Source organism: Chanodichthys erythropterus, chromosome 20 (genome assembly GCF_024489055.1).
Source record: "Chanodichthys erythropterus isolate Z2021 chromosome 20, ASM2448905v1, whole genome shotgun sequence".
Lineage (NCBI taxonomy): Eukaryota > Metazoa > Chordata > Actinopteri > Cypriniformes > Xenocyprididae > Chanodichthys > Chanodichthys erythropterus.
Genome location: NC_090240.1, coordinates 17,086,635 through 17,158,723, shown reverse-complemented (window position 1 = coordinate 17,158,723; position 72,089 = coordinate 17,086,635). Strand labels below are relative to the sequence as shown.

The following is a 72,089-nucleotide window of genomic DNA, read 5'->3' as shown; positions in this document are numbered from 1 at the left end:
GTTGAACATTGTGGTGCATGTTAACTAGTCACCTACCTAATCTTTTTCTCCTCACTCTTAGCCTGACACTGAACAGGATAGTTAGCCTCCCCTCTGATGACCTGGAAAGAAAAAGGAGAAATTACACAAAGGCAACCAACAATAAGAATTTCAGTTTGAATGCAGATTATGATCATTGATCGTAATTTAATTTTAGCCATATGTCAAAAATTATAGTGGTATATATTGTTTTTTTTTTTTTTTTTTTTTTTTTTTTTGTAGCACTTTGAGATTGCTCTCTCAATGTAAAGTGCATTTTAAACTTTTACAATTATTATTCATTCATATCAGGACAAGTGGGAACCCCAGTGTTAAAACCCTCCCGTTGTCGAACACGACTTACTCCAGTTAGCTCAGTCATGTTGTAATTAGGATATCCGCTGGAAAAATATTTTTTCATGGACCGTTATTAAAGTTAAACAGCTAACGGTTAGCCCTGCTAATCTATGATAACCTTGACTAATTACAGAAATGTGCACACATAAATAGTAATGTTTGTCCCATCATTGGTTTTATAAACTTTACAAACACCAGATTTGTTTAAACGGTGATAGTGACATGCAAAATTATTGCGAAACTCTCCTCATTACTAACATTACTACTATTAGCAAAAGCTGTGAGAGAACTTTCAACAATTCCGGGCACTTGCTAACAAAATGTTAACTATTGTAACGTTAACTAGGATATCCGCTGAAAAAAAAAAAAAAAAAAAAAAAATTAATGGACCGTTTGAATCACTAAGTTATTAAAGTTAAAAAGCTAACGGTTAGCCCTGCTAATCTATGATAACCTTGACTAATTACAGAAATGTGCACGCATAGATTGTAATGTTTGTCCCATCATTGGTTTTATAAACGGTGATAGTAACATGAAAAATTATAGCGAAACTCTCGTCATTACTATTAGCAAATGCTGTGAGAGAACTTTCAACAATTCTGGGCACTTGCTAACAAAATGTGAACTGTGTCATGCGATAAACGTTTATTTGAAAGTAAATATTATAATTATATTAAAATAACATGGGTGTAAGTGATGCAAACTCACCTTCTCATTCAGCCCGGAATAGAAGAGGGACACGACGGCGCCTTCAGTTCAAAACCAAACAGTTCGGTTATGTCATGTGACTTCCCAGGGCATATTTCAATACAATATTTCACTGTAATAATACTGTTTAATGCTGTGAAATCCTTAATTTTTTTCACTGTGTTGCTGTGATACTACAGACCTTGTTGTGATATAACAGCAGGTTTTAGATTGCAAGATTTTACTGTAAAATAAGAGTTAAATGCTGTAAAATCCAAGGAAACTGTAGTTTTTACAGGTATTCATTGGGATATTACAGGGAAACTTAATTACAACAAGTTACTGTAAAATAATACTGTTAATTATTGTGAAATGCTGGTAATTTCTAACAGTGTTCTTTATATGACGAGCGACACCTGTCGAGTTTGATCTCTCCGTAAAGCTGTGAATCCGAGCTATTCACTCATGTACGTTACATTTCTGCCAAATGCATCGTTCAATGTTTAATAATACTATGAAGGAAATGCACTGATTCAACATACCATAAATTTATTCGGGAGACAGGACAAAGGAATGTGGAAACCCGCCAAATTGCAACGCTATCATTGGAGGACGTTATCAGTAAGGCGTTCTGGTCTGTTGTCTTTAAAACACCATGACACGCGTCTTTTGGTGGCACAAGTTTTCTGCACGAGTTCCTGCCGTCAAGACGGACTCTCTTCTTTATTTTCCGGTCATATTACAACAGTTAAACCTTCGTTTGAAACTTCGCCGAAACAACCTCCGGAAGAAGAAGCAACTATCAAACCGAGCGCTCCGAAACTCCAAGCACCCTGACTAACCTATGCAAGTATAACGTTTTTACGATCTTAAATACTGAGTTTCCTTGCTGGCTCTTAAAGGTGAACTGTTGCAATTTGACCTGCTTTGATCATCTCTTTCGTTTCTGCCTTTCCCTCTACTTTGTATGTATTTGTATTTACTTGTGTCCATTTAGCCGTATAACCTGTGTATTACCCGTTTCGTATATTAAACTCATTTTATCCATGCTTTTTGTTCACTTGCTCATTTTAGCAACAACCGAGTCACTTTAACGTTCTGATTCTAATATCCTTGCTCTATATTTGAAGGCTATGATAGAAAGTTAGTCTCTCGGCCCGAGAATAACATTTCTGTCATGATAATCTGTGGATAATTGTCCGTTTCGGTGGACGAACTGATAGTTTTCCACATAATTATTCAACCAGAACTAATCATATATGTGATTGATTATAATTCGTTGTAGTTAATTCACCATATATGTTTAATTCCCCGTTGGGTCGATATATGAACGTCATAAAGCTTTCTGAATTATGATATTCATATTTCATCCATAAATTGATTAATAACTGTACATCGCTACAAATAGGATATGCAGGGAACAGTATTATCATGCTCTATTGCATATAGTGTGCATTTTGTGTGTGTATATGGCAGGCTAGCATAATGTTACTCACTGCGGCAATGGTTTGATGTCTGTGTGGGTGTTAGAAATGTAACCCTAGGGGAACGATCTACACATGATCAAAATACATCAGAGAGATAAAGTGATCGCAGGAGAAAGCAAATAATAATAGCCGTGAATAGATTTTGAGAGTCTTACATAAAATAAAATGTGTTCTAACACAACCCTCTATACACACAAACACACATTCAAATGGACGTGATATAATTACTCACTAAATTGAGGCAGGTGGCCAGATCCAAGCTCTAATTGAAGCATTAGTGAAGGTTGCTTGTTACTGCCATAATGATTCTGTGAGATCAAGAGAGCGTGAACAGGTCATAAAAAGGGTTCGTAAATAAACTTGTGTGTAATTGAGTCCTACAGACCATGTTTGAAAGTTAACTATCTATCTATCTGTCTATCTATCTGTCTATCTATCTATCTATCTATCTATCTATCTATCTATCTATCTATCTATCTATCTATCTATCTATCTATCTATCTATCTATCTATCTATCTATCTATCTATCTATCTATCTATCTATCTATCTATCTATCTATCTATCTATCTATCTATCTATCTATCTATCCGTCTGTCTGTCTGCCTGTCAATTTTCAGGAGTGAATACCCTAAATTTTCATTCCATGTGTGTATGGAACATGAGTTGCTCCCGAAACTGTGACAACTTTGTAATAACCATAGCAATATGTCCAGATTCATAGTATTCATACAACAGTAGGCAAAACATGCCCAGATGACTTATAACTTCCAGCGAGATTCTGATGTGCACATCTGATGGACACTTTACTATTCCATGAGATCATAGAGAGGAGCTGTGAATGTCAATGAAGCAACATAACCTTATTCTGGTAGGTCACATGACATTGGCTGCATCCAAAAGCTTATAGGCAGCTGACTTGTTGCCTCGCTGCCTTATCAGGCAATGACTTTGCAGGCAGCATTAGTGCATGAAAATAACATACGAAAGCATAACGGTTTAATCATCTACAACAAAATAAAGAAAGCTTTGGTGATAACTAAGCAAATATTTAATGACTACACTACTAATTTCTTGCTTGAAATTATATCAAAAGTGGAATTGTCCTGCAGCCAGTTTTATTGGGTAAGGTTAGGATGTGTTTTTCTTTTTTTTTAATAATGCGATTAAGGTGTTTACATGCCTGTTTATTGCGATTAAAATTGGCGTTTGCAACATAGCTCAATATGAGTATAGTTATTACGATTATGAGCTTAATCACATTAGTTTGATCGAAGTATTGCATTTACATGAGGCAAAATTTTAAATCGCAATATTGCCAAAATTCCATTATAATCGCATTGTAGTGAACAGCACATTCCAGGGCCCAGTTTACGGCCAGGCCCCTCTCTGTCTGTAACAGCGGACAAAGGTTTGCTACATTTTGATTGAATCTTGGCACACAAACAAACTGTCCCACGCCATCAGATAAAGATGTAAGGACAACATCTAGACCTCTCTTAGAGGACAAGAAGAAGACCTCTTGTACCAAGCCTGGGAAGGACAGGACTTCTCATTGGTCCACAGGCAGTTTCTGCCCTTCACCCATCTAGAGACTACTTTTCTAAGGTTGGCCAAAGACCTGCCATAAAAATTCCTTGGGACCTTAGCAGAAATGGGTGAAACTAAGAGAGATCACAAAGATCCATCCAAATCCATTCAAAACTATGTTTGAAAACCTTAGAACTGATGCAAACTACACATCCATTTCATACTTATTCAAAGAAATAAGTATTCTCAGTGACAGCTATTTGTAGTGCAACATCTGATACAAATTCAGCTGTTAATGTACAATTGAATGACAGTTCAATCTTTTTCCATCATGTTTAGTCTCTATTTGTTTAGAATATTGCCAAAGGTATTCTGGTGGTGGTTTGGAAAGTGAGAAATGCATTGGTAAACTTTAAAGACACTGTAAAGACTTCCAACTTTGTGCTTTATGCAAATGAGTTCCACAGGAGAGAGAAGGATGGGCCACACTGTGTGTGTCCCCTCTGATGCCAGCAGCCAATCACAGCACTCGAATGGAGAAGCGCCAAAATGCAATCTCCTCCTCATCAGAAAGGGATAAAGGTACCCTTTCAACAGACACTCCTTGTTCTGAGTCTACCCTTCAAACAGGGAAAGACATAACAGATATTGTTCTGGGACTGTCCTGCATGAGGATAGACACAACAGATACACCATTCTGAGTCTGCCCTTCAAAGGGGGAAGACATTAACGGATATACTGTTCTGAGTCTGCCCATCAAAGGGGAAAGACAGAGCAGATACAACACAGTTCTGAGCCTCTGGTCCATCCAGAAAGACAACAACAGATCCTGTGATCTGAGCCTACAGCTTCTGAGGCAGCAACAGAGACGACCACATTCTAAGCCTCCAGCTTGTGAGGAAAGAGACATTAACAAACACTACGTCCAGAGTTTCCGTCCAGCAAGACAGTGACGATATCTGCAACAAGGTTAAGCTCAGGAGAGCAAAAATCCAAAAATCACAATGTAAGCGGTGACGTGAGTACCAATCCCTATTTTACTTCACGTCCTTGGATGGACAAAGTAAAAATCACTACAGCATTATGAGGGTTCATGTAAATGCACTGAATGGGACATAGGCAGACTGTATGAAAACATATTAATGAGAAAGCACAAATTAGTCACGAATTCAACAAAATGTAAAATAGAATTGCCAAAAGATTGTGTTGGCCAGGCCCCATGAAGTAATTTCATTGATGTTCTCATGTCTGAATTGGAGCAAACCGCCATGATCAACATCTAGTAGAAGAGTGGATGCTGTTATGGAGAACCCATAGTTTTAAAATGAAATGCATTCACATATTTTATAGGTGTGAAATGTTTCCATAAATATTTGGCCATATAGTGTAACTTCTAAACCGATTAATCCCACTGTGATTCATCTTCTTCGTTCATCAAAAAGAGCGTCTGCATCAAGATCTACATGTGCTTGAGAAGAACAGCTGAGACCTACTTCTAATTTAATCTCTTATATCACAGACATATATATTTTCAAAACATTTCCCCTAGCCCACATTAAACTGAAAAGGGAAATAAGATGGGGCTGAGAAATCATGTTGCCATGGCAACAGAAATGAAAATATCAAATATTGATGAAACGCAATGCAGGACTTACTAGAGTTGGGCATATGTCTCATTTTGAGAGCGTGATTGTTTGATTTCGTAGTTAGCACTTGAACAAGTACGTGTGGGCCGCAACCCACCTACAGCCGTCTACCATGTAGTTTAACCTGAAAATGCCAAAATAAAAGAAAATGTTATTTTTGTTTGTTTTATTTTTTATATATACCTAGCTTGGTGCTGCAGAAAAAACAAACAAACAAACAAACAAACAAACAAACAAACAAAACAGTTGATAACAGCTGATGAAGCATCAACCAAAAATAAAGACAAAGTGTTTGAGCACAAAGCAACAGTATGAAGCTTAGGAGACCTTCCCCCAGTTTCACAGACAATGTTTAACTAGTCCTAGACTAAAATGCATGTTTCAGATGTTTTAACTGAAACAAGCTTGCACTGACTTAGCTTAAAATATGTCAGAGCCATTTTTTTGTCTCAAGATGGACACCAGTAATGTTTTTTTTCTAGGGTATGTTTATAAAAGCTACTTAAATGCTCTAATTGAAACAAGGTCTAATCCTGGCTTAGCCTAAGCTCTGTCTGTGAAACTGGCCCCTTATGTAAATAATATATGAATTACAGCATAATCATGTCCTGTATAACTGAAACCCTGTTGTCACTATGACACGGCAATCACTTAAAGTGCGAAACGGTGTAAAGTTCAAAGATATGTGATTGGTGAGGGGATTACAGTGATACTGACAAAAATAAATGTAGTCAAACTGTTCTAACTCTGGGTCACTGAGAACAAAAATTATGCTTAAAATTGTTGATTGGCTCTAATTTTCAAAATACAGTCAAGCTTAAAGGTTTACATTCCCTCTTGCAGAATCTGCTAAATATTGACTATTATAACAAAATAAGAGGGGCCATACAAAATGCATGTTTTTATTTATTTACTTTTTAATGTATTGTCCAGAATAATATATTTTACACACAAAATATTTGCATATATTTCACAAAAAATAGCTGAATTTATAAAAATGACCCCGTTCAAAAATTTAAATACACTTGATTCTTAATACTGTGTGACCTTACCTGGATGTACCTGTATGATTTTTTTTTTTTTTTTTAAGTACCACCCTTTGAAAGCTACAGAAGGTACTTACATGTCTCCCAGAAGACAAATTAAGTACAATTTTCATTGGTTTTCAAATTCCAAATGTTTTCACCCCGGCTCTTAATGCACTTTGCTTCCTTCTGGAGCATCAGTGAATGTTTGAACCCTTTTTAATAGTTGTGTTTGAGTCCCTCAATTGTCCTCAGTGTGAAAAGATGTATCTCACAATCATACAGTCACTGCTGTAAAGGGTTCAAATATGTAAAAGATGCTGGAAAAACAAGGGATTCATTAACAACCATCACGAAACAAACAAACAGTCGTGAATCATCCAGGTAACACCACACAGTATTAAGAATCAAGGGTATGTAAACTTTTGAATGGGGTCATTTTTATAAATTCAGCTATTTTTTGTCTTGTGCACTAAATGTAAATGTCTTTTATGTTAAATATCTTATTCAGGACAGTACTACATAAAAAATAACATGCATTTTGTATCATCCCTCCTATTTTTTTAAAACAATTAACATTTTGCAGATTCTGCAAGGGGTATGTAAACTTGGGAAATGGCAGAGGATAAGTGAGTAATAAAGAGAATGGATGTCAATTAAAACCAGAAATTACTAAAATATATCTTTGACTGGATCCATGAATAAATATATGACTGGGTTTGGACAGTACTTGCTTTTTAGGCAAAACAATGATCAATGAATGATGTGATCTAAAGCTGGTATTGCATCATACATGATATGAATTGCATCATGTTATTCCTAGAAGCTGTGGATGATGCAATCATAACAAAGCTTACATCACTGTGTTGAATAAATTACATCAGCTCTAGAACTCATACAGCAAGGGTACAAAACTCACAGCCCTGCAGAGTTTAGTTCCAACTCTGCATCAACACACATACCTGCAGTTTTCAAATAAGCCTGAAGGACTTGATGAGTGTCACAGCAGGTTGAAATGAGGGAGAAAGGATCTAATCGCAGCAGTGATATTTAAATCCCTTTCATCACCTCCACCACAGGCAAGGAACCAGGGCAAAGATGATCGTATGGGCAGCCATGGTGGAGACGAAGCTGGGAGGAACCAGGGTGAAATCCCTAGCTGGAATATACCACCAGGACAAAGCCCATGGTGGAGCCAAGGGAGGTAGGAGCCATGATGAAGACCTGACCAGCGGAACCAGGGGGACAACCGACTGAGACAGAGCCAATGGTGCTGGAGTCCCAGCAGAGCTGAAGAGCTGATGGGACCGGGAGACTTCAACGTCCCTGGAGGGCAAGGGCGGAGCCACAGTGACAAACAATCAAGGTGGAGCCAGGATGCCGGAGGACTGAGGTGAAGGTGGAGGGATGAAACATAGCTGAAGGGCCAGAAGACCGTGGCACAGGCTGACCAAGGTGGAGCCGGAGGGACGTGGAAGCCTGGTGGAGTTGTAGAGATAACGATCCCGGGTGGAGTAGATCAGGCAGAGACAAAGGGCTGGAGTGAGACAGTAGTGCTGCAGTGCTAAAGGACTGAGCAGTGCAGGCAGGGGTTTACAAAAAGTTTTCTTGGACGATACAGGACAGACATAAATTTCAGGAATGACTCTCTTGGTCGACACGGAACAGGCAGACGGAAACACAAACTCAAACAATGCGGTGCTTGGTGAAGAAATAGGCTTGGTGCAGGAAACGAAAACGGCAGGAAACACTCACTTTCACAATTTATCAGCCGCTGTTGAGGGGGTTGGGCTCCACGTCATCCCCTCATGCTCTATCAGCAAATCCACAGAAACAAGTGATGTTGCTGGCCCACTCATCTGGTCAGACGGAACTGGCTCAAGCTCCAGGGGGATCTGTGGCTTTGGCTTCAGCTCAGGCTTTTCTATTTTGGCGGGCTCTGGCTCATGGTCTGTAGTGTGCTCAGGCATCGTATTTTTAAGGTCAGTCCCTTGAAAATGGACAAAAAACAAAACAAAACACAGGGCTTAAATATGCTGACCAAACTAACTAAAGAAATGAAAGGCAGGTGTGCAAATTAATCAAACAATGAAAAATATAGCAACAAACTGAAAACTAGAACACAGAACTAAAACACATGACAAAAACCCACCCAAAACAGAAACAAACCAAATGATCCCTTACAATAAGTTGGATCAGGTGTGTATAATTAGGGTTGAATCTAAACCCTGCAAGGCTGTGGCCGTCCAGGAACTGCGTTTTGCACCCCTGTCATACAGTGTCGTTCTCTCTTATTTGTCAGTGTTTGATTTTACAAAGGGACACATTTCTGTTTATCCAAAATGAGCAGAGATGCCTTGTACTTGTGTGAGCAGTGCAGATAACTTCAAATGGAGCAAATGGAGCCAATCATTTGTTTTAATTGTCATATCTGAATTCAACACATCAAAATACATAGTAAATAGCACATTTTATCTCTGAAGCAGACGACTTATAAAAAATTGTAGACCATGAAATTCCTGCAAATTTCAAGACATGTTCACATCTAAGGTTTTGTTTTCTTTAACAATCACAAAGCGATCTGTGAAATGAAGTATGATGAAAGATACACTTGCTGTGCTGTGCATCTGAGGTGCCACTCAATATGAATGCATCTCATTTACACATTTTTTTAGTTGAGATATACAGTTGCAAGACAAAGTATGTGAATCCTTTATATATTTTTTTACAGCAATAGATGAACACAGTCTGCTCAAACCAACAACACACAAACAATTAATACATTTAAATTTATTTATTAAACCCACCGTTTAAACTTTCATGGTGTAGAGTGGAAAAAGAATGTGAATAACTAGCTTTGGGGCTGCTTTGTTGCCTGAGGGCATTGACAGCTTGTTATCATTGACAAAATTAATTAATTCTCAGTTTATCAGGACATATAGCTGGAGAATACAAGCCCATATGTCCTTTATTTGAAGCTCAAGTTAACCTGGGTGATCCAACAAGACAAAGGAGTTCAAGAGCAAATCAACAGCAGAATTGCTTCAAAGTGTGGCTCAGTCAGAGCTCTCGATCCGAATGCCACCGTGTTTACACCAGACACAAGCACTGCGACAAAAGCAAATATAATTCATTAGAATTAGTAATGCTGTCTACACTGTATGCGGCATCGTGCGAAGCGACATGACAAATTCCCAAAAGTAAACTGATGTTCTATTTCTGACATATTATAAGAGCTTGTGAAACTTCTGACAGGAAGAACAAATGGATTTGCAATGATCACCTTGTCTTGTCCATTGTAGACAATGTGGTGTGACAACACTATGAGATGGCTTGGCATGACCTCAAGAGAGCAACCAGACATCCCAAGAATATTGTTGACCTGAAAAGTTTTGTAAAGAGGAATTTGTGCAGGTCAGATCCACAATTGGAAATTGTTTGGTGGAGGAACTTGGTGGAATTTGGATCAAAAAACAAGCAATTCAGGCAGGCCTCATAGTCAAGCTCCGCTATCAGCTGATTTGCAGATTCCAATCCCACGCATATCAGCTGATCCAATTTCTATGGACTCCATTGGCAACTCTAAAATAAGGCGCATAACTTAAACGCAGTTTCCGTCTCTCTGCTTGGCTGCTTCCACTGCATGCTGCTTGCAACCCACCTCCTCCCCAGCTCCACCTTAAACTTGTCTAACTTAATCAGTGTCATTCTGTTGTCATTGATGCATGCTCTGTTCTCAATAGGGGGATTTTCTGCTGCTCTCCCAGTTAAAAAATGGGAGGTTGTCCACAGAAGCTGCTGCTGTTCCCGGTCTTGGCTTTCATGGAGCTCATGAAAAGGATGGGTAATTTAGAACAGAGCCATACCGCCAAATTGTAACTTTAGCAAAATATGCCAATAAAAATTTGACTAAAGTTTGTCTCTTGTAATTTTTGACTTCAGTGGTCCTGACTGAACTGTTATTAAATGCACCATGCACTGTGAAAGTTTACACAGTGTGTTCAAAAAAGACATAAAATGTCCTGACTTTGAAATTTATGAAGAAACACAAGTGTTCACATATTTTGTTCCTGCAACTTTCAATCAACATTATCACAGGATATTATTTTGAGATATATATAAAACCTCCTGTGAGAATGTTTAATCATAAAGACAGTGTTTAACACCCATAGCAAGACATAGAAGTGTCTTTTGATAACTGCTCTTTAATAAGTATGCAGAAGAGAAAAAGTTTTCCCATACAGGCGGTGTAAACGTCCATAGCACTAGCTGGTATTTGATTTCAGTCCATCTGAAAATGGTCCCACCAGTCAATAAATATGCAAGTAGATAATCAGCCAGTCAATGCAGCAAGTAAACAAACAATCACAATAACAAGTAAAAGTTCACAGGAATAAGCATTAAGTGTACAATTTCTCTATATTTCACTGACATTTTCAATATATATTTCTTTAATTTGGCTTATTTATTGTCTCTTTTTTCACATTCAGTGGTCTGTGATGTAAACCCATGACAGTGCTGGCTCTTGTTGTCTGTCTCATCGAGAAGAATCCGTATGTAGTAACAAAGCAAGATACAGAGCGGCGCAGAAAACATTCAAAAAATAATCGAGGTAATGCTGACGAACATCTTCAACAATGCACAGCCTCGAATGTGATTAACTTCATTTTATGCACATATATAATAGAACACTACAGCAACTGTTTTGCAGTACGTTTTCATTTCTTTACAAGTATTTTTTAAGCTCGAATCTGTGCTACCAAACGTACATGAATATAAAATATTTTTGCTTATTGTACAGTCAAACGGAGAAAAATATCAGCTTTTTTTTTTTAAAATAACAATCAGACTTTACGAGTCTCTGTATTTTCAGATTCGTGTCATAACATAACTATATAGTTATGTAATATATAGTACAGTCCATTTAATATACTGTTTATACACTATATATACTCTATAGTGTATATAGTACAGTCCAACACTTGGCAATACCACAAAAATGACTGATACACTTAATCCATAGGTTCAGAAGTATGTTTAAGGCCATGAAATCCTACAGTCTTAAATTTCAAGAGAAACATTGATTGTTGTAAAGAGAGACATAAAAAGCATCTGTACAAGGCTGCAACACTGACCGACAAAGTGTAATAATTATTGAATAAGAACAGAACTGTAGACAATAAGATCCAAATCCAATTAAGACACTGTAAAGTGAGCCCCTTTGTCCCTAAAAGGACGTGTCGTTTAACTTGACTCCGCCCTCACTCCTAGCCCAACCCTTTCCCCCGCCCACCTGGCGGAGGTGACTGTGGTGCTAGAGTGTTGTAATCTGAGTCAGCTCAGAGTTTGAGTTTCCTGTCCCTGGATTGGGTTGCGGCTCAGGGCTGACCAGGGGCAGCTCCACGCCTAGTCATGCGGGGTTACTATTGCCATCCGCAGTCTTGCAGTTGTAGGCCACCTCACGCGCGATGTTGCGCATGCGGCTCGACTGCTGCGCATCAAGGCCAAATGGTGAGGGGTGGCAGAACTCGCGGAAGCAGCGCTTGAAGTTTTCGTCGAGGAATGCGTAGAGGACGGGGTTAAGGCTGCTGTTGACATAACCCAGGGCAATGCAGAAGTGCATAAACACCACCGTCTGGACGCTGCCCAAGTTGAAACCCAGTGACTGCGCCAGGGCCATGATCTGGATGGGCGTCCAACATACAACGAAAGCTGCGACTACCACCAACACCATACGCGTGATGCGCCGAAGGTTGCGATCTTTCTCCTTGGATCCCGATAGGATGCGGACGCTGCGGAGGCGCTTCACCATGAGGCTGTAGCACACGCTGATGATCGCCACAGGAATCAGGAAGGAGAGAAGGAAAACACACGTCCCGAACACCGGGTCCCAGTAACTGCGTGGATCCGGGAGAACCAAGATGCACTCGATGCCTGAGGGGAAAGAAAAATTGTAGTCACATTTCATTTGAATTTGATTTGAGGTAGCAAACAGGATGCAGAATTGTTATTTGAGATTAAATGCAAGCAAGTAGAATTAAACTGGAATAAAAAAAAAGTCAAACAATTGTAATTTTTAACCAAAAAAAAAAAAAAAAAAGAATAAAGAAAAAAAGACAAAAATACAAAAAGTCGTGAAACTAACTAGATAGATAGATTTTCTGTGGCAAAGGAAAATATCCTTTCTGAAGAGTGTTCACTGGCCGAACAGATTAACTGATCGTAATATTGATTCAGCTACATGAAGTTAATTCAATTAACTGATCCAAATGTTTGTAATTAATTGTAACAAATTATGATTAATTATCCATATTTCCCTTTTTAAGCTAATTTACTACAGATAGACATTTTGACGAAATACCTAGCGCTAATTCACTGTTCTGATGGCCATTGACAATTAAAAAAAAAAAAAAAAAAAAAAAAACATATCACACAGTATTCAATTCAAGTAAATATCCTCCAAAGTGCCCCTCAACAATATTGAGATTTTCACAGTTTCAGCATGCCCTTTTCAGAAAATGTTTTTCAGAGTTAATCATTTACTCCCTGCCACTCCTCTTGACATTTTTGACAGCCCACATCTGAAAGCATTAAATCACCATTCCTGAGATGTGTGAATCTGGACTTCCTGCCTGCTACATCAGCACTTCCATGAAACATCTGTCAACTGCAAGTGCCAAGAGATTGTCTTTTCACCCATCTTAGCTAAAAGAAAGCTGGCATTAGTGTTCTAGATGTCTATCTATCTATCTATCTATCTATCTATCTATCTATCTATCTATCTATCTATCTATCTATCTATCTATCTATCTATCTATCTATCTATCTATCTATCTATCTATCTATCTATCTATCTATCTATCTATCTATCTATCTATCTATCTATCTATCTATCTATCTATCTATCTATCTATGTCATACCAGTCTAAAGCAACACCCTGACTTGCACATACTGTAAGAGGCAATCTCCAATTCAGTTGAGAGCACAGCACCTTCCATATATAAACCTTTTTTTTTTTTTTTTTCTCCAATACAATCAATCATTTTGCAAGATCATTTCTAAGGCACTTCAAAATTGCTTTGTATTCATATATAAAAAAAAAAAAAAATAGTCACTCAAATCACATCAGTAAAACAGCAGGATTTTGACAAGCACAGCTCTCCATGCATCTTCAAAGACTCATGGAAGCAGACTGGAAAAATATGCTTGCAACCAGTTGGTATTAGTTATATGTGCAAATAATAGAATTATATGTAAAACATGCAACAGTTTGCAGTGTTTCTGAATTTATATGGTACCACCAATGTAGAATATGCAATTATATTTCATCATTTGCAATGATGTGACCAAGGAACTCATTGTTCCAAGTCCGCTTGTTTCTTTGAAGGCTATTTTGAGACAGAACAGCTTTGCTAAGAAGTTAAACACAGACTTAACATCTACACTGCTGGACATTTGTTTACAGACATTCATCCACATCCCTTCACCTCTGAATCTCAGTCATCCTCCCTCCCTCTGCTTCTGTCTGTCTTTCCCTGCAGTGTCAAAGGCAGCAGAATGCAACTTGCATGAAGTGATGAATAAATAAATATGTTGCAGCCTGGCAGTAGCGGAGAGGAGAGAGTGTTACGAAAGAAAGCTGTCTGAACATTCTGCTGAGAGAAACACTGATCATCTGAACTGAATTGTGAAGGGAAAAAAAGAAAAGAAAAGAAAGAAACTAAAACATCAATACATATTACAGTAACAAAACTTTGAGGGAAATGTGATGATATAAAAAAATTATGCATGACCCTATTCTACATTGCCTGTGTTCCCTTCCTAGTTTGTCTTCATGGTTTTTGATTGAGTTATGCACATGTTTCTGATTATGTTAATTATCTCTTTGTATTTAAATCCTCTGTTCATTCAGTTTCTTTGTCTGGTATCATCAATGTTACTGTGGTTGTTATGTTATTCCCCTGCGATCTCCTGAGTGTTTCTTTTGGACTTAAAGACTGTTTTTGTTTCTTCACGCTTCCTTCATACACTTTATTGCAGCCACACTTGACAATAAGATATTTATTTCAAAAACATCTTACAAATCTTACAGATTACCATTCAAAATTTTGAAGTCAGTAGTTTTAGTAGTTTTAATGTACATATTCTGGATATAAAACAAGTCTTATAATAAAAAAAATAATAATAATAACATCTAATTGGCACAAATGCATGCATAGGTCCATGTATAGCATCATGTTTAGACCTCATCTGGTTTAGTGGTGATTACTTCACTGAGAGGGAGCTAAAGATCAGAACAGGTTATTTTACACAACACAATACATCTAAATGGGCTGATCCATTATTCTTCAGGATCTGTTAGGTTCATGAATTATGGATAAAAGTGAAGAGGGTGTTGAGGAGTTGTTGCTGAGGGCACAGCAGAGATCCAGGACCTGGCCCAAGTGTCACACAATTACAAACACACCTTTACTGATGAACATATTTGTTAACAGGTCACAAATCAAAATGTAATTTATTTTATTTTATATACAACCTGTCACCTTTAAAGGTGAGCTCTGCCTGGTGTTAAATTAGTTTCCAGCTAATACAATTAACCTAGCAAGGTACTTTAAGGTTTTTTTTTTTTAACTAAAAAGAGACCTCAATTAGAAATGTTATGATTATCAGGAGCTCAAAGCCACAGGGAGGAAAAGCCCTTCTGGGTCACCTGTGGTTCTGCTTTCAGAACAGTGCACAGAGCAATTACAGTAACTTCAATGGAACCTAACAGCAAAATGATTAACACTGAAATGCTTTGATGTGCTTTTTAAAGCCCATTAATAGTGCATGTATTATTGACAAACAAAACAAACCCTACACACATATAAAGTCATATTACGATTCCCCTGTAGGTCTAAGATGTTATAATTTGTTATTCGGTGTACTAGTACATCCTGCTCCCAACTGAACGTTAAATAAATGTTTAATATTCACTTACTGGCCTGTAAGCTACATTGATCATTCCCACATTTTCTGCAGTTGAGGGGATCTTTTACATTAAAGTCAACAGGAAACCGTTTTTCCAACCTATTTTACTTCCATCATTTGACATATTTCTGAGATTCAAATTTGATATTCAATATTCAAAATTATATTTTGAGGAGGCTTTTTATTATTATTATTTGGAAACAATGTTATATTTAACTAAAAATAAAACAATATGTAAAATAAATAAATATTTCAAAATATTTTTTAAAAAAATAAATATTTAATTTTAGGTAGTTGAGAAGTCAACATTTCTTTTTTTTTCTATTTTTTTTTTTGTTAAACTTTAAGAACTAAAAAACTAAAACTAAAATAAACTATAGACATTAAAAAGGCAAAAACACAACAAAACAAAACTAAATTTAAAATAAAAAGATAAAATGTCAATATAAAAACTCTAAATTAAATATAATAGTTTCTCAATACTACTACAACAACACTGTATTCATTAATATCTGTTAGCGTTAATAAAATAATAATAATAATAATAAAAAAAATCTATTTGTTCATTGCTTGTTCATGTTAGTTCCTAACTGTAGATTTTGAAAATTAATTAGTAAATGTTGAAATTACCATTGACTAAGATTAATAAATGCAGTAGAAGTTCATTCATTCATTATTAGCTCATGTTATTACTTCAATGTCTGTTGGGAACCATCTAAATAAAGTGTTAGGAGATACTAAACAGACAGTTTAATATTCTAATGAGAGTCATCTGACATGTAGTTGAAAAGTGACTTATAGTTAGTGGAATTTCTAAGGTGAACTATCAAAATGAACTGTTAATATGGTTAAACTAATGAAACCTTATTGTTCATCAAATTAAGTAAGTAAACAAAAAAGTTAAATAGGGTCTCTCTCACACACACACACACACACACACACACACACACACACACACACACACACACACACACACACACACACACACACACACCCAGACACTCACCGTTGTCATCTTCCACATCTCCAAGTACCATAGCCGGGACCCCTATGGCTGAAGCCAAGACCCACACGCAGATATTGACCACTTTGGCCTTGTGGGGTGTCCGCATGTCCAGGGCTTTCACCGGGTGGCACACGGCCACGTATCGATCCATGCTCATCACGGTCAAGGTGAACACACTAGTAAACATATTATAGTAGTCAATGGAGACGACCGCTTTGCACAGGGCATTGCCAAAGGGCCAGAAACCAAGGAATACATCCGTGCCCTGGAAAGGAAGCGTAGCCAGAACCAGCGCATCAGCCAGTGCCAGGTTAAAGATATAGATGTTGGTAGCTGTCTTCATCTTGGTATATCTGGGAAAGTCACAGAGAAAGTGAAAAAAAAAAAAAAAAAGTGAATGAAAATATAAATCAGGATGAACAGCTTTTTATCCTGACTAAATGCAGTCTGTATTTGCTCCCCTGGGCCCTCCACAACAATGGCATTAAAATGACATTTCACATCAAATCCTCTATTTAAATTTTTGTCGGCAATGTCTTGTTTTATTTGAAAGCTACAACCTGTGATTCCCACTGTGGAAATGCATCAAGATTCACAAACAATTACATATATTGGAATCCGAATCAGAAAGAGCATTACTGCCAAGTCTGCTTGCTCACACAATGAATTTTTCTTGGTAAATATGAGCAAAGCACTGCCATGACAATACATTAAAAGCAGTAATTATTTGGTTGTCAGCTGTTTTATGATGTTCGAGAAAGGTTGATAATATTCGCTGTGCTGTACCAATGATCACATCATTCAAAACAGCTTCGCATCCTCTCAGGATCTAACAAACGTTTTGACATTGTTGAAATTAAAATTGACAAGCATTATGATTCATACCAACTTGAATGCATATCATGTAATATAATAATAATAATAAATAAATAAACAAAGCATTTATTCATTGAACATATGAGTAGTATTGCACATACTATGTAACTAAATATTTGATAAGTACATTTATTTTAATGCATGCCTTGTATTGCAAATACAATTGACTCGACATCATTGCAATCATAATAATTAAAAATGAACTTTTTCTAAAAATTAAGAATTACTTACTTATTTTAAGATGAAATTGCAGAAATAATGTTTTGCAATATGAAGTGATCCTCAAAATCAATGCCAGGTCTAATCTAACATGTTGTTTATCTGACATTTAACAATAATAACAGGTAAAGTCTTATTCAGACTGGATCAGCAGCTGGGAATTTGTGTCTGATGCCTCTGCTGTCTCTCTGTCTAGATTTGTGTTTATTTGTTTATTTAGAGTTCTCTTTCATGTCATTTTAAAGAGTTTGAATACATTTAACATAATGAGGTCCTGCTTCTGACATTGAAATGCTCCATCAATTTCAGTCCTTTCTAAACCAGTTCTGTTGCCATTACACTTCCAAAAACCTCTTTTTGACCAATACCACAAACCTTGTTCTCACCCAATTACAACTGTAAATGACAAAAATGACTCTACATATACGCATGAAGAATGAATGACATTGCATTAGCATAATTATATACACAAAAAAGTGAGAAAATAGAAGAAAAATACACAAAATAAGGCAGAGATTTTAATAAATGTAGTACCTGCAAAATGAACTGCTTCCTTAAAGTGGTCATGACATGAGAAATCAAGTTTGCCTTGATCTTTGTACCATTAAAACATCCTGCAAGTTTCAGAGCTTAAAACATCCTCCTCATAAACAATCAAGCTCCAAAAATGGCTCATTTCGATATTGTGGGATTTGTGACATTATACAGGTTAATAAATACTGCTGCTTTCACATGCTATCGGAAATTCCTGAAGTCGTGATTATGAGCTTGTCACATTCAAATGCTTTGTTGTCTGAAAGAACAGGAATCAAGGAGGATACCAGTTTTATTTTTATTTTTTTTCAGCTGACATTAGCCTACAACAGATACAAGCATCACATCATGTCTAAATCAAGAAGAACCAATTATAATCACTGATGCTGTCTACACAGGATACAGTATACAGAGGCACATTCACTTTGAGGAATCCATGCACTTGAGTATGCCTACATGAGGATAAATGGAAGAATAAATAGAAGAGTAAGGAAATGTTCACTTTGATGTGTCCTGTTTAAATATTTCTTTAGAGACTTCAGAAGGTTCTCAGTGTCAGGAACAAGTGGATGTCACGGCACGTTGTTGATGAAAAACAGTGAGGACTCAATTGCAGGAAATATAAGGGTTTATTTATAAATAAAAAAAAAAATAAACTGAACACAAACCAAAACACCCCAAAGGGGAAAAAAAAAAAACATAACTAAACATAACTTAACTCAGACTTGGCTTGAAACTGACATGAGGGAACATCAAACACACAAATGTAACACAGCATGCAAGACAACGATCCAGCAAAGGACAGAAAACACAAGGAGAATATATAGGGAACAAACAAGGTAGGTAATCAGGGAGGACAGGTCGGGCAAATTAAATAATAATCAGGTAACAAGATGGGTGGAGTCAAGACAATTGACAGGAGAGCACATGGCACAGGGAAACACATGACAAGCCATGTGCTCACACAAACATAACAAACACAAATATGACATGAAAACATTTGGCAAGAAACAAACACAAAGACAAGACAATACAGGAGTGTCAGAGCTCCGTCACAAAACCAAGAAATTACACTAGACAGAAGTGACAGAACCCTGACACTAACCCTCCTCAATCAGGGAGGGGCGGGTGGGTGAATCCAAAGGGGTTCGGGCAGACCAGAAGTCATGGCTGAGAGCCAGGGTGGGACCAGAGGGACAGACCAGGTAGGGTTTGGGGAATCTGGAATCCTGGCTGGGAACTGGGCATTGGTGGAGAGATGGACCAGAAGGGCTCCAGCCAGTCAAAAACCCCATCAGAATACCAGGGCGAGACAGGAGGGATATACCAGGCAGGCTCAGGCAGGCTCTGACAGGTCTAGAGTCTTGACTAAGGGCCAGGGCAGTGCCGGAGGGATGGACCAAATGGGCTATGGCCAGTCAGAAACCCTGTCAAAAGACCAGGGTGGGATGGGAGGGACATGCCATGCAGGCTCCAGAGGATCTAAAGTCTTGACTGAGGGCCAAGGCAATGCAAGCAGCATGGACAAAACCAGCATGAAGCAGGCAAGGCAGTCAGCAAGGGTGATTACGGCAGAACATGGCGTAGGGACAGAAAAAACAAAACAAGGCTCTGGGAAGGAGCCGGTAGACCAGGAATCTTGAGCAGCGGCAGCAGGGCCAACATCTTGAGCGGTGCAGGCAGGGCCAACTGCATAGGTGAAGCCAGCAGGGCAAACAGCTTGGGTGGTGCAGGCAAGGCCAACAGCTTGGGCGGTGCAGGCAGAGCAAAACCTTTGGGCGGAAACGGCAGGGCAAACAGCTTGGGTGGTGCAGGCAGGGCCAACAGCTTGGGTGGTGCAGTCAGGCCAACAGTTTGGACAGAGCTGGCTTGGGAACGGCCTCCATGATGGCAGCTGGTTGCTCAGGGACGACCTCCAAGTTAGCAGCGAGCTGCTCTGGGACGACCTCTGGGTCGGTGGCATGGAGCTTACTGCCTCAGGGGGGTGCTGCAGTGTCTTCAGCCACCATTGGGTGCACTGCAGACTCTTCGGCCACCACTGGAGTTGCTTCAGTGTCCTTGTTGAGCCCCAGACCCTCTGCAGCACCACTGAACTCCGTAACAAACTCCTTCAGGTCAGCTCCCTGCTGACGGAGAGAGCTTGAATAGGAGCATGCGATCAAAGAGGGGGCAGGAGAGAGTAGAGGCTGGAGAGTGCCAGAAACCCTCTTCCCACTGAGTCCTCATCATGGCTGGATCGTTCTGTCATGGTACGTTGTTGATGAAAAACAATGAGGACTCAACTGCAGGAAATATAAGGATTTATTTAGAAATAAAAAATAAACTGGACACAAACCAAAATACCCCAAAGGGGAAAAAACATAACTCAGACTTGGATTGAAGCTGACATGAGGGAACATCAAATACACAAATGTAACACAGCATGCAAGATAACAATCCAGCACAGGACATAAAACACAAGAAGAATAAGTAGGGAGCAAACAAGGTAGGTAATCAGGGAGGACAGGTCGGGCAAATGAAATAATAATCAGGTAACAAGATGGGTAAAGTCAAGACAATTGACAGGAGAGCACATGGCACAGGGAAACACATGACAAGCCATGTGCTCTCACCAACATAACAAACACAAGCATGACATGAAAGCATTTGGCAAGAAACAAACACAAAGACAAGACAATATGGGAGTGTCAGAGCTCTGTCACAAAACCAAGAAATTACGCTAGACAGAAGTGACAGAACCCTGACAGTGGATGGAAAGTTCGCAAAGAAATGTGTTGGGTTACTTGACTGTAACCCTGTTCCCTTAAAAAGCGGGAACGAGATGCTGCGTTTCATCAACGCTAATGAGAATGTTCTTTGTTCGACCGGTTGTGAAGCATGTGTGGGAAATACGCCAAGAATGTGGCTTAAATAACATCTGACGATGACGTCATCGGAATCTGTGCTTGTGAGAGGCTATAAATAAACGTGAAACAGACACACATTCAAGTTATAACTTTGTCTGAAGATACATCTAGGTACGTCCACAGTGAGGCAATAAAGCATAGCATCTTGTTCCTGCTTTTTCGGGAAACAGGGTTACTGTCAAGTAACCCGAGATGTTTTTTGTGAACTTTCTATTATTCAGTGCCTCATTTTCAAAACAATCTGCAGTCAAATTCTCTGTATAAACATTTCAGAAGCACCCTCAGTGATTTGATTCCAGAACTTGGCCTGATGTGGATGCCCTGAAGTCGCAAAAGAGCCATAGCTGCATCTATGCATTTTGTGTTCGTGCAGGGTGACAAGTCTAGGCCGAATTGAAGAACCCGATATTGGTAAGCTCTGCCCCCAAAAGTGAACCTCAGGAACTTCATGTGTTGTGGCAGAATATCTATATGAAAGTATGTGTCCTTGAGTGTGATTGTCACAAACCAATTCTCAGATTGAATTTGAGATACAATCGTTTTGATTGTTAACATTTTGAACTTATATATTCTGAGGTTCAAACCACAAAGATCCATTATTCAACGCAACCCCCCATCTTTTTTGGGAATCAAAAAATACCAGCTGTAATAGCCTGACTCTTTGTCTGAGAGGCGAACATGTTCTATGACCCCTTTGTCCAGAAGAGCTTGCAGTTCCGTTGCCAACAAATGCAGTAGCTCCAATTTCATGGTAGTGGAAACCACACCGTTGAAAAGCGGAGGACAATATGCAAATTGGATCTTGTAGCCCTTTTCTACAGACCTTACCACCCAAGGAGAGATGTTTGGCAGTAGGTTCCACAGTGCCAGATTGTCTGAAAGGTGCACAAGTTTTGACACTTCATTTTGATCGGGGGATGTTAGATGTTCGCTGTTCTGAAGTGGATCCATGGCAAAGGCAGTGGAGATTGAACAGCGGTACACTGAGTGTGCCTGGAAGGAACTTCTGAACATTGTTGAAACTTTTCACATCCCATCCCAAGTTGACACACTCCTTCTATCCTGGGCGCACAAGCCTCAGGACTTCTTCTTGGCGGAGATGATAGATCTTAGATCCGTCCACCTCTTAGGCTGCGTGTGGTGAGCTGGTCCCCAATTTTTATGAGGGGGCACACGACTTGCCACACTCTGCTTCTGGGCCTCTCTCCACTGAACACAGCAGGGGAGAAACTTATCAAAAGCTTCCACATGCCCCTTTGCCTCCCAGAACCTGTAGACCACTGTATTGATGGATTAGCTAAACAGTCCAGAAGGCAACATTGGGGCATTAAGAAGGAATACCTTGTCCCTGTCCTTGATGCCTGTGAGGTTGAGCCACAGGTGCGACCGTAGCTGACATAGAACGGCCGACATCACAAGCCATTTTCTTAATCACCCAGAGAGACAGATCTGTGGCCCAGCGAAGTTCTGGAAATGACTCCTCGTCAATACCCCAGCTCGTGCTCAGATCTTTTAGCAGATCAGCCTGGTATGCCTGCAGTATAGTGTGCAGGGCAGCACCAGCCTGACCCACTGCCTGAAAAACCTATCCCATCCGCGTGGATGTTATTCTACACGGCTTGGTGGGGAGCACTGGCTTTATGGAGTGATGATGCACTTCCAGGGGAAATATAAAACTTTATTTACATTATAAGTGAACCTTGGAATGGTCCAAATATGCATTTTTACTACATTTTTGGTGATTAGGTTTTATTCACAGTCAGTAGACTGAGGAAACTGGGCACTCTCAAATTTGACTTTAGTGAATTTGAATTTAGTGCACTTAAATAGCATGATAAAAACTAGTATTTAAACATTTAAAATATTTGCAGCCATTTACAAACTGACTATCAGTTGTGCAAATAAATAAAATAAAGTATAATAATAATAAAAGAAAATCTCTCTTCTGTAATACAGCACCATTATAAGATGACATGATGTTTTTTGACTCGTCTGCTGTCCTTTCTTGGGTCATTATGCAACAGCAAGAGCCAGACTGAGTGAGTGTGGTGAAGACGTGAAGACAGACAGTAGCACATCCTCCTCCAGTCCTGAGTCACACAGGTATAGAGCCATTATAATCATACAACACTACAAACATCACCATGGAGGGAACTTACCATCAAATATGTTACTGTTAGATTATTTGTTGAACTTCTCAGGAAGTGGAAAATGAGATTTGAATTGCATTCTCACTCAAGAGTTTTCGTATTTCCAGCTGTATGATAGTACAATACAAACATTGACAGACACTGTTGTGAAATGACACTAGTGATAATAATTTCACTGAACTTCATAACCTTAATTATGAATCTCTATGTGTGAGTCAGTGTGAGTAAAAGCCACACCAGCAATATTTGCATGGTGCTTATGAGCCCCTGTGGGTTTATGGTGACAAGTTGAACCAGCAAATGAAAACAACACCCTGTTTTCACTGTTAAATTGTATTTAATAAGTAGTGAACAGACTTCATCATTAGAATTAACAGTAATTCTCTTATAACCGACTCAAAATTACAAAGTATGTGTTGAATATTTTAATCACAACATTGCAATGATCATATTATAGTTCAGTATATAAATGAAATCTCAATATACAGTTCAATATTTCACTGTAAAAGTATGAGCACATACATTTTTTTGTAAATATGATTTCAAACATTGAGATTGTTTTCACACAATGAACACATAATATTTCATACTGTGGCAAGCAGAGGAGCTCCTCCATGGGAATTGAGACCGGCGTGTGCCGTGCAGGTGACGCTAATTAACAGTCGTTCCATTCCCATGGCTCTCGGCCCCGATCTGCTTGCCACACATACTTTTTCTGATCCCCCCCCAAAAAAGTTAAACCAGTTTGGACAACCTCATTTTCCAATATTGTCTTGATGGTTTTTTTGTTTGTTTGTTTTGTTTTTTGTTTTTAAATAGGTTTCAAAAATATTTATATAGCCTAGCATTAAATTCTCTTGTATTGATTTGTTAAGATGTATTTACTTAGTGCAACCTCCTGCTTCTTTTATTTTGGTAACACTTTGGTATGGGGAACACATATTCATATTAACTATGACTTTTGCCTCAATAAACTCTTAATTTACTGCTTATTAATAGTCAGTAAAGTAGTTGCTGTAGCATTCAAGTTTAGGTGTGGGGTAGGATTTAGGGATTTAGAATGTTCATACAAAATAAGGCAATATGTGTGAAGTACTAAAAAACAGCTATTAAGCAACTAGTTTAAAGTGAGAATTGTTCCCCATACTAAAGTGTTACCTTTATTTCAATGTGTCTGTACTGGATGTGCAGTGAGTTCTTGTCCAGAACAGAACCATACCAAAGTCCCTTTAAGATAAGTAATTTCACTTGACGGCCATCTTTGAAATGCCTCTCGGGCATGCAAGTGCAGCTCTTATCTCTTTGAATGGGGAAACATCAAATTCTCCAAAGCTGTTTGCCAAGCTTTCAATTAAATTTCATATTTGAAATCACCAATGAAATCTGACAAAAACTATCTCATAAATTTTGTTTCTAAATGCTGAAATCATGACAAAAAAAACCTGTATTTTTCAGGCTGGATCAAGCTAATGCGCATGCACACTCCTAAAGTGTGCGTCTTTTGTGTCTGACTGTTTTTTATAGGAACCGGAGCTTCTAACGGTCACTGCAGTGATGCAATGACTTTATCAAATGGTGATTGGCTCTAATTTAGAAGGCGGGACTTATTTCGCCCATTCAAAACAATACGAGTGACGCATATAGTCTATAGTCTTTGACCATACCGCCAATCCAAACTGTATGCTAACTGTCAATCATCTTTGACGATAATTCCTGACAGAAATCCAGCGTAGCGTTAGTTCTGGCAGATCACGTCAGTATTTGTAGTAGTATATCAATCAGTATTATCAGTAGCTTATCGCATTGCTTATGAGTTAATTACCCTCCTCCATCCCCAGCTCCTCCTCTTGTCCAGTTATTAGCAGTAGCAAGTCCATACTTGCTCTGCAGCAGCAATTATCAACAGCAGCAGCATATAACTTTCATAACGAATGGGAAATAAAGTTGTGATCACGTTGTGTCCCATGTGTTTGTCACTCCAGCAGAGCTGATCTAGTTTGCTTTTTCCACAGGGTTACCAAGACAAACTAAAACTAGAGAGAGACTAAACATTTCACAGCAGGCATGGTTGTAGCAAGAAAATCTAAAGTTGGATGAGTAAAAGAAAATCTCACTGGACAGGGAGAGTTTGCTTTGAAATGTGAAGACTGAAGGCTGAGAGATTCCGTCTCTGTTAGTCTGGGATGGAAAGAGGAAAGGACTCATGAGAATTGTGGTTGATCTTGCACTGACAGCATTTCAACTCCTTGAAAACCAGACTGGGATCAGACAGCACTGAAACTACACCCTGGGCCTGAGAGCAGCAGAGAGGAGTGCAGAAGGAAGAGATCAATGAAGTGGAGGGATGGAGAGAGAGAGTAATCAAGGTTGAGACATCAGGGAGGGAGAAGAGCATTCAGATCTACAGAGATGATGGGGCTGCGGTGGGCTTTTGGGGAAACCAGTGGGAATACATTCATGCACATCAGCTCCTCTCTCTCCCTCTATAATCATGTCTCATTTACACAATCTTGGCTGGAATGTCTACAGACAGTTTTGGGCTTGGGCCAAGTCTCAGTCCATTAACTGATGCTAAAACAAGAAGGATATGGGAAGCACGAGGGAGACAGAAAGAAAGAGAGAGAGTTCTGAAATGCTTTTCCAATCTAAATTAGTACTGAAGTATATGATTTTTTGTTGTTGTTTGTTTTTTGTTTGTTTGTTTGTTTGTTTATTTTAGTATACTTAAAACATACTTTTTAGACAGCTTCAAAATGCATTCTTGAACTGAAAATGCCATTCCAAAAGATAGGCAGCAGGATTAAACTGCCTTCTATTATACTTTTTTTGTGGATAATTCTAAGAGCAAAATCTCAGAATGCATAGCAATAAATTAAATCAAAATAAATCATCCAAGATGACAGATGAAGCAAGGGAAGTATCTATTATAAATACAAGTAAGTGAACAAACAAATAAATCAAACAGTTGAATATATTAAAAAGTAGTAAACTATATTTTCTTTTATTCAATATTAAGGTATTAAAGGTGCAATATGTGTGCAGTAAAATATCCAAAAACCACGAGGCCAGTGTTATATATTTTGTTCACTTGAGTACTGACAATATACAAAATGTTTGCAACTATTTGTAAATCATGAGAAAATTGCAATTTTACCCAAGGCTCTGGGACGGTCATACCCGCGTTACCCTCAGTTTTTAATAGTCAAGGGAACAACTGTTCTGTTATATTTAAAGACAGAAAAAACTAATTATTGTTATATAGCTCAACACGTTTAGTCTTATTATTTAAATCAAATTTTCTTGATTTTTTTGCGAGTACAATGCTTTACCATGCCTCAGAGAAAAACACTATTTTGTCAAGTAACTAACATAGCATAATCAGATGCAGCTTTATTTTTAGTAACAGTAATACAGCATGTTCTTGTCACAGTCACATGGACTTTCAGTTTGTTTGTTTGCATTGTCACGCGTTCCTTTGTTCTGTTTCCCGCCACATACAGTCACCATGGACACTCATTGGACCACGCCCCCTTGTTAACCTGTTTAGCTTGTTTGTGTTAGTGTATTTAAGTTCCTGTCTGTGTTCAGTTGTTTGTCTCGTTTGTATTTGGATATGTTTGGTGTATGCTCTACTCTGGATTCTGTGTTTCTCCATGTGGATTATCTAGTAAAGACTTATTATACGTTACTCTTCCTCATCGTGTGTTTGATATACCAGCATCCGTAACAGAAGACCCGACCAATACAGTTGCGGCGTTATTTTGTCGTCAGTGGGTTTTTTTTGGGTTTTTTTCCGTGTTTCACTTTTTTGTATTCCTATCACTATGTACTCACCTGCATTTCTGTTGCTCTGCCTTGAGCAGAAGGACCACTCCCTCGAGGCACATTTGAAGGATTTTTTGCTCCTAGCACCATCTACACATTACCCGGACAGCAGCCTTTGCAACTTCTTGTATGCCGGCCTCAACACCCCCACCAAAGCGCTGCTGTCCGGGGAGGGGCCTCGAGGGAGCTTCATGGAATACGTCGAGTGGGTGCTGGTGTCCTGTGATTCGCCGCTCACAGTTAACATCATCGACGACAACACCAGCCCCACAAGCTACCCAGTGCCCAGCCAACAACATCCCGACTGCGAGGATCAACAGCCCGAGCCCACTGCAGGCAACGAGAGCCACTCCGCCGCGACGTACACGCCAGCGCACACAAGAGCGACCGAGCTGAACATCGCCATGGAGCCTGAGCAACGTGTGCCTGACCAGGTGTGTGAGTCGGCTGCCTCAACCATCGCTGAGGGAGTCTTAGTGGAGTTCAACGGGATGGAAGCAAGCCCCACCCAACCCCCCCACCACTGAGGGTGAGTGTTCGGCCACCACACTGGAGAGATTTTTTTTTTTATGTTGAAGAGGTTGTCTTGTTTTCCCCTCTGTTATCTCCTGAATCTGTTTATGTTCCCGTCTCCCCGCTGGTCCCGTCCAGCCCTGAACTGTCCGTCTCCCCGCTGGTCCCGTCCAGCCCTGTATTCCCTCCCAACCTCCCAACCTCCCTCATCCACTACCTCTCCAGCACACCTTGGACTCGGTTTTTTGTTTTGGACCTTCCTCTGCTCCACAGTTTTTGCCCCAGTCCCCAGCTATTCCTGTCGTCCCTTTATTGATGCCTCCCATCAGTCCCTCTGCGCCTCCTCTCAGTGGTGAGGCTACAACTCGGGCCCTCTGGGAGTCATCTCAACACTGCTGTGAGAAGCCTTTGGCTCTGCCCTCTGCCTCTGCACGCTCCAGTCCTCCTCGATCCGGCGTCCCAACTCCTGCGCCTACGCTCCGTCCTCCCTCGATGCCGGCAGAGATCGTCGGACTTTCAGCCTCGCAGGACTCCCTCAGTACGTCGGCTCCACCTGGGTCGGGCATCGCTACACCTATGCCACGGACTTACGGGCCGGTCGTTACACTCCGGCCCTCCACCCCTTCGTCTTCGGCCAGCTCATCCCTCCCGCAGGCTCCACCTCCGCCCTCGGTCGCTCCTGCTCGCCTTCAGCCCTCCGGATCTCTACCATCATCTCGGGGGATCGTCACTACAGCTACGTCGCGGCCGCCTAGATCTTCGGGGTCCCTCCACTACATCGGCTCTCTGGCTTTGCGGTGGGCTTCATCATCAGTGTCGCCATCACCTCCGGTCGTCCCCATGGCGGCTCCAATGATCTTCGCTCCCTCCTCCCTCCGGCGCCGCCGCCATGGGACGCAGTCTTCGCTGTGGCCTGGGTCAGCTCCTGACATCTGCCTCTGCTCAAGGCTCCATGCTGGATCACTCCACCACCATCTCCACCATGGACTTTTGCTTTTCACCTCCTCCCGGTCGGCCGTCCACCTCCAGAACCCCCTCCAGTTCTCCCCTTTGATGTTACTTTACGGTGCGAGGACGCGCCTTTCCGGGAGGGGGCGTAATGTCACAATCACATGGACTTTCAGTTTGTTTGTTTGCATTGAAACGCGTCCCTTTGTTCTGTTTCCCGCCACATTCAGTCACCATGGACACTCATTGGACCACGCCCCCTTGTTAACCTGTTTAGCTTGTTTGTGTTAGTGTATTTATATACCAGCATCCGTAACAGTTCTCCATCATACAATACGTTTTAAAATTAATTGCATGCCATTTATCAACACAATCATCCAGCATTTAATCTGATATTGTAAAATGGATCTATCTTACTGCAGTGTGTAACAGTGTCTCACAGCAGCCGCCGAGTGAACGCACAGAGTAACGTTATAACATCATTTTCAACACTGTCAAATGTATCTAATATGATAAACAGAGCTGCGTTTCCTCATACTCATGACCGGAAAAGCGGAAGCGGCGCCAGCGACTGTGTCATAATAAAAGTCCCGCTGCTCGTGAGGCGTGTGTTGATCAATCGCTCCAGCTCCTCGTTCAGCTCCACAACACTCGCTCCTGCTCTGCTTCACACTACAGTAATGTTAATAATCACAACCATGAACATGATTTCTTCCCGAGTCCTATCCTTATTATTTTGCACCGTCCGTTGAGTTGGAGACCACATGTCCCAAGATTCAGCTCTCAAATTTGCCTTCATCAAGCAACACCTTTGTTTTGAATAGGCATCTAGCGACCTCTAGCAGACAGAAATCTTACATATTACACCTTTAATATTATATTTAACTTTTATATTAATATAAATATATATAAATATATATAAATATATATATATATATATATAAATATATTATATAAAAATACATTATACACTACATTATAAATACTTTTTATACAGCAAGAATTTATCAAATGATCAAAATTGACAGTGAAAATATTTACAGTCTTACAAAAGATACCTATTGCAAATAGATGCTGTTCTTTTGAATCATGTGACACTGAAAACTGGAGTTAATGGCTACTGGCCATTACAGAAATAAATTACACTTGAAAACATATTTATATAGAAAACATTTATTTAAAATGGTAATAATATTTCACTTTTTACTGTATTATCAATTAAATGCAGCCATGGTTTAAAATAAAATACAGACCCCAAACTTTTGAACAGTATTGTACATCAGAGTATTCTTCACCATTTGATCATCATCACAACTAAGATTCCTCACTATAAATATTGCTTATCTGACTGTGAGAGATATAACTGGTAATGCTGATATTGTTCTCATAGTGTGAGTTCAGTTCTAATTTTGGTTCATGGGTTCATGAACCTCTCTCCATAGATTATGTATCCATGCAGGAAAAAGGAATGAATAATCACTTGATCTCTGGTATAAATATTATATGACCTGCCATGTTAGATGATGTATTTATGTTAATTATGTTTTTTTTTTTTGTTTTTTTTTGTCTTGCAGCCACTGAATTTACAGGGAGAGGGTTGAGGTTGCTGGAATTTAATTTAATGTTCTGCAGAGTAATATCTCAAATCTTAATAAAGCAGCAGAGCTAGTGCCAGTGAGAGTATTTGAGCATCATTTGTGAAGCAGAAGAGTGTTTCTGTAAAGACTCTCAGTCTGACACCTGATCTGCCACCGGCTTTAGTGAAGACCTCCTGAGCTACAAGTGCTAAATGTGAAGAGATGAAATAGTGTTTGAGAAACTAAGCATCTCTGTATAATTGAGTGTGGAAAGTAATACAAATGTATTTCTCGTTTAAAAACTGGATTAAATTAAATTAAAATGGGGTTTAGTCCATATTTTAAAACATTGAGGTAATCAATGGGTTTTCAACACTGACCATTTCATGTGACACTGAAGACTGGAATAATGACTGTTGAAAATTCAGCTTTGCCAACACAAGAATAAATTACATTTTCTAAAAAATCTTTTCCATCTTTTTTTTATGTGCAGGCAAGTAATAGTAAGCAAAAATGGTTGTGGTATACAATAAACAAATGTCTACTGGACTTTTAAAAGCCCATACTGTATATATGAATGTTTATATTTGCCTACAAAGTGCATTTTGTTGATGTTGGAATACACTACAGTAGCATGGTCATACAGTGGATAATCTCAAAGCAAACACACACGGATTGAAAAGATGGTATGTGTTTGTGTTACCTCAACAAATATTTTCTCTAATAAATCTGTGCAAACTGCTCTTTCTGAACACCAAATAACTAATTTTGTAATAAAAGTAAGTAAAGTCCAAAAGCCATATGGTGACTGAATCGTGTGTCATTAATCATAGTGGCCGTCAATGTGTCTGTGATGTGTAAACATGACATAAATGTCACTGTGTGATCTGAATGATGAAGTTACTGGTGTGTATAACCTTCCATTTGGGAGCGATAACACATTTTACAGTTGTTCCTTCTTAGAGGCAAAAGACAGCTTGATTCATGAATGATGGATGACTTGTTTGAATTGTCAACATCCAAGTATACATATTTAATAAAAAAATATTTCTAGACAAAACTCTTTTACACAATATCTGATTGAAATATTAAACATTGTACCAAAGAGATTTTTTTTTTTAATTTAGTGTTTGCATTGCATCGAATGCCACTCATTCCACATGAAATCCAGCAAAGAGAAACAAATTTGATCATGCTGATGTACTTCAGTGTAATTATATTTGTTCACCATGTAGAATAACAATGAATATTTTATTCAACTGAAAATTATCAACCGATTGAAAAAAGAAAGTAATTGGTTCTTTCAGATGCTGTGCGGATGGTTTTATGAGGTAAATTTACAAGGACGGCTATAGAAAATGATTTAATATGCCTTTGCTAATATGTATTACTACATTCAAACAGAAATATAGTGGCTCAGTAGCGTGAGTCCGTCTTTGAAAGAGATGCGTCAGAGAAGAACACACTATGAAAACATACAATTAAATGTGAGGTCATGTTTTGAGGGACAGGAATTGTTTAACTTTATCCTTGGCATGTAATAAAAAGACAGCCTGATTGACCAAAGTTTAGTATTCACTGAGTAACAAATATTTCAGTGTTTTTACTGTATTTTCGATTAAATGCAGCCTTGGTGAACATACTGCTCTTTCAAAAACAGTTTCAAAAACAGGAACATTGGTTTCTTTGCATTTTATTCAAAATTATATTATTGTGTAATTATATAATTATATTATTATATATTTATTCAATATTTTGTATGCATGTTGTGAAGTTGTGCTGGGAGTGTAAAACTAATGTATGCATTCCACATTTCAATTGTATCATTTGTCATGATGCAATGAAACTGTCATGATCACCTGCTGGAGTGCCCTTGACAGCCACCAGAGGGCACTCAACCCCAGACATTCTCACTATCATGGACTTCATATCCCATCATCCTTTGCTCTGGACTAATCACTGTTCATTGCACACAGCTGTTTTCACTCATCTTGTTAGTTTCTGCCTATTTATACCTGGTTTGTTTCTGTCAGTTTAATCAAGGTTTTGTTTCTTGCTATGTTGCACGTCTTTTTGTTTTCATGGTTTATGGACTGGTTGTGTTTTTGACCCTTTGCCAGGCTGTAACAACAATTCTGGATTTTCCTATTAAACTGCACTTGGATCTTAACTAAAGTCTCAGAGCTTCCGTGACAGAAACATACCAAACCGTGCGGACCATTTTTGGCCAAGTGGTCACACCAATCTTTCACCAATCTTATTCCCAGTCTATAATTAAATAAATCACTATATAGCAGGTATTACTTATATTATTAAATGTTATTTTATGGGGTTTAGTGAAAATGGCCAGATGGAAGGAGCTGTCCTCTGCAACCAAAGAGGGTATTGTTGAAAGGGCTAAATCTGATCAGTCAGTTTTGGGTATTGCTCATGTGCTAGATGTGAATGGTCACAATGTCCACAGAACTATTTCAAATCACAGTGAGATCACTACCATGTGAATGTAAAGGAAGATTTGTGAGCATTTTGACAAGAGGATGAAAATCAACTGAATGTGGGACCATCTCAAAACAGCTTCAAAACATCTAAAAAATCTGAAGGATACTGATCCAAATAATTTGTAGTTCATTTAGAAGGATAGAGTAACACTTGTGTCATTACCATCCAAACCTTACAAAAAAAAAATAAAATAAATAAATAAACAAAATCATACAATGACTTTAGTCTTTACTAGAGAGTTATCATGTTTTTCCACATTAGAATACTGATATAAATTAGTAATTCCTTCTGAAGGATTTTGTCATACTTGATTCATTACTAGTGCGTTACCATGATTTTACTTTAGAATTATACTTTATGCATTATTCACATTAATTATGAACCTTAGTAGTTCTCTGGGAGATATATATAAAATAGTATTTACTGATTAGCTAATAACAATCTACCACATTCGACTATGCACCATTGCTTACTAATTCATTATTAAGAGTGTCTTGTTAGGTAATAGTAGTTACTGGAGTGTTAATATTGCCTTACTCATTTGTTCCTGTGTAGTTGTTCATTAATGACAGAGCAGTATTCTAAAGTGTTATATTTTATCTACTGCAAAAACACCTTGTATTAGCCAAAGAACATAAGGCTGGGAATTTGGAAGATTAGAGCCGTGTTCTGCGGTTCCACAAGTCAAAATTTAACAACCTAGCATTGGATGGTGTCAGGTATGTTCGTAGGAGACAACTGGAGTGATTTAATATCAAATGCATGTGTGGCACCATTAAGCATGGCAGGGGAAACATAATGAGATTGGGGGCGCATGTCTGCAGCAGGTGTTGGAAGCACGTACAAAGTTGCACTTTGAAAATGGACCAATACTTGGGAATCCTGCTGAACACAATGTAGCCAAGAATGGTGGATCTGTTTGGATATCAAATGTGTATTTTTCAACATGACAAACAATCCTAAACACACTGCACATGCAACAAAGTTGTGTGCAATGAAAGTGTTCATGCTCAGCATTTTGAAGACTTTAAGTGGCCTCCTCAGTCCCTGACCTTAAAGCCATTGAAAACCTTTGGGAAATTATAAACCCGAATTGTGATAAGGCTTCCAGTGAAGCTCAACTTTGGGAAGAACTTAAGGAGGGCTGGAAAGAAGTTAAGCATGTCTCATGATCAATCAAAAACAAGGGAGAACCAACAAAATAATGATGCTTTATTTAATGCGAGCTGTATATGCCTTTTTTGCATAATACAATAAAACTCATATTTAATATGCTGGTGTTTGCCTTTCTTGCCAAATAATTTTGTCAATTTAAAGGTGCAGTATATTGACAGCTAGTGGTTGAAATGGGTACTGCACCCCAAATTCAAACCCAACAGGAATAAGCGCAACTGACAAATGGAAGGACGCAATTGACAAGCTGATTTTTCTGCATTTAATATGCCTCTGGTCATAGAGCTTTTAAAATCTGCAATCTAGTTTGTTTCCTGGCTTATGTGCCTGCAATACACTTGTGTTTTCCTAAAACTGGCAATGTCGAAATACAATTGGGTAAAACTGGGAGATCAGACGGGATCACAAAAACCAAAACAAAGACAGACATTCCGACATGCACATTTCAAAGTATGACTGGCTGTAGCATTGTTTTTCATAGAAATAAGTATGTGAACTTAGCATGTTTCCTGAATCTCTGTAAACATATTATGGCATTTTTGTGCTTTAGTACAGTCAAAATAAATAAATAAATGAATAAATAGATGGAGCACCTTTAATGTCTTAACCAATGTTAGACTATTTTCCCCAATACAACATACTTCTCATATTTTGATTGTGTAATAGAACCTGAAATGTCATTAAAAGAAAATATTGCACAAAGTAAATATATTTTGTAAATGTCCTACCGTAAATAAGTTAAAAATGTATTTTTGTAAGTGGATATGCATTGCTAAGGACTTCATTTGGACAAATTTAAAGTTGATTTTCTCAATATTTTTATTTTTTGCACCCTCAGATTTCAGATTTTCAAATTGTTGTATCTTGAACAAATATTGTCCTGCCCTAACAAACCTTACATTAATGAAAAGATTATTTATTCAGCTTTTAGATGACGTATATATCTCTGTGTCAAAAAATTGACCCTTATGACTGGTTTTGTGGCCCATGGTCACATATATGTGTGTGTGTGTGTGTGTGTGTGTGTGGCAAATATTGCATAAATATATATATAATTTACTTGGGTAATGGTGCAGTAACTCTGAGCCTAAATCAGGCAATGTGAGGGACCACATTAATCATCTCCATACAGACTAAATGAACTGGGGAGAGAGTTGGAATTCACAAAAAGACTGGCAGCTCAGATAATGTTTCGCCAAAACTAAGCAAAACAAATTGCTTGACTGGTATCATTAGTGGAATGCAATCATAACTATGGACGACACTAATACTGAATTCATTCTCCTTAAATTTTGGTTAGCTCCAGTGTGAAGAAAAAAAAATGTATAGTCAATATAAACATCAACTTTAAAATCAAGCAAATGTGCCAAATGTGCTCTGGCACTGGGCTGAACAAATGTGCGAGCAGTAAACAGCTAGTGCTCACTTCACAATGTCTGCTTTCAACAAATCAGTTAGGGCAAATGTTGTCACATCAATGGCCTAATTATTAAACTTTAATAACAAGATAGATAGTGACTGACGTTTCTGTAACTAAGCTGATCCTAGTTTAGTAGAATTGTATATTTCTAATCAAAAGCCTGGTGGCTTCAGAAATTTGCTGTGCCATCTAGCACATTTTGTGTCATGCTGGGTGAAGCCAGCTTGTGTAAGGCTTCTGCTTTGATTGAGTATATAATCAAAAACAAAGTTTCTCTTGTCCCAGTCTCTGCCAGAGGTTCAGATAATACCCAGCAGGCCCTGAGAGGATTACTATGCATAGAAAAGGACAAGAGAATGGAGAGAACAAACAACTTAATTAAAACTGTGTGGGCAAAAATCAAACAAGCATAAAAATAAACTCTTCAGCTTTCAAATATCAATCAGTATTGTTGAGAATGCAGCACAAAACCTTTTTTTTTTTTTTAGTAGTAGTAGTAGTAGTAAAAGGACAAAAATTTAAAACTCCAAAAACCACAAATGTTTTGTGAAAGTAACGTTAAAGGTGCTGTATGTTTTTGTTTTGTTGTTGTTGTTGTTATTGCTGCTTTTTTTTTTGACTGTACTAAAGCATAAAAGTACCATAATATGTTTGCAGATATTTAGGAAATAAGTTCACAAACTTCTCAGAATAACAAATCTACAGCCAGTTATTCTACTTTGAAATGTGTATTTTGTGTCAGAATGTCTGCCTTTGCTTTGATCTCTGTGATCCCGCCCACTGGCAGTTTACCCAATAATAAGTTGGTGAAAAACAAGTATTTTAGAAAATGAACTGCATCAGCGATCACAGATTCTACCCAACCTAAAAAGATTTGCCATCCATCTAAAAACCTCTATGACCAGAGGCATATTAAAAAAAAATAATAAATTAAATAAATAAATAAAAATCTGGCAACCCGCATGAGCGTGGAGTCTGAGGAGGAGGGAGAAACAACTATCTCCAATATTTTGAATATGGGCTGCAGTACCCATTTAAACCACTAGCTGTCAATATTACATACTGCACCTTTAACCTAATTAATTTAAACTAAATTAATTGGTTGTAAATTTAAACAAAATATAGCAATCACAAAATACAATTTGATTATGCAGATGTTAAAGTTAAAATTCTTTAAAATTAATTGTATACCATTTTATCTTGGTATAATTAAATCACCTGCTATAATAATACATGATGACAATAAGAGCTAAATGAAAAAAAAATCATTCCACTTCAACCAGTCAACCAGTTTATGAGATTCTTTACATCCGAGGTAAAATAGAAATGATGAACACTTTCTTATTATTTATAATGATTTATAACTTCTTATGCATTATTAGAGGCATAAATACTACTGGATATTTCAGATAGACTATTATCTATTATACAATTATTCAAGCATTACAGATAAGAAGTTTTACACATAAACTATCATTCAAAGATTTAAGGTCTTAACATTCAAAGGGTAAGGTTGGTTTAAGGAAACCATGATACATTTATTCAGGATTATTTGATGAGAAGAAAGTAAAATATATATATATATATATAAATTAATTTTCAGAATTTATTTGACACAGAAATCTTTTGTAACATTTTAAATGGTCAATATAATGCATGCTTTCTGAATAAAATTATTAATTTCTTTACAAAACTTACACACAAAACAGGGTAGTAAACTGTATTAAGACATTTTCCAAATTGTTTTTAATAAGGCTGAAAAAATAGAAAACCTCCCATAAAATAAATGTGAAAACTAACAGTTTATACAAAATTTTGTGCAATTTTTTTGAAGGTAAAGCGCCTACTTTTAGTGATAATTTGCAATGATGAAGTGAGAGTCACTCCTGTAAATACATACATATTAACTGAGATTTCATAACAATTACCCAGAGACTGTACACAAGCCATCAACCTGTGGCATCTTTATTACAGGCACAACACATCCAGTGACTTCAAAAACAAACAGCCTGGAAAGGGAAGTGAATCGAATTAGCCCCTGCCTGTACATAATTAATGATTTACATATCTAAACAGAACAAGTGCATGATTGCACAATTTTACATGTCTCTAATTTGGCAAGAAGCTGCTGGGAATCACAACTTTCTCTCTGCCAAGCACATTAAAGTGTTTGTGTCTGACTGCTTCTGCATTTTTGCCAAATGCTCTGCATTAACTCACACACCTGTATGTGAGTGCTTACGCACACTGAGTCCTGTCTGTCAGCTTGCTGAAAGCTGAAACAAAGTACTACAACAGAGTATAAATACACTGTGTTTTGCATTCAAAGCGATGACCTCCATTGGAACAATTACCAATGGAGAAAAACTGTAGCCATTTTAAATTGGTATCTAAAGCACAATAGCTCGAGAAACGCAGTCAAGATCATCAGGACTACTGGACCTTCATCCAAACAATCCAGAATTAGAAAAACACATGAAGTACTCTAATACTTGGGGCTCTACATGCTTGTGATACAACGAGGTTCTGCAGGCACACTTGATTCAAATAATTCACATGCATTGTTATTGTAATAAAAACAGAATTTGTTTTCCAACAGGGCATCAGCTCAGTGCCAGAGCCATTTAGGTGCAGATGACAATAAAGTGGATGACAGGCTGTGAATTAAAGCACTAAAAGATTCCCTTCTGAATTGTTTTACTTTATGCAATTGGAATTTGAATTAGTTGATGCTAGTGTGGTTTGACAGTCCCCTAATGCGTTGTATCCTCTGTAAACAGTGGGTCTTATTAATTTATATGATTTGTTCTGATGTGTTCAAAAAAATGCTTTCACAAATTTTTTTTTGAGATTTACAATAGGTGCGCATATACACTTGTTTTCTTTTATTCTTACTTTTATTCTTGTTCAAATATTAATGTATCTGGATTATTATACTGTAAGTGAGTGTATTCCCTTTCTAACCAATTATCTATTTATATTCACATCTACAGTGTGTATGTGTGTGTGTGTATATATATGTATATAATATATATATATATATATATATATATATATATATATATATATATATATATATATATATATATATATATATATATATATATATATATATATACAATACAGTCCAAAAGTTTGGAACAACATTTATTTAATTAAAAATACAGTAAAAAACAGTAATATTGTGAAATATTATTACAATTTAAAATAGCTGTTTTCTATTTGAATATATTTTAAAATGTAATTTATTCCTGTGATCAAAGCTGAATTTTCAGCATCATTACTCCAGTCTTCAGTGTCACATGATCCTTCAGAAATCATTCTAATATGATGATTTGATGCTCAAGAAACATTTAATGTGTACAGTTGTACAAAATATTTGTGTACAATATTTTTTTTTTTTCAGGATTATTTGATGAATAGAAAGTTCAAAAGAACAGTGTTTATCTGAAATCTAATCTTTTGTAACATTATAAATGTATTTACTGCCACTTTTGCTTGATTTAATGCATCCTTGCTGAATAAAAGTATTCATTTCTTTTAAAAAAAAAAATAAAAATAAAAATTCTTACTGAAAATTATAAAAATAAAAATTCTTCCTTCCTCCTGAAGGACCAGCACCACATCCTCTTGTACCACTGTTTGAAGAATTTATCTTCCAGAATCTGGCAGTAAGTTTTGGAAGATCATTTAGTCCATCTCTGCAAGATGGACATTTCAGGATAAGAGATGGACTAAAAGTGAACTCCCACACCTTACTGCCAGATTCTGGAAGATAAATTCTTCAAACAGTGGTACAAGAGGATGTGGTGCTGGTCCTTCAGGAGTCACTCTCAAGCTGTCTGTCTATAAGGCCTATAAAAACCCAGTCTTCATGTATTTTATAACACTTCAGCTTGTGATTCTTATTAAGAGCAGGTCGCTTTTTAGAATTCTTCACCTAACCTAAGCCTCTGAGATCCTGACACCTCACACTTCTGAAGACTCCAGGTAGGTTTCAGTACTGGGAAATGGTGGCGCTGGAGACTAAAGGGTTCCTGATGGTTTCACACTTAATTCTTCACCTTAATTCTTAATTATTTTGCAGTTAACGTGTCTTTTCTTCTCCAGCTGTTTTTGTATGACCCCGCTGACCCAATGAGCATTTCACTGTCCAATGGTCATGCTTTAACTTTGCAATTTCTAGTATTACATTAGTATTGCGTCCTTCTCATGAGTATTTAATAATTTTTGACTTTTCAGTCTGAGTTAAATCTCTTTTTTGGCTCATTTTATCTGTAAAAGAAAACCTGCCTAATAATTCTGCACACCTGAATATAGGGCATTCTTCATTTCCAGCCTTCATGAACAATTATATATCACTTATAAATGATTAAAAACAATATTAATAGTAGTTATTAAGATTGATGTGGATTGGAATTGGTAATATGTGCTTGGAAAAAAAAAATTGATCAGAAAATCAAGTTGCCTAATAATTCTGCACTCCCTGTATATATATATATATATATGAAGAATTTGGTTGCAAAATGTGATAAACGCCATAAAAAAAATATATGTTTGTAACAAGGTTAGTAGATATGGGAAGAAGGAGGCGGGAACCGGCGAACATTCAACCAAACTTTAATATAAAATAAACAAACAAAACGGAAGTAATGCCGGCAGACCCTCGCGGACGTCTGCCGGCCACACAAACATAACAAAACATAAAATAAAGTCCAGGCCTGGTCCTCTCTCGTCTTTCATTGTAGTCGCTCCTCCTTTTATGCCTCCGGAGCTCCTCCATGAGAGACTCGAGGCCGGCACGCCTCGCAGGTGACGCTCATTATCACTCGCGTCACCGGCCTCGCGCCGTTCCCTCACGGCTCTCGCCCGCCCTGCTCGTCACAATGTTTTTATAATAAACTTTTTAAAATCAAAATGTAGATTTAAATTTTTGTTTTTATAGCTAAAAGATGCTGTGTTAAAGTTTGAAACAGAAAATAAGTTTTTCATCTTGCCACTTTCTTTGTAAAGAAAACACCTTTTTACTCAAATTCATTAATATGGAGTTATTGCATTTTGGAACCAAACTCTTCATATATATATTTGGGCTGCACAATTTATCGTGATTAAACCGCATGCGATTTGGCGAAGGCTACAATTATTTTATGCTCAGCTTGTCAGAGCTGTACGCTCTGTGATCAGTAGTAAATGCTTGTCCATCTGAAAGCCAGAGGGCGCTCTTGCGCAGAAACTCCAAATATGCCCTGCCGCAGAAGTAGATAACACATTTCATATAGCTGTAGCTGAATAAACAGAAGATTGAAACGCTTTGATTGATTAAACATGACTAATAAACACACGACTGCCTTATTGTTGTTACATATCCCTTGTTTCCCTGGACTCCATTTCCCAGAATCCTCCTGTTCTCCTCACCTGCACACACTTCCCTCGTCAGCTCCTCATCATCACTGATCACCTGCACCTGGACTCTATTGTCAGCACTCCCCATATATTGCACTCACTCCCTTCACTCCTCGTCCGTTCTCTGTTTTGTTAAGATGTATGTTTGGTGTTCCCTGCTTTCTGTTGAATAAACGTATCATTCGTATTGTGGAAATCCGTATCAGCCTCATCTCTACCAGCATCCGTAACAGAAGAACGGACCTTAAACGACCGGATTTTCCACAAAAAAAAAATGGAGACTTCCACCAGCTCCCTGGCTCCTGCTCCTCCAGCGCCTCTCACTCTTCTGACAACCGGCGATCGCCTCATCGGGCTCCTACAGGTGGGTCGTTCGCTGGAGAGGTATGTGGAGGAGTTCGTGGAGCTTGCTTTCTTGTCTGACTGGCCTGATGCTCAGTTGATCTCCTTGTTTTTGGATGGATTGGATGACGACACTATCCGTTTTGATGAACCTGTTTTTTGTTTCTCCTTAAGCGATACTATCAATTTAATTTTGTGGTTGAATGGCTCCAAATTCTTAGTAGAAGAGGTTCAGGATCAGTGTTGTCGTCCGGTCCATCCAGAAACATGGTTGGCCGGGCCAGTCAGTCAACCTCCGGCTTCCTCCGCATACCGCTCCAGCGAACTCCCTGCCTGCCCCAGGCTGGACCCATATTCCGCTACTGGGCCCAGTAAGCGGAGGAGGAGGAAGAAAGCGGCCCCAGTGTCTCCAGAGCCCGCTCCAGTGTCTCCAGAGCCCGCTCCAGTATCTCCAGAGCCCGCTCCAGTATCTCCAGGGCCCGCTCCAGTGTCTCCAGAGCCCGCTCCAGTATCTCCAGGGCCCGCTCCAGTGTCTCCAGAGCCCGCTCCAGTATCTCCAGAGCCCGCTCCAGTTTCTCCAGAGCCCGCTCCAGTATCTCCAGAGCCTGCTCCAGTCCCCACAGAGCCAGCTCCAGTGCCTGTGGGGATTTTAATTGTTTTTGAGGGGATGAAATGGCCCTCAACCCCAGTCTCCTCCGAGCCAAGTTCTCCAGTCTCCTCCGAGCCAAGTTCTCCAGTCTCCTCCGAGCCAAGTTCTCCAGTCTCCTCCGAGCCAAGTTCTCCAGTCTCCTCCGAGCCAAGTTCTCCAGTCTCCTCCGAGCCAAGTTCTCCAGTCTCCGCCGCCGAGCCAAGTTCTCCAGTCTCCGCCGCCGAGCAAAGTTCTCCAGTCTCCGCCGCCGAGCAAAGTTCTCCAGTCTCCGCCGCCGAGCAAAGTTCTCCAGTCTCCGCCGCCGAGCAAAGTTCTCCAGTCTCCGCCGCCGAGCAAAGTTCTCCAGTCTCCGCCGCCGAGCAAAGTTCTCCAGTCTCCGCCGCCGAGCAAAGTTCTCCAGTCTCCGCCGCCGAGCAAAGTTCTCCAGTCTCCGCCGCCGAGCAAAGTTCTCCAGTCTCCGCCGCCGAGCAAAGTTCTCCAGTATCCGACGCCGAGCAAAGTTCTCCAGCTGCCGCCGCCTACGAGCCCTCAGCTCCAGCCGCCGCCGCCGAGCCAGCCGCTACAGCCGCCGCCGCCGAGCCAGCCGCTCCAGCCGCCGCCGCCGAGCCAGCCGCTCCAGCCGCCGCCACCGAGCCAGCCGCTCCAGCCGCCGCCGCCGAGCCAGCCGCTCCAGCCGCCACCGCCGCCGAACCAACTGCTCCTATGAACTGTGTTTTTGAAACCTCCAGCCCAAAGACTGTTTCCCCTCCCTGCCTCCCTCTCCCGCCTCCGTCCATATGTCTCAGCACTGAACCTTCACCTCAAGCCCCCTCGCCCAGATCTCCACCTCGGACCTCTGGGCGATTACCTACACCCCGGCTCCAACCTCCCTCTGCTCCACCGTTACCCATCAGTCCACCAGCGTCACCAGTATCCATCCTGCCTCCACTCACACCTTGTGCACTCGTCAGCCTGCCCTTCCCTCTGGACTACACTCCTTCGTCTCCGCTCCGTCACTCCGTCCCTCAGTTTCAGTTGGCTTCCTCACTCCCCCCGGTGTTCTTTTTGTTGGCTGTCCTACTGCTTCTACTGCGGCCTTCTGGAGTCCCGGCTGCGCTTCGGTCGGCAGAGCCTTCGGTTCCGCCATCACCCGCCAGTCCTTCAGCGCCGCCTGGGCTCAACGCCTCGAAGGCTTCGGCTCCTGACCCGCCATGGCTGCCCGCTGCACCTGACCCGCCATGGCTGCCCGCTGCACCTGACCCGCCATGTATGCCCGCTGCATGTCTGCCCGCTGCACCTGACCCGCCATGGCTGCCCGCTGCACCTGACCCGCCATGGCTGCCTTCAGCCCCTGACCCGCCATGGCTGCCTTCGGCTCCTGACCCGCCATGGCTTTTGAGCCCGCCCTGGAGACCTCCACTCCAGTCTACTCATCCCCCTGCTCCGGTTTGAGGTCTCCAGGGCGCCCGCCCCCCTCCCGGTTGTTACATCTACGGCGCGAGGACGCGCCTACCGGGAGGGGGAGGTACTGTTACATATCCCTTGTTTCCCTGGACTCCATTTCCCAGAATCCTCCTGTTCTCCTCACCTGCACACACTTCCCTCGTCAGCTCCTCATCATCACTGATCACCTGCACCTGGACTCTATTGTCAGCACTCCCCATATATTGCACTCACTCCCTTCACTCCTCGTCCGTTCTCTGTTTTGTTAAGATGTATGTTTGGTGTTCCCTGCTTTCTGTTGAATAAACGTATCATTCGTATTGTGGAAATCCGTATCAGCCTCATCTCTACCAGCATCCGTAACAATTGTGTGTAAGAAGCCTCATCATCTCACAGAAAGATGCTCAACTGTCGTTATGAAGTGAGTTTAGAGTAAAAAACATTAAAGTAAAATGTTATTAAATGCTGTCTTTTATTGGACAAGATGTTAATAAATGCTTGTTAATGTCTGGAATGTCTGGAAATATGTTGCTTTTTCAAATGTATATTATACATGACTCAAACTCACAGTGCTTTCAGATGGATCAGCATCTTCATACTTCACATACTTGACAAGCTGCGCATAAAAAATAATCAGAGCCATTGCAATTTCATAATCGCACTAAGCATTGCATTTAAGCAATTGCGTTTATTATTCAATTTAAGTTCAATGTTATTTTTTGTATCATGCGATAAATCACGCAGCCCTATATAGTTAAATATAGATTAGCAGATTTAGCAGTGGTTCTCAATCAGAGGGGGTCAAGAACCACTAGGGGGCCTTAATTTGATTTAAAATGATAAATGATTTAAAAGAAGAAGAAGAAGAAGAAGAAGAAAAACAAGCTTAGAAATAACATTTGGAAAACCTGTTTATAAGAAGAAAACTTTTAAATGTGTAATTTCTAGATTTGGAAAAGCCATTTTTATAGTTAAGCCAAACTCTAAAAGATGGTATTGATTATATATATATATATGTATATATATGTATAATTTTTTTTTTTTTTATGTATATCCTTATCCAGTAAATCAAAAACAACTGGAAAAGTTACTGGCCTTTGAATATTTTTGTGCACAATGGTGTTGGAGTCAAAAACCCCAAACAAGTATAACTATATAATTAAATCAAATTAAATTAAACTATATAATTTACTATATAAATAAACATATAATTATATGACCAGATTCTGATCAGATTGCATCTTTTTTTCTTTGACGTAATGATTAATGAATTAATTCAAGGCCAAACACATCACACTCTTAGTCACGCAAGCCCTTTCATTCCCTTCTGTTAAGAGTCACAGTGTTGTCATCTGCCTTCATGTGATGTGACACTGCCCACAGTTTGTTCTGTCTGTTCAGTCTCCTTCTAAGTTCAGTCTAAGGATGATTCAGTGCCTGAGCAGATGTTAAATGACTTGCCTTTTTTGGCAAAATGACTTCCTGGTGCTTTGTAATTAAGTTAAAGTGTTTCCACCAGGGTGAACATTACTGTTAAAACTTTCAGAGTCATTATAGATTCTTCTAAATGTTCAACATCATGCAACGGCTTCATTTCTGATGATCTGAGGAGCAAAGCCAAAGACGAAGCAATAAGCGCGTGCTTTCAATCTCTCAGATCTTAAAGGATATTGTTTTATTCAAGAGATATGATTGAAATATTTAGGCTGAATACTCAGTGTTTGATCTGAGATAGAATTATGTGCCACAAGCAATTCCGACGTTCCTTTTTAGCTTTGATCACAGCTAATGAATTGTTGTGCAGAGGAGCTCACGATTCAAATGCAACAATACACTTACTCATAGAAGCCTTTTACACCAAGAAGCAATCAAACAAAACTAATAATGCCAATTGTAATGACCGTCCACCTTGTATTGAAAGGCACTTAGAGGCAGTTCAGATAAAAGCATCTGCGTGATGAAAAAGTGACCACAGAGAGAAAAGAAAGTCTCTTTTATATCTTAATTAAGAGGTTGGAAATCTTTGTCAACCTGTGCCTCTAATTAAGACAAAGACAATGAGGTGATTGTAGACAGAGAAAGGGGTCAGCCATAAAAGGTTTAATTAAATTACATTTCATACAGCACTTTGTTTGCACAAAGACTATCATGAGGTGCTCTGAAGCACTTTTTCCCTACATCATAAATAAATTAATTACATCTAGACCTTCTGCTGGAGGTTCAGGTCTCTCTTCAATGCATCCCTACAATCAGTCAAAGGATTTTCTATTCAGTGGTGAATTTCCCAGGTAACATGTGCATTTAGCATAATGTGACATTTATAGATCTTCAAGTATACTTAAGAGGGGCAGGCATATGTGCATGAATGTGTTTTTGAGCATTTCGAAAAAAAGTGCTGACCTCAGTGACCCTGAGGCGTTTAGGCTCTATAGCATCGATGAAGCATTAAAGTCCAGGGCAGGGATCGCACAAGAAGAAGGTGATATCAGCCGCTGTGCGCTCTTCTTGTACAGTTTACACTGGATTAAAGTGAAAAAATAGTTGAAGCAAAAATATGCATCCTGACACCATTTAGTCACCCTTATGTTCTAAACCTGTTTGAAATTTTGAAGAATGTCTTTGACCTTCATTTTAACATTTAGTTATATAAACGCTACTGTTCAAAAGTTTGGAGTTGGTAAGATTTTTAAATCAAATCAGTGATTCAGATCTCCAATGAATCGGCTAAACTGCTGAAATCACATGACTTTGGCGCACCGATTCACTGATTCGATTTGTAAAGCTATGAAGCAGTGTTTTGAAATTGGCCCACCACTATATTGTTGAAAAGTTATTTTGGTTTTTTTTTGGTGCACAAAAATATTCTAGTCACTTTATAATATTAAGGTAGAACTACTAAACTCGCATGAACTGTTTTAAATATGTCTTTAGTAGCTTTATGGATCTTGAGAGAGGAAATGTCATTGCTGTCAATGCAGGCCTCACTGAGCCATCGGATTTCATCAAAAATATCTTAATTTGTGTTCTGAAGATTAATGAAGGTCTTACGGGTGAGGAACGACATGAGGGTGAGTAATAAATTACAGAATTTTCATTTTTGGGTGAATTAACTCTTGAAGGGCCAGATTTACTAACAGCTTGCACCAGCGCAAACCCTCTTTTGGCATCAAAAAACTACTGTCGGGATTTACTAAAGACACGCAGTGCAAAATTAGCCCCAAAAAGGCGTGGACTGAGTTGTTTTTGCGGATGACCTTATTGCATATGCATTTGTAGGAATTTCCCTTTCAGAAGCAAAATTTATGGGAGAAGATAGGGCTGGGCGATATATCGAATGCTTTTGTCACGCGCATTTCTTCAGTAAAGCCGGTTCCCTGATTACCGCTAAATCGCCATCACCTGCTTTCAAATGAAGCGGCATTTAATAGACAGAGCCGTAGTTCACTGATAAGACACGCAATATCGCGTTCAATATCGACGGCGATACATATCGATATTGAACGCGATATTGCGTGTCTTATCACTCTCTGTCTATTAAATGCCGCTTCATTTGAAAGCAGGTGATGGCGATTTAGCGGTAATCAGGGAACCGGCTTTACTGAAGAAATGCGCGTGACAAAAGCATTCGATACATCGCCCAGCCCTAGGAGAAGAGTATTTAAATGATTTACGCAACGTGATTTACTAATGTTTGCGCTAGTCAATTTACTGGTATTTGCGCTATTATTTAACGCCCCAAAAAAGCATGGTAGAAGGGAGAAAATATCATATTAATTTCATTGAAATGCCAGAGGAAGATGTATAAGCCATGTTGGCCTATATACAGTATATGTATGTGTACATGTTTGTCAGATGAACAAGTTGCGCCTGTGTCAACCGGCATGAGCATCAGCTCTGCTTATTTGCGACTCAACGCTAATTTGCACTGCACCTTGGTAGATTGCATTGGCCATTATGTAAATGATTTGACTGCGTCTGTGTTGTTTAATTTGCCCATCAGCAGTAGATCATGCATAAAACTTGCCACTCCCATTGGCACATTTGAAGAATTCTAATCTGGCTCTAAAGGTTACAATTAACAATAGAGCCCAAACTATAAAATTCAGTTGCTATTTATTTTTAGATATAATAATAATAATAATAATAATAATAATAATAATATAACCCATAAGGCACTAAAGGCAGGTTTTGCATTAACTTACAAAACTTAACATTTATTTTCTACTCCAATTCATTTTTGAAATATAATGATTTACACAGTGGCTGTCGTAACTTGTTTTCATGACGGATTTGTTTAAACATACATTAAATAATCAAGACATTACTACCAGGAATGCTCATCTCTAGAGTTAATTTCTCTAGTGAACTAACATGCTGTGTATAGTAAATGACTTGCCTGAGGTAAATGTAATGCTATGTGATATATCATTCTCAAGCTGTTTTATTGATATCTTCCCACAGTTAAAACACTGGTTAAGAGATTACATGTAAACAATCGATTACATTACATGTTATCGATTGATTGTCTATTCTTCTTCTTCTTCTGATTTATAGTACTTTAGTGTCATTGTGTCTTATCTGAAAACTCCTGTGCCCATTCTTTGTTACTGAATGGAAAACAAGTGCATTGTTCAAAGTTTCTTCTTTTGTATTTTCACAGAATACTGCATACAGGTGTCGAACAACATGGGGTGAGTAAATGATGACAGAATTTTAATTTTGGGGTGAATATGCCTTTAAGACCTACTGCTTTGTCCAGTGCAAGCATCATTTAACATTATTAGCCTGCCAGGCCTTGAATAAACTATGAGAACAACTTGACGTTCAGAATATTTTGCCTAATTCAACTGACAGAAATTCACTCATGTAGTGGGACTGATGGCCTCAAGTCAGGTTTTAAAAGAATTCCCTGAACTGACAAAACTGAAATTAAACTGTCTTTAATGCAGATTAACATCATATTGAAATGGCATATCTGCATGAAAAACAGCCTTAATAAAAGTGCCATGACCTTGACAACTGATCATAGCTCAAGGGATTCTCTTGAAATCAGTGGTGGTTTAATGTTTTAGTTAAGAGAGCAGACCACACATATTGTTAAGTGAGCATACACTGCATTCAGGGATGTCAAAAATGAAAGCCATTTTGAATCTCACAGAAAAGCCATTTATTGAATACCTCCTGTGAGCTGCTGTCTATATTCCCAAGCACAGAGTAAAAGACCTTTTCTCTTTTCCCCCTCTATGTGGGCCTGATTATACATGAAATACAGATGTATAATGTAATGTAATCAGTCACACACTATGCTCTCTAATACGCCTGCTACTGTCTAGTGATTTTGCAAGCCCTGCTAATTTGCTGGAAACAATTTCATTGCATCAGTTTTAATAAGGGTAAGGGGTTAATAGCATAAATCTACATATATACTGATATATATATATATATATATTTATATTTATATATATATATATGAGCCAATGAAGTTCACTTTGGTACGTGGTCATTGGGCCAGTGACTCAGTGAATTCAATGCATTCAACCTGAAATCTGCACAAACTAGAGAGAGAGAGAGAGAGAGAGAGAGAGAGAGAGAGAGAAAGACTATACAGTAGGATGTGAGATCAAATTTAATCAAGCCTTGGGTGGGAAACTATACTAATGCACTGATTATTGTGAATCTCATAGTAAATGGAGGCCAGTCATAAAGTGATTTAATTCTAATACAATCATTTTACACAGGAAAAAAGGCAAGTAAATCACACAAGACCCACATCAAAAACCTCTAATGCTCAGGATGAATTGACATCAGCCACAAAGCATCAATAGCCAAACAGCATTTACACTGAATTCAGGGCATGGTAAGGCAGTGCTAAAGCTGTTATGCAGCTTCATATTCATTCCTCCTTGTAATGTACTTGTCTTTAGTCCAATGAGAGAGGATGAATTCATTACAGCTCCTGTATCGATCTGACGGGCCTCAACTGAGTCAACTGGAAGAGAACTCTCTCCAAATGCCCATAAACTCATCTTTTACCTCAAAGCACATCCAGGGAATTCTTTGAAAATTGTAGGATGAACAGACAGACGGATGCAAGGATGTGCACGGATAGAAGGACGAACCCATGGATGGATGGATGGATGGATGGATGGACAGGCAGGTGGACAAACAGATGAATGGACCAACAGATGGATGGATGTAAGTGAACAAATAGAAAAAACATGAATGGATGGATTACAGACAGATGGACAAACAGATGAATGGATGTAAGTACACAAATAAATAGAAAACCCATGGATGGATGGGTGGATGGATGGATAGATGGATGGATGGATGGACAAACAGATGGATGGATGTAAGTGCACAAATAGAAAACCCATTGATGGATGGAATATGGACAGATGGATGGATTGACAGGCAGATGGACAAAACAGATGAATGGATGCAAGTAGACAGAAATAGACATGGATGGATGGATGGATGGATGGATGGATGGATGGATGGATGGATGGATGGATGGATGGATGGATGGATGGATGGATGGATGGACGGACAGATGGATGGATGGATGGACAAGATAACAGGTTAAACTTCATATAAATTCCCTCTATCTCTTACACCATGGCACTAATGAAATAACCAGCCATCCATTTACTTCCTCAACAGTCAAAAACCAGTCAAACATCTGACACTTCAACTTTTTTAACTGAGGAGAAGCTAGTCAATGTCATCAGACAATCTAGACACAAACAGAGATGAAACTCAAGGAAATTGCTCAAAAATTAAAGGCTTTCCAGGAACGACCGCATTTACAAAGTGGATCCACTCAGCATTTAGACCAGCACAAGACAAAGTGATTAGACTGATGCATATACAGTTAATCCTGCCACCGGATCGATGCTTCTGATTGGCTGAGATTGGTGAAACGCTGCTCTAGCAGGAACGCTCTTCTCTTAAAGAGGGAAAGAACAGCACTGCAGAAGTAAACCGCTTACATCCACATTCCTACACACAAACACATGACTGATTCACACAACAGAACATGCAAGAGGGAGATAAAACAATACATTGTGAGAGTGAACAGAGAGAACATGCCACAACCTTCACAGCTGAAATCATCAACGGCACTCATCCAAGCAAAAGCAATAATACATCAGACTCACAATCATACACTTTCCTTCAGTGAGGGAGGAACAGTAAACACATTTGTGTCCTCCACGCATGCTGGCAGATGGAGAAGGTGGGTGAGCTGGGTCTGAGTGGGTGATGGCCTAAAGACTGAGCGCAGAACAGGAAACTGAGACTGCCCGATGATTAGTCTCTGGTATTTCACTATGCGCAATGATTCAACATCATTACAGGACAACCAGACACAATCGGCTGTATCCGAAACCAAACGCAGAAACGCAGCCTGTTAATGCACTGACTCTCTGAGCAATGAAGCAGCAAGACAGCTGCCTTTGGTTTTGGACGCAGCCCAGTTGTCTGAAACCAAATGGAATTAAAATGGCTACATATGTGACCTTGCTATGAAATCCAAAGGATTGTGGGTACATATGCCTGTTTAGCGTACAGTATGTTGGATTCTCATGAAAGGATATTGCCGTACAACTAGGTGATGAAACCATCAATAATAATTTCTAAAATACTGAATTATGGCATCTACAGTACTAAATTGTGAAGGAATGAAGCAACAAAGACCTTACTTCCAGATGGTCCATGAATGAGAAAATGGGATAAACAAGAAAACACTGATTTGGGGTAAAAGAGAGAACAAAAAAAATGCCATGATTAGTAAGATATAGATTTATGACCCACCATTGTAGCTACATTCGTGAAACTCCAGAACCAAAGCACTTGCATTTTGTAATGCAACACAGGAATGGAGAGCGAAAGAGTGAGGATGGGGGATGAGTGGGTGAATTGAGAGAAAACATGTAAACAAACAGAATGACTGAGGATGGAGGGTGAAAATTAATTTCACATCTCTCGGCCCACAAGTTGTCGATAGTGATCAAAGCCTGCTGGGTGAAATGATTGTGCATTGGGGGTCTCAGCTGTATACCGAGGAGGTGAATTGTGGTCTGACCTCACCTCAGTTACTTTAAAGAATAGTTCACCAAAAATGTCATTTATTCACCATCATGTAAAAAAAAAAAAAGATATTTTAAAGAATGTTTCAACTTGTCCATACAATGAAAGTTAATGGGGTCCGAAACAACATTGGACTTCATATTATTATATGGACCAAATATATACTGAGACATCCTTCAAAATATTGTCAGTGTTTTACGGAATAAGCAAAGTCATAATGGTTCGGACACAATTTTCATTTTTGGGTGTCAAATGATGTTTCCAATCTGGTTTCCCAGTCAAAAAGGTTCTGCCCTAAAACTATGCCATTGGTTGAGCCGGTGTAGGAAAAGAAAAGTTCCCTTTTAATGGCCACTTTGTGTACTGAATTGTCCACTCCTGCAAATAAACACTTCAGTCACTGTGCTGAAGGTCATGACCCAGTGATCTGCTGTCAGGATGCAGAGTTTTTTTCCTTATGGGTTTCAAATAAACATCCATGACAGTGCAGTGTACTGTTGGTGCACTGCATTACCAAAACCACGGATTACAATTCCTCATTTTATCATTAAATAATATAGTTCCATCCTGTTTGACCTGTCAGCTTACCTGATAATGACATACATGACCAGGCAGTTTCCAACCAGCCCCACCACGCAGACGATCATGTAGACCACTGCTATAGTGATCTTGACACCCCTTGGGAAGAAGCTGTCAGTCCCGTTGAAGGAGCTGAGGTTGTTCTGGAACAGGGATTCGTTGTACAGACGGAAGTGTCTGGGGTCAGCAAAGCCGATGGAATCATTTAGGAAGTCCATGAGTGCAGCTACTGCACACACACACAAACACACACACACACAAAACAACAACAACACAAAAATCCTGAGTGGAGCACACTCTCAATACTATCTCACACGAAAACAGGCATACAAGGAGACTGTTATTCTACTGGTTTTAGCTTAAATTATGTGATACTCATTTTTTGGTCAGATCTACTAAGTTGTTCACCCAGACTTGAAGTAACCAGTGACTTGAACTGAATTTAAATTAATGTTCATATTGTTTTGTGGAAAAAGCAATAATCTTAATAATTTTATTATTAAAAAAATAACTTTTTTTTTGCATTTCTTCTCTTCTCTAGCTTGCGTCCTAATCTAGTTCCTAGGATATTGTTGGCTCTTTAACGAATTGCTTTTGTTCCACTTTTGTATGTGTTTTTTTTTTTTTTTCCTCTGGATAAAAGTGTCTCCTAAATGCATGTAAATGTTAACAAAAATACGTAGTTAAGCAATATAGTTTTAAAATATTAATATTTAAAAAAAAAAAACTTTGTCCGCCAAATCAGGTAGTCTGGTGTAACCAATATGCAGGCAGCCATTTTGTTGTCATGTGACATGAAAACAAACCAATAGCTTCTCAAGTTTTATGAAAATAGAGATTCTGACCATATTAAAAAATGCTTTGTTAGTTCAAATTTAAAAAAAAAAAAAAAAAAAAACTTGTTGATATTTATGACTATAAAAAACATTTATTTTACCTTGAAAATATGTTTGGAAAAATGTGTACTTAATAATATAATATATAAAATACAAAAATAATATCAAGAACTTGGAATGTGTGTTTTAATTTTTTTTTTTTTTTTTTTTCGCGTTTTTATCACAGACAGCATTATTCGTCATTGACCCAAATATATTTAGCTACAGTAGATGAGGTAGAGGTGATACGCGAGGCGCATAGCGAACCATCTACTGTACTGTCAACAGTTTGCGCATGAAATACATCACACAGTTTGGCTACACAGAAAACAACCCATCCATGCGAAATTCCTGGTAACGTCCACGCCGGACGAGACAAAAGTATACAATCATTTCTGTCACATCGCTTCAGGAGGATTCAAATAGAGCAGCACATACCGCTGTTTGGAGAAATCCCGTGTGATCGCTTATGCGTCCGACTCCTGTTTCCGCTATTCTTTCTGTTTCAGGCAGTCTCAGAGCTCTGTTTCCAAAAGCCAAATATATTCACATCACTCTGTATCTCAGGAAAAAGAGAAACATTTTTTTATTTTTTTGTTCTGAGCGAGCGCAGTGGGAGGGGGAGGTGCGCTAAAGCACTTGGTTGTTGTTGCGAATCTTCAGCAGCGACTCACATCTCCACTAGGTATCTTTCAGTCTCTCTCTCTCTCTCTCTCTCTCTCTCTCTCTCTCTCTCTCTCTCTCTCTCTCTCTCTCTCTCTCTCTCCTGGCACGCGCTAACCCAAACGCTGATTACGCAGGGGTGGCGCGCGCATGCAGGTGTCAGTGGCACGCGCGAGCGCGCGTCTGAACAGGTGTCTGTGGTGGAAAGTCAGTCAGTATGTTTTACTTTTGCATGACATTTATATTATGTACATATGAAATAATATAAAACATGCAAAAACGTTTAATTGGTAAACGCAGCTTTAATGTTGCTGCTAAACGTACCACCCACTATAAAAAATATACTTTAAAAGAGACTAAATATTTTTAGAAAAATATCATTTACTTCACAAATTGCTTAAATATATTTTATGTTTAACGAGGCAATATGTTTTATGGTAAACTACTGTAAACGTTGGATTCTCATACTGAAATGATATAAAACATTTTATTTCAGATAGTTCAAAAGGCAACATTTCTCATTTCAAATTGTACTTAATCAACTATATATATATATATATATATATATATATATATATATATATATATATATATATATATATATATATAAAGACATAAAAAATACAATGGAAACAGAAAAAATAAAATCTAATTCAAAATATTAACAAAAACTATATGGAATGAATAACCTTAGAATTTATAAGAAGTTTCTTTTTGAAATTGTATTTCTTATTTTTATCAGTTATGTACATTGGAGTGTTTTATGTTGCATTTTCTTATTGCTCAGTTCATGTTTACTGCATTATTTAGTGCACTTAGTTTTACCCTTGTCTTTTAACAAAAAAATTTGAATAGCAATTTTTACCATACATTTAACTTAAACAATGCAGGACTACTGAAAATTATGCACTAAAGGCAAAATGGTAATTAAAATAATGAAAAGATAAAAGGAGAACAGATGCAGCACCTAAACTAAACACTTTCACTGAAATGTATATTATTTAAATACATTTCCCTCGGTTTCACAGACAAGGCTTAGGCCTATTCATAGACTAAAATGCATGTTTGAGCTGTTTTATCTGAAAGCAACTTGCATTAACATATCTTAAAATATGTTATTGCCATTGTTTTTATCTCAAGATAGACACCAGCTATTTTTTTATTTAATTTTTTTTAGGGCACTGGTTGTCTTGGTTGTTTCTAATAAAGTGATGAAAACGTCCTGGTTTACTTTTTTTCTTTTTTTTTTTAGGCCTAATTACTTAATATAAGCCCTGTTTGTGAAACCAGGCCTTTACCTAAAATCTTGTTGACAAATAATATCAATTAAAAAGTTATAGGTCAACTACCCATGTTTCACTTTTCATATGCGCCTCTCTGATCTCAAGCTCTCATATTCAAGCATCATTTGTGATAATTGCAACAGATTTCAATTGCAAAGTGTAACAGTTTTAATGGGTAAGTCATTAATGCCTTTCGAATTATTCACGGGATGCGGCTGATTTTGCATGCATATTTCTTTCCTCAGCCGTGTGACAGAAAACTGAGAAGCGCACAAATGCTTTCTCAGCTGAATGTCAATGATGCATGTTGGATGTTGAGCCCTTAAATTGTTCAGCTCTGAGAACTTTACTGTGATTTTGAATGGGAGTGTTGGCTACAGGGGGAGCTCATGCTCAGGTATCAATGCACCAGTGATAAATCACAGCATTGTTACTTAGACAACATGTGACACTCTTCAGTCACATAAGTCTTGGTTGATTCTTGTTTTGTATGCCTAAAGGAACCATGCGTTGGAGGCTCAGAGTACTTGGTGCATTAATGTGGGCTCATTAACATTTTGCTCCATGAATTTTTTGCTCTCCTAAGCAGTTTCCTGCACTGTGGAACTAGTTGAGTTCACGGAATATGCAAAGCGTTACATATTAATAGAAATCAATGTCTGAGAGAGCAACCTGCTCAGGGAAATGTTATAAGTTAACATGCTTTATTCCCACACTGCTGGTGGAGACCTGTTTACAGTATAGCCGTCAGACTGGTCACTGTCCTTGGTGCTGAAACCTACAAAAGTAAAACAGACAAGCTCTCAGTTCTTCATAGAACACAGCAGACAACATGAAGGATAAAGCCACAACTATAGACCATAATGTAGGGGAGACAAGGGCAAGTTGTCACATAGAGCTCAGTAACTATAACATTTTGAGGCAAATGTTTAATCTATATTGAAAATTGTCTTGCACTATAATTGTCTTACAATATTTTTGTTAATTATGTCCTATATCTTCCAATATGATCACTTTTTGTTTGTATCTTTGTATCTGTCATGAAAACAAGTAAAAAAAAAAACACAAGTAAACCCATTCTTTTCACACACACACACACACACACACACACACACACACACACACACACACACACACACACACACACACACACACATATACAGTGGGTACGGAAAGTATTCAGACCCCCTTAACTTTTTCACTCTTTGTTATATTGCAGCCATTTGCTAAAATCATTTAAGTTATTTTTTTTCCTCTTTAATGTACACACAGCACCACATATTGACAGAAAAACACAGAATTGTTGACATTTTTGCAGATTTATTAAAAAATAAAAACTGAAATATCACATGGTCCTAAGTATTCAGACCCTTTGCTGTGACACTCATATATTGATCTCAGGTGCTGTCCATTTCTTCTGATCATCCTTGAGATGGTTCTACACCTTCATTTGAGTCCAGCTGTGTTTGATTATACTGATTGATTACACTGATTAGGAAAACCACACACCTGTCTATATAAGACCTTACAGCTCACAGTGCATGTCAGAGCAAATGAGAATCATGAGGTCAAAGGAACTGCCTGAAGAGCTCAGAGACAGAATTGTGGCAAGGCACAGATCTGGCCAAGGTTACAAAAAAATTTCTGCTGCACTTAAGGTTCCTAAGAGCACAAATGGTCTCCATAATCCTTAAATGGAAGATGTTCGGGACGACCAGAACCCTTCCTAGAGCTGGCCGTCCGGCCAAACTGAGCTATCGGGGGAGAAGAGCCTTGGTGAGAGAGGTAAAGAAGAACCCAAAGATCACTGTGGCTGAGCTCCAGAGATGCAGTCGGGAAATGGGAGAAAGTTGTAGAAAGTCAACCATCACTGCAGCCCTCCACCAGTCGGGGCTTTATGGCAGAGTGGCCCGGCGGAAGCCTCTCCTCAGTGCAAGACACATGAAAGCCTGCTTGGAGTTTGCCAAGATGGTGAGAAATAAGATTCTCTGGTCTGATGAGACCAAGATAGAACTTTTTGGCCTTAATTCTAAGCAGTATGTGTGGAGAAAACCAGGCACTGCTCATCACCTGTCCAGTACAGTCCCAACAGTGAAGCATGGTGGTGGCAGCATCATTCAAATTCAAATTCAATTTGCTTTATTGGCATGACATATTTAGGTACATATTGCCAAAGCATTGCATAAATCAAAACAAAATCAAACAAACATACAAACAAGAACATATATAAAATGCATTCATATATATACACATATTTATATACATATATATCTATACACATTGATAGTAGTATAATATGGATGTGTTCACTCAGTACCTCTTAGTTTGAGGCAATTATAAATATATTGTGCTGTTAAAGTGGAAGAAGGTCCTTCACCAAGTAATATTTTCAGTTTGTCAGTTTCATGGAGTGACTGGAACTCCGGGATGATATGCTGTATTTGACAGTACAGTGACTCTCTTAAGGTTGTGTATTTATCACAGTGGAGGAGGAAGTGTGCCTCCGTCTCAACTGCCCCTGATCTGCATTCATTACAGACTCGATCTTCTTTGGGTAACCATCTCTTCTTGTGTGTCACGATCACCATCTGTTCCCGTCATGTTCCTGTTCACTCCGGACTACATTTCCCATCACCCCCCCTGTCAATCACATGCACTCACTCCACCAATCACCTGTTGCCACATCCACCCTAGCACACCACACTGATCACCACACCCAGCTGCAGCTCATTATCAGGACTATAAAGGACTCACTCACACCACCAGTGGGCGAAGTCTTGATTACCCCGTGTGTCATTTCCGAGCGTTTATATCCTGTCTGACTATCTGTTGTGGATCCTGCCTGTTACCCGTTTACGATTCCGTTGCTGCCTGTCCTGACTCTTGCGTTTTATACTGTTCTGTGAGTGATATCTGCCTAGCCTGACCATTGCCTGTTTCCTGAATACGATTCTGCCTGTCCTTTGTTGTTCCTGTTTGCTCCTGATTGACCCTGCCTGTACGACTACTCTTACTTCTAATAAACGCTGCATTTGGATCTTACTCTGAGTCCCGCCTTCGTTACATTGTGTCGCCCTCTTTCTATGGCCAGCTGGTGGTCACTAAGTCTTGGTTAATAAATTCCTGTGTGTTGTATTTCTGACAGAGGTGAGATATTCAGCCAAACTGTATTCTCTGTTTAAACTGAGATAACACTGGAGACGACTTTGGTCTTTCGTTTGCTCTTTCCAGTGCTGCATGTATGCTTTTTTCTCTTTACTCATAATTTCTTTAATTCTTGCATGATTTTCAGGGACAGTGATTTTGAACGCTTTGTTTGTCATTTCTGACACCATTGCACAAAGATGATCGCACATCATGCTGTGGGGGTGTTTTTCAGCTGCAGGGACAGGACGACTGGTTGCAATCGAGGGAAAGATGAATGCGGCCAAGTACAGGGATATCCTGGACGAAAACCTTCTCCAGAGTGCTCAGGACCTCAGACTGGGCTGAAGGTTTACCTTCCAACAAGACAATGACCCTAAGCACACAGCTAAAATAACGAAGGAGTGGCTTCACAACAACTCTGTGACTGTTCTTGAATGGCCCAGCCAGAGCCCTGACTTAAACCCAATTGAGCATCTCTGGAGAGACCTAAAAATGGCTGTCCACCAACGTTTACCATCCAACCTGACAGAACTGGAGAGGATCTGCAAGGAGGAATGGAAGAGGATCCCCAAATCCAGGTGTGAAAAACTTGTTGCATCTTTCCCAAAAAGACTCATGGCTGTATTAGATCAAAAGGGTGCTTCTACTAAATACTGAGCAAAGAGTCTGAATACTTAGGACCATGTGATATTTCAGTTTTTCTTTTTTAATAAATCTGCAAAAATGTCAACAATTCTGTGTTTTTCTGTCAATATGGGGTGCTGTGCGTACATTAATGAGGAAAAAATGAACTTAAATGATTTTAGCAAATGGCTGCAATATAACAAAGAGTGAAAAATTTAAGGGGGTTTGGATACTTTCCGTACCCACTGTATATATATATATATATATATATAACTAGTATGTTAATTAGTTATAGAGTACAAAGAGTAGAAAGTGTGACAACTAGCCCCGGTTTGTAAAAAACATTTAAACTGTAATCTTATTGCAATGCTACACACATTATTTGAATCTCAGCTGATTAAACCTGTTAGATGTGAAATATCCTGCTGTGCTTTTATAAGCCAGGAAATTAGCAGCATGTTCTGCTTGGATTCATTTGATCACTCGTATCATCTTATATGTAGCAAATCTGTTTGCATTATAAATGTCACTGTGAATAATAATGTGAAAATGTTGCACCATACAGATATTAATGAAATCCTTCCTTCATGGTGTTGTAAAATCTGGCAGGATTAGACCAATGCTGATGTCATTTCTGATGTCATATGCTATTATATATCTATTTTCCCCTCTCTTGTGTACACATAGGCAACAGGCCCAGATTTGAATCATGTCCACTAAATGCGATAAAGGTTCACTTAATAGGTTTCAGATAAGATATATTTACTTTTATGCACAGCTTTTACAACATCCCAATCAATAAATTAATTTATCCACCCATTCTCTAGGTCAGTAAACGTTGTTTACTATATTAAAATTCTATATCTAGCATGTATTGATAGTGTGCTGGTTTGCTACTTATAGTTTATATTCAACAGTTTTTTGGTTGATTTTATTTCCTACGCACCTATCATTTATTCAGGTGTGCTGACTTTGTGCTGATTGATTAAAAAATACAGTAAAAAAAAAAAAAAAAAAAAAGTGAAATATTGTTACAATTTAAAATGACTGTTTTCTATTTCTTCTTACTGTGATGGCAATGCATTAATTTTCTCAGCAGCCATTACTCCAGTTATCAGTGTCATTTATTTGAAATAGAAATCTTTAGGAACATTATCATTACTGTCCTTATCCTTTCTGAATATAATCTTAGTAGATATTAAGCAGACCAGTCTAATGACTGGTAGTTGACATGCAAATAAATAAAACATTTTTATTCAATAATAGTTGCTTGAAATTGTAGACTTTTGAATACCTATTGACAGGTTCACCCCATTCTTAAAGAGTATATGATAACTTTTGACATTGGGTTTGGGAGGAATCTGAAATCTCAGGTAGAAAGAAAAGAATTACAGGCTATATGGGGTGAAGAGGAGGTGATGGAGCATTGAGGAGCTGAAACGAGAGGTAAAAAGAGGAAACCTGTGGGGGGAGGATGACTGATAACAATAATGGCTACGAGTGACATGGTGAGAACAGAAAATGACCGATAATAGATGAGAAGAAACAGCGGAGGTTAAGTGCTATAACATAGTGCTAAAACAGGATGCAAAGACATTGAAAGATGGAAGAAGGGAATACAGCGAGGGACTGCTGGGAGATTGATGGTGCATGGGTGTAATGCCTCGTTCAAACGACTCAAAAGCTTTTCAAAAGCTTTTGAAATTGTGCAAGGAAGAGTGTTTCTCTGAGATGTGCCACAGTATTCTCGGTTATCACCATTATAAAAAAAAATATATATATATATATATGAGTGTGCATTGGAGAAATAGGAGGAAGAGATATTGTTTGCTTTTTTTTTTTTTTCAGCAAGACTTAAAACAAGTCAACATGAAACTGTGGTCACAACACATTTCATTCAAAGTGATGTCTGTACCAGTGAAAGTATTAACCGTTATATTCGTGTCATGTGAGATCAACGGCGCTGCCAGTGTGTTTGCAAAACTTGATTTTGCAGTTAAAAATAACGGCCAATCAGAGATGCACTTACTGGTAGTGAGAATTCGCTTAGTAGCTCTCAAAACGCTGAATGAGTTCATATTTCTGCACGTGTACAAATCTTCTCATTATAACAAACAAAGAGGAGACATGACGTAAATAAATGATTTATTGTGCAGTTTGACAGATTCATTGAATGAAACACAAGTTTTTGCACTCAATGAGTTCATGCTGAACTGACCGGTTTCTATTTTTCTGCGACGTCCCGGCCCCACGTGAAAAAATACTATAGTCATTTATAATAATAGCATAGTGTTTTTAAACCATACCATAGTAAATACTTTAATTAATTTGTTACGGTAATTCTATAGTTGCTGTGGTAATATAAAAACTATAGTAATATAACCCTCTGGAGTCTGAGGCTGATTTGGGGCCCTGGAGTAGTTTGGACATGCCCTGACATTTGTGCTTTTTCAGTTGTTTCTAAACATAGTAATGACAAAAATCTCATTGCACTGTTTTCAGCAGAAACTAGGCTACAATAATATGTGAGGAACAAGTGTGTACATGTTTGTATTTGAGAGAATTATGTATATGTGTGTTTTTTTTAAATAAATAAATAAATAAATAAATAAAGTCACTGAAATAAGACCTGAAAACACACACAAAACATTTTTTCACAAGACTTTTGGGAACTGTATATTTTAGTCTAGAGTTTTTGCTCCAAAATGATGTGGAAATTATCCTGCCTACTCGGATACATAAAACAAAGCATTGATTTTAAATTTCTAAGACACTTTTTGTTTACACAGGCCTTATGCGAAGAGGTGTGAATCTTCATGAATAATGCTGTGATTCACACCTGAGGAGATTAAGACCCTGCCCCTAATGAGCTGCGTAATGAGCCATTCAGTCAGGAATGTGACTTCGTGAACTAAGGAAAAATGCAATGACAAAAGAAATATATCATTTGTTTGAAGTTTATTTAAAATATAATTAACTATATAAATGACAGTCAAAGACACATTTGAATTCAAAGTTATAACTGGAAATTAATCCTGTTCAAAGATTTATGTGAACATCACATACATGGCATTTGGTGTTTCTGCACTGGATAAGAAAACATGATTTTAGTGATCTCATGCATGCACGTATTATTGCACATCAATTGAAGAAAATTTTCTATAGGCCTATTATATTTTTAATTACAGTACTGGTCAAAAGATTTCACACTTTACTATTTTTAATGTTTTTGAAATAAGTTTCATGCTCATCAGTCTAGCATTTTTTTAATCAAAAATACAGAACAAAACAGCAATACTGTGAAATATTATTATCATTCAAAATTACTTTACCCAATACTGTACTAAGTTTTCTAAAACTATAGGATATATTATACTACAATACAGTTTACTGTAGTGAAAACTAAAGTATAGTACAGTATTTATTAAAGTTTATCAGTTCACTATAGTTAAAACTACAGTATGCTGCAGCATTCATTAACAAAGTGTTGTAAATACTATAATATATACAGTACAATTTACTATAATATAGTTCAAAAACACTATAGTATTTCCTATAAATTACTCTAGTATTTTCATACAAAAACACAAAGTATGACAATAATCTCAGGTATTGTTTATGTGCTTATTTAATGTTAAATGCATGTAGTGTAACTTTGAATATCATTTAGTTCTCCCAGCTTTGTAGTCATATTAAAAGCAACAATGGATAATTCACTTCTGATCTTGAAATGGAATAAATGTACGCAAGAATGTTCAAACTGTGAACAAACAAGTGTTTCCCTTTCATGGGAACTATCGACGCTCCGTCGAAACGACGTGATGGGAACCCTCTGCGCATTGCGTCGTGAAGCACTTCTGTATCCAACCAATGATGAGATGGGACGTCAGAGGCGGGTGACGTCACGGACCAGGAAGCTATAAAGCACACCCAGAACAAAGAACGCTAGCTTCTGTTGTCTTCAGTAAGCGCTATCTGTATCTTGTGTGTCTTATTTCGTGTTGTTTGTCTACCAAGTTGCTGATATCTTAGTCTGAGGACAAGATTCAGTTAAAAGCACATCACTATATACATATATATATATATATATATATATATATATATATATATATATATATATATATATATATATTTCAGTGTAGAAAACAACAATGGCGGAGAAACAAAAAGACACAGCTCAGGATAAGCAGATTTTCAGAAAGTGTGTGCATCCCTGCACTAGATTCATCTTGGGTGGGGACATACACGAGATGTGCGTTATCTGCTTGGGAGCCGAACACGCACAGGCAGCTCTCGAGGGAGCTGTCTGTGTCCACTGTGAACGGCTCACGTTGAGAGTCCTGAGATCACGGCGAGCACTCTTCGAGGAGAGTGCTGCGTCCCGTGTTCCCCGCGGGTCTGGTCCCGCTGTTGCTGAGGCACAGCGAAGGCTGCATTCGTGGGGTTCACAGATGGATCTGGTGGAGGGGGTTGAGACGGGCTCTGCCTCATCTCTTCCCTTACCTGCCAGACCCAGTGTCTCTTCTCCGGCTGTGGAAGCACGCTCTGCGGTTTCTTCCCCCCGGAGAGAGGCACCGGTGCTTAATATATCTTCCTCCGAGGAGGTTGATGTAGTAAGCGTCGACCCTGGTGATGAGGGACCGCCATCCTCATCACCAGCATATGAGGGGCTGCTGGAGGTAGTGACGCGGGCGGTCGATAAGCTCAAGATCGACTGGCCCGCGGAGAGAAGCAACACAAAACAGAAAAGCAAACTCGATGAGCGCTTTCTCCAAGCTAGGTCACTACCACAGCGTCGGGGTCTGCCGTTTTTTCACGATCTCCACACCGAGGTGTCGAGGTCGTGGAATCGTCCAGTCCAATATCGTGTTTTCAGCCCCCAAACATCCACATATAGTAATATTATGGGGCTGAAACACTACAGCTATGGGGCGATGCCTCAGGTAGAAGAGACGCTTGCGAGCTATCTCTTGCCTGAGTCAGCATCGTCCCTCAAGACCCCGACACTGCCCACTAAGCCCCTAAGAACAACATCGGGCTTGGTGGGCAAGGCTTATTCGGCGGCAGGTCAGGCGGCGGCTTGTTTACATACTATGTCAATATTACAAGCCTACCAAGCTGACCTGCCGGGGGAAATCGACGAGAGCGGGGAAGCGATATTTGAAACGGTTCTGGAAATCCGTAAAGCCACAGATCTTGCTCTCCGGGCCACCAAGGAGACGACCAAGTCAATCGGCCGCTCTATGGCAGCCCTGGTGGCCACGGAAAGGCATCTGTGGCTGAATCTATCTGACATCAAGGATAAAGATAAAAATGTCCTCCTGGATGCGCTGCTGTCTCCTGTGGGCCTATTCGGCGATGCTATGTCATCAGTTGTCGACAGGTTCCAGGAGACACGTAAACAGTCAGCGGCCTTCCAGAGATTCCTTCCCCGCCGCATTAACCCCCCCGAGACTGCTGAGCGGGAGCAGCCTCGGCCAGTAGCCAGCTCCTCTGCTCATAGAGAGCAACAAAAAGCCAGTGTGGCCACCCGTGGTCCCCCGCAAAAAGCTTGGGGACCGGGGCGGTCAACGCAGGCGAGGCCTTCCAGAGGTAGAACAGATCTGAGGACCGTTATTATCTCTCGGAAGGCCTTGAAGAAATACTGACGCCAGTCATCCAGGGTTTCAGAGGGAAGTCCCCTCCGGAGAGGTCCTGATATTAAAACATCAAGTGTCAGTGCCTCTTCGGTGCCCTCAAGGGGCCGTTCTGCCAACCCTGCCACCCAGTGTGCGACAGGGCACAGCGGTTCCCACCGATCCTCCGAGGAGGGTCAGTCACTTGATTCGTTTGTCTACCGGTGCGCTGGTCCAGACCAACGAGCCAAGTGCTCAAAAAACACCAGAGGCCAGTCTCGAGAGACTGGTTCCCTTATTAGAATTTATGGAAGAATGGAAACTTCTCCCGAATATTTTGAAATGGGTGCTGCTCATTATAGAACAGGGTTACAGAATACAGTTCGGTTCTCAACTGCCCAGGTTCAACGGGGTTCTTCCCACAGTGGTAACCCCAGAGCAGTCTCTGGTTATGGAACAAGAGGTTATGACACTTTTGCAAAAAGGGGCTATAGAAAGGGTTCCTCCTCCCAGCAAGCTGTCAGGGTTTTACAGCCGCTACTTTATCGTTCCAAAGAAGGATGGAGGGTTGCGTCCCATAATCGATTTAAGAATACTAAATCGTTCTGTACAAAAACTAAAGTTCAAAATGCTTACACTCAGACAGATTGTCCCACAGATCAGGTCCGAGGACTGGTTTGTGCCGATAGATCTGAAGGACGCATACTTCCACGTATCCATCCATCCTTCTCACAGGAAGTTCCTCAGGTTTGCTTTCAGGGGCGAAGCTTACCAATACAGGGTTCTTCCATTTGGCCTATCCTTATCACCCCACACTTTCACGAAGTGCGTGGATGCAGCTCTGGCTCCATTGAGACTCCAGCGCATCCGCGTACTGAATTACATTGACGATTGGTTGATATTAGCTCAAACGGAGCAGCTGGCAGCTCAGCATCGAGATGTTGTTCTGTCACACATGAAAACGCTTGGGCTGAGGCTCAACGCAAAGAAAAGTGCATTGGTTCCAAGTCAGATTACCAACTATCTAGGGGTAGTTTGGGATTCCACCACGATGCAGGCTTATCTGTCACCTGCTCGTGTGAATTCCATTCTCGGAGCCGTGAATGGGGTAAAGATAGGCCAGTCACTCACTGTGAAACAGTTTCAGAGACTGTTGGGTCTGATGGCAGCTGCGTCCAACGTGATACCTTTTGGCCTGCTGCACATGAGACCCTTACAGTGGTAGCTCAAGACCAAGGGGTTTTCTCCAAGGAGAAACCCTCTCCACACGTTCAAAGTCTCGCGGCGATGCCTTCGAGCTCTGGCCGTGTGGAGGAAGCCTTGGTTCTTGTCCCAAGGTCCTGTGTTGGGGACTTCTCGTCGTCACAGAATGCTTACGACAGATGCTTCCCTCACGGGCTGGGGAGCGATCATGAGTGGTCGCTCGGCTCGGGGTCTCTGGGAGGACCATCAACGTTCCTGGCACATAAATCGGCTGGAAATGATGGCGGTATTTCTTGCATTGAAATACTTCCTCCCAGACCTGAGAGACCATCATGTGTTGGTCCGCACGGATAACACAACGGTGGTCACTTATATCAATCACCAGGGAGGTCTACGGTCTCGTCAACTATACTACTTGGCACGTCAGATCCTCCTGTGGTCCCAGGGGAAGTTCCTCTCGCTCAGAGCAGCATATATTCCAGGGAATCAGAATGTAGGGGCAGAGTGCGGTCGAGCGGAAGTCAATCTGTTTGCTTCAAAAGAGTCGACTCAGTGTCCACTATGGTACTCTCTAATGCACCCAGCACCTCTAGGGCTGGATGCCATGGTGCAGACGTGGCCGAGGCTACGTCTGTACGCTTTCCCCCCGGTTGCTCTGCTCCCAGGAGTACTGGAGAAAATCCGCCAGGAAGGGGTCAGTCTAATACTGGTGGCCCCATACTGGCCGACAAGGTTTTGGTTTCTCTACTAGATGGCTCCCCGATGGAGCTTCCATTCAGACAGGATCTCCTGTCACAAGCGGGCGGTACGATACTCCATCCTCGCCCGGATTTATGGAAACTGTGGGCCTGGCCTCTGAGGGGGCCAGGTTCATAGACTCTGGTCTCTCAACCGAGGTTGTGGAGACCATTCTCAACTCCAGAGCTCCCTCCACGAGGAAGTTATATCTATACAAATGGAAGTTGTTCGTTGCTTGGTGTAATCAACACGGAACTGACCCTGTCCACGCACCTGTAAATTTGGTGCTTCAGTTCCTCCAAGAAAAAATCTCGGAAGGGTTAACTCACTCAACACTAAAGGTTTATGTTGCAGCTATTTCTGCATTTCATATTCCTCTAGGGGGTTCCTCGGTGGGTCGAGACCCCCTAGTAATACGCTTCCTCCGTGGTACTCTAAGACTGAGACCTGTGGTACGTTCTAGGACTCCAGCCTGGGATTTGGCTGTAGTGTTAGAAGGGTTAGCTGAGGCACCTTTCAAACCACTAGAACAAGTTTCTGCGAAGTTCCTTACACTCAAGACCATATTTTTATTGGCAATCTCGTCTCTTAAAAGAATTGGAGACCTGCAGGCGTTATCAGTTTTGCCATCATGTTTGGAATTTGCACCAGGAATGGTGAAGGCATTCCTACACACTAGACCGGGCTATGTGCCCATGGTCCCCACTAATGTTCTGGGTCTTATTGTACTTCAGGCCTTTTGTCCCCCTCCATTTAGGAGTGCGGATCAGGAAAAACTTAATCTGCTTTGCCCTGTCCGGGCCCTAGATACTTATGTTCACAGAGCTGCCCTGTGGCGTAAGACAGACCAATTGTTTGTATGTTATGGGTCCCCTAAGAAAGGGGGCCCAGCGTCTAAGCAGAGGATGAGCAAGTGGGTGGTCGAGGCCATTTCTCTTGCGTATAAAGCAGCCGGACAACCATGTCCTTTGGTGGTCCGGGCTCATTCTACAAGGGGTATGGCGGCCTCTAAGGCCCTGGTGTCAGGAGTTCCCATGTCGGATATTTGTGATGCAGCTGGATGGTCATCCCAGCACACTTTTATTAGATTTTACAATCTAGATATTAACTCCACTCCAGGTTCAGCGGTACTGTCAACAAGATAACAGACATGTATTTGGCTGTACGGCCTAGTTTGGATAGCGTTCCCATCACATCGTTTCGACGTAGCGTCGATAGTTCCCATGAAAGGGAACGTCTCGGGTTACTTGTGTAACCCTGGTTCCCTGAATAAGGGACGTCACTTTGCCGTACCCCCGGCATACCTATGAGCGCTTACTTCAGACATATTCCAGAAGCTAGCGTTCTTTGTTCTGGGTGTGCTTTATAGCTTCCTGGTCCGTGACGTCACCCACCTCTGACGTCCCGTCTCATCATTGGTTGGATACAGAAGTGCTTCACGACGCAATGCGCAGAGGGTTCCCATCATGTCATTTCGACGTAGCGTCTCGTTCCCTTATTCAGGGAACCAGGGTTACACAAGTAACCCGAGACGATTTTATGACAAAGATTGTTTTAGTAAAACAGTATGCATTTTTGATAATGTTTAAATGGTGTAATACTTGTGGATTTTATTATGTAGGCTATCCATTTCCTTGCGAGTGCCATCAAAATTAATCTCTTGCTGCAAGAGCCCACCCACACTGTGTTCTGATTGGCTATGGTTTTTGATTGATTGACTTTTAGCTTTACAAACGAGGACAATCTTTGTAGGATGAAAAAAAAAAAAAAAAGTTTTTCTAAATCATATTAAAATTAACATTTAAACTGAATAATATTCAGACTTGCTGGAAAAAGTTGTGTGAAGAAAGTGGACCTGTCCGAGGGAGTAAGATTGGATGATGTCATCAGGGCCTGCCATACCTTGGCTTTTGATGTATTGACGCCACTGGGCACAAATGATCGCTACTGATTTTCATATTATGGCTACTGATACATGGTGAGCATTAAAATGCTATAGCCTACTATTTAGTCTAAATAAATTTAAAAATGAAATAAAATAAAATAAATAAATCACTAACAAAAATCAGTCATTTCAAATGCTACAAGTGAATCCAGGCATCACAAGGCTTACCACATATAACACTGTTATTAAATTAATATGGTTTTAAAAATTAACTTTAAACGAGTGTTAATGTAATCTAAATGTAACACCCGTGTCATAACCTAACCAGTATGCATTTTTAATAAAATGTGTAACCTAATATTTATGAATTTGATTATGTAAGCTACTTATACATTTTGATTGCAGATCACTTGCAGAGAGACTCCGCCCACTCACTCTTCTGATTGGCTGTGCTTTTAGATTGATTTTGTCACGTCATGTCATTGTCTCATTCTGGTGTGGACAGACAAATTGCTTGTCACTGGAATCTCATTGCGGTTAGTCTGGTTAGGACAAGGTGTAAAAAATAATCAATGCGGATAAATTAAAAAAAAAATTAATAAAATTGACTAATATCAATTTGACTAAATCAATAAATCATATTTTTTGTCATGAATAATTTAGATTACACCTTATTAAGGTTACCTCACAAAACATTTTCCAGTAAAGACTTCTGTTTGCATTGTCTGAAAGTGGTTTCCACATCACAGGTACTTGGTGTGAAAAATAATTTAAGAGTATGATGATGTCAAATGTAAGGTAAAGCAATTTTAGAGGCAGAGCAAGTAACATTGTATTTTGATGAAGGAGTTCAAAGGCATATTTTGTCTTTTGGAATACCAATAAATTCTTCATAATAACAGCAGGAACATGCATTAGTAAAAGTAAAATTGCCGTAAGGAGTCTTACTGTATCAACGCTTCCCAAATCCTTCACTGCAAAAAGGTAATTTTTAAAGGAACAGAAAGATGTCATTTGGGATGGAGGTGTGGGTGGTTACGTCAGCAGATTCTTGTTATTAGAGAGGAAAAGAGGTGGGATGGTATTATGGAGGGTCTGCAGGGACATGAAGTGGTCAAATGAAGACTGTGATATATAAATCCTCCTTCAGCCCTCTTTTTCTTCAACCCTCCATCCTCAAATACAGAAACGCTTAATCTCAACCTTTAAACCATCCAGCCTTGCTCAGTTTCTCTCCCTCCTTCTACTGTTCCAACAATGCATTCAAGGAAATCTTTAAACAGCAACAAAACAATCTCTTTAGTTTATTCAGATCTATTAAACGATATGCTTTCCGGATTCACTTCACGGATGACTACCTAATTACCAAAGCTTTTATATCTCCTTTATCTCATTTATTCAGCAAGTGCTAAGAGATTATGCTACTGATAGGAGAATAATTGAAGGCTCAGATGTGAAATACATAATATATGTTTATTTTTCATTCACATGAGCAGATGAGTGTGCCACTCATAATATCATTTATTCCAAAAGAGTTCTTTAAATGAGCACTATGGATGTCAAAGCCAGTTGCATTCCACATTCTTGACACCTGTCTATCAACGTCATTGTCGTACATGGATTTGTCAGCAATCTGTCATGTTGTCATTGACCACTAAGCATGTCTATAAATGTCCTACAATATGCATTAAAGATTTGTGGGGAAGTGTTACATCCTGTAGGAAACCACACGAACATAAAATGCACACATAAGACATATTGATCAAAGCCAAAAGAACATAATAAAAGAACTAGGACAATGGAGCTACATGACATTGACTGAGGAAGACAGGAGTGTGAAGACTGTATTTTTTCAGGAACTGCACACTTAATTGCACAGATGGAGCTCAGAGAATGTCAGCACAGGATCAATTCCATTTAAATTCAATTAGACGTAACAGACAAAAGAAGTGGAAGTACAGAGCAATAGAAAGAGATGGTAGGACAAATCATTACGATTAAATTATGACTCTATTCCCCTTCAAACTATGTGCTTATTGATTTTATCCTCACTTGAAGATCTAAACTAGTTCTCTTATTGACTATATAATACTAGACTCACTAGTTTGTACTTTTGAGTCACATTAAACAAGTTGATTCACATTGACATGAATTCATATTTGAAATGAAACATTTAATATTAAAAGTGATGAGCAGTTTCCCAGAATATCAGTACTGGTAATTGCAAACGAGACAATATTCAAAAACATCACAATTAAAGCAGTTTATGAATCAAATAGATAGTATTGAGTATCGTACATTTTCAGACACAATATTGCCAGTTGTCTATTTTTCTGAATGAAACAATGTTTTTGAACAAGTCTGTTGAGTGAATAATTTAACCCTCTGGAGTCTGAGGCTGATTTGGGGCTTGGGGAAGTTTTGACATGCCCCGACATTTGTGCTTTTTTCAGTTGTTCATAAACATATAAATGACAAAAGTGTCATTACACTGTATTCAGCACAAACTAGGCTACCATAATATGTGAGGAACATGTATGTACATGTTTGTATTTTTGAAGGAATAATGTTTATGCGTGGTTATTGAAAAAACAAAAAAAGTATATTAAATCTGTGTTCACAAGACTTCTGGGTATTGGAGGTTGTAGACTAGAGTTTTTGCTTCAGAATTATGTAAAAAAAATTATGCTGCCTGCTCCTTCATATAAAACAATATATTGATTTAGTTTTTGTAAGACACTTTTTTGTCAAGAAACACAGTATGCGTGGAGGCGTGAATCATCATGAATAATTGGTCATTTACACCTGAGAAGACAAAAGAATTGCATTATAATGACCTGAAATGACTTGCATATAAATGAGGCCTTTCAGTCAGGTAGGCTGTGAAAAAAAACCCTCTGTAATAATGTCTCAGCTCATCATAAACAGCCATACTGTGAAATATTATTACAATTTAAAATAATGGTATTCTATTATATTCTTTAAAATATAATGTATTTCTGTGATGCAAAGTGTCTGAACAATTATGTTACCTCTATGGCATTTCATATATGCTTTTAGCTTAAAAGCATGCACATTTGGAGAAATATTGATGGATTCTCATATACTTGGATTCTCAATTTTCTATACTGAGGAGTAATATTTATTCATTATTGCCATAAACTTCGTATGTCACGGCACACACGAAGACAAACAGGGTAGGTCCAAATGCAGGTATTTATTGGGGAAATCCAGAAACGTAATCCATGAGCCAGTCAATAGTCAAAAATCCAGGGAGACAGTCCAAACAAAACAATGACAGGAACAAAACACAAAGAAAACCAAAACAGAGACTCAGGAACATGAATGAAGAAACCATGACAAAAGCAGAGACAACCAGGTATAAATAGACAGACACTAATTGAACAAACACAAAACAGCTGGGTGCAATGACAATGAGATAATGTAGTCCAAGGGGTGAAAACAAGAGTCCAGTATGGAGTGCCCTCTAGTGGCTGACTAGGGCACTCTTACTAGTGATCATGACATTACCCCTCCTCAAAGGAGCGGCTACCAGACGCTCCACCAGACAACAAAAACGAAAAACACAAAAACTCAGGAGGGAGGTGGACAGGAGGAGGATCAGGGGGAGGGATGGTGGGCCAGGACCAGAGCCCCCAACCGAAGGCCAGGGGGAGCCGGTGGAACAGACCACGGGGGCTCTAAGAGGGTCGGGGTCCTGGCTGAATGCCAGGGCGGCACTGGAGGAACTGACCAGGCGGGTTCCCTGGGGTCTGGAGTCCTGGCTGGTTGCCAGGGCGGCGCTGGAGGAACTGAACAGGCGGGTTCCAGCGGTTCCAACGGCCGGGGCAGTGGCCGCAGGGCAGCGGGCTCGGGCTGTTTCGGTGGCGCCGGCAGGTCAAGGCGCTTCGGTGGCGCCGGCAGGGCAAGGCGATTGAAGAACCCACGAACAACCTCTAGAGTGGTCTCCAGGCCTTGTAGGATGGAGGAAGCCCTCTTCCTCCTTTTCCTCCGCTTATGAGGGTGAGGCGGTGGCTCACCCAAAATGGACTCACTGGCAGCCTACCTGTTACACGCGGCGTTGGCTAGCAGCCACTAAAGTTCTAGGAGCAAAATAGAACCGAGTAACAGACAGGGTAGCTATTAAGCTCGACTAGAGCTAAAGGAAACCAAGCTCAAGGAAGCAAATGCATAAAAGCAGACA

The 72,089-nt window shown here is 39.4% G+C and overlaps 1 protein-coding gene across 3 annotated transcripts; it reads right to left on the bottom strand.

The window, feature by feature from the left end:
• Positions 1–12,159: 12,159 nt before the first annotated feature.
• On the bottom strand, positions 12,160–52,070 carry oprl1 (opiate receptor-like 1). Of its 3 annotated transcripts, none has more exons than XM_067371006.1 (3): positions 51,862–52,070; positions 16,721–17,079; positions 12,160–12,683 (listed from the first exon to the last, which is right to left on the bottom strand). In XM_067371006.1, the coding sequence occupies exons 1-3, from the start codon at positions 52,068–52,070 to the stop codon at positions 12,160–12,162; spliced, it is 1,092 nt and encodes a 363-aa protein (XP_067227107.1). The 3 variants fall into 3 exon arrangements, with proteins under 3 accessions (XP_067227107.1, XP_067227108.1, XP_067227109.1); XM_067371007.1 differs by having other exon boundaries at positions 16,727–17,079; XM_067371008.1 differs by having other exon boundaries at positions 16,727–17,079; positions 51,877–51,959.
• Between the last annotated feature and the right edge of the window lie 20,019 nt (positions 52,071–72,089).

Excerpts from the sequence above, each read along its gene's own strand:
- oprl1 (XM_067371006.1), bottom strand. The coding sequence starts at position 52,070 with ATGGACTTCCTAAATGATTCCATCGGCTTTGCTGACCCCAGACACTTC. Across the intron at positions 17,080-51,861 it reads GTCATGTATGTCATTATCAG|ATATACCAAGATGAAGACAG; the intron begins GTAAGCTGACAG and ends TGACTTTCCCAG. Across the intron at positions 12,684-16,720 it reads GGAAGATGACAACGGTGAGT|GCATCGAGTGCATCTTGGTT; the intron begins GTCTGGGTGTGT and ends CTTTCCCCTCAG.